The sequence below is a fragment of the Quercus robur genome, chromosome 10 (assembly GCF_932294415.1).
Source record: "Quercus robur chromosome 10, dhQueRobu3.1, whole genome shotgun sequence".
Lineage (NCBI taxonomy): Eukaryota > Viridiplantae > Streptophyta > Magnoliopsida > Fagales > Fagaceae > Quercus > Quercus robur.
In genome coordinates, this window is record NC_065543.1 from 14,523,413 (window position 1) to 14,595,501 (window position 72,089).

Sequence of the window (72,089 nt, forward strand, 5' to 3'; positions counted from 1 at the left end):
TCTTTCTTGAGTTGAACTTAGCTCTTTATCTTGGACATTAAAATACACCTTTAACACACTCAAGACTCACCAAAAACACTATAAATTGATTACATTTGATCACAGTTTGCCAACCTAAAAATATGGACTCTACAAAACTGGTATGCTTATGTATTATACAATACATATGATTATTACCATTCATATGATACATACCTATGTATTGTACAATTCATGAACATTATCGATTCTCACTTATGATACATAACTTTTTGGTTATGATAATAACAATTATGTGTCCAGATAATATTATGATATGGTCACAATTAAAGAAAAACATATTTCTCAAGAGATAGTTACATAGTATAAGGATGTGAAGTGAAAAACATATTTCATGATCTTCTTTCTTCTAGTCATTATTCTTTTTATAGTTGCCTCAAATTTATAAGCACCATACGTTAATAGTTGAGGCAGAAAAGTTGTAAATGCCACATGTGCTTTCTTCTTTGTTGTCATTAGAACTCTTTTGATTGTAGCAGTGGTGGCATTCATATCATGAAATTATCAAAATGATTCCATGCTTTTGATTCGGTCATGACCTTTTTCTTTGAAAGTATTTTCCTGTGTTTTTTTGGGTACACAAGTCACAGATCAACAAAAACTGCCGAGACCAAGAAAATAACAAATGACATATGTTGAAAAGCAGAATGCAACACCATCGAATAATTTCATATATCTGCACATTTTAGCATTTAACACTGAGCATCTCCATCCGGTTTTGTCATCCTATCTTATTTTACCATCTTAAAAAGCTACTTTATCAATTATACCATACCATTTTACAATACACCCAACATCCCAAAATTCTACTATTTTACCATTTTATTAAAATATATATTTTTTTTTAATCTTTCTTTATTATTTATTTCCAACGTCCTGCCAAAACCACCAAAAACCACATCCTGCAAATTAGAACCACCAACCAAAAAAAGAAAAACCACATCCAGTGGGTAGCAACCAACCCCAACAACCTGCAACCAAACCCGACAAGGAAGAGTCTCTGCCACCAACCCTAGCAACCTACAACTAGCCACTACTAGCCACCACCACCGGTGGCAAAAAAACCCACAAAACCTCAACCATCGTGAACCCACTATGACCCATTCCAAACGCACCTGAGACCCACGGCCACACCCATCTGCAACCCATGAAACCTCACCTAAGACCCACCTAAAACCCACAGCCACACCCATCTGCAACCCATGAAACCCATAGCCACACCACCTGAGACCCACCCACGGCCACACCCATCTGCAACCCACGAAACCCACAACCACACCACCTGAGACCCACCCACCATACCAAAACCCAACAAGCCACAAATCACAAAACTGACAATCCGATCTCACCTCACAAATCATAAAAGCGGCAACCCAAACCCCACGAATCCAATCTCACCTCCAATGCCCACGAATAAGATCTCCACTCAACGCCGAGAGTCTTGGGTCTGAAGAGAGAAGCATCTAACTTATCGGAGAGAGTCTTGGGTCTGAAGAGGCAGAGAGCAGATGAGAAAGAGAGAAGGAAGAGAGAGAAAAGAGAGAAAAAATGAGAGAAGAGAGAGAAATTCCCAGGTTAAAAACAACCTCAAGTTTTTTTTTTTTTTTTTTAATTATCCCATTCAGCTACAGTACCATCTTACATTTAAGATGGTACTGTAGCTATATCTCAAAAAAATTTGGCCTTTTCCCATTTGGCCTTCCCGTTGCTGAGCAGTTTTTGGGCCTGAATGCCAAATGTACCTTACATTTGGCATATAGCAGGCCCATTGCTAATGCTCTTAGTTGCCTTCTTTGCTAATGGCTTAACATCAGTCAAAACCTGCTTATCAATGTTGTAAATAGCATTTTAAGTTCCAGATATTAGCATCCACTAGGGTAAGAATCCAACACCATCTAGTCAATTTATTAAGAACTTTCATCCCTTTCAATGCAGCTAGTAAGGAATAGGCACAGCATGAAATCCTTCCCTAATAACCAATTTTTGATTGCTAAGAATAAATTTATGTTCATAAAATTTGTTTCCTAACTGTTGAAACCTGCCAACTTCCTCTAGCAGGATGTGTCCTTCGCCACAAAATGTGTCCCCTTCCATGTACTATTTTTAACCTTCCATACACTACCAAGAGTAATTTTCATTCAGAGCATTCTCTAAACAAACACTGGTTTAAATAAAGAGAGCTAGTCTTTGAGTGTCCGCAGCATCATAGCCAAGTTATAACAACAATACATTAGAACATTGGTAGCAGAGATGTAATTTCCTAACCAAATTTTCTAAATATATACAAGAGAACACAAACCACACTGCTCCCAGGCAAGTTTGCAAGAGTTGAAAAGATGAATAATAGGCTTGTTCATTAAAAGGAAGGTAGATAAGTTTGACATCTATTCCACTTATCATCCTCAGTTTTGATAGCAGGCCACATCAACTAGAAGTCATTTTTCATTGAGGCAACAATATACTAATACTCCCCCATTTTGTTCCGTTAAAACATGAAAACAATCCTAGTTACCAGTTTTCAACTCCACTAGAACTTCCCCAGCTCTCTTCCATTTCAGTTTCAAAAACATACCTAAACAATCACATCCCCACTCCATCTGTACCTATGTAAAATTTAAAATGGCATAATTCCAAATTGCAAATGTCATCTTCTAGGCTAAGAAATAATAAGAAGACAAAGTGGAACTAAGAAAGATATAGTTTTATTTTTTTTGGCCCAAAAAAGGCATTAATAGGACCTAGAAAATGTAATGAGATAAAGTATCTAGGGATTTCATGTAATGAGATTATTTGAATTATGCCTATTATCATTAACCAGGGAGCAAATATTGCATGAGCACAGGCAAGAATTCCATTATTGATCTAAACCAACCCATACACCCTCATTTTTAATAAGATTCTAGCTAGAATCATACGGTACAAGTTTGGTAACTATGTCACCATTCATGATAATGGCCAGAAAAGGCAAGTTTGCACTTTAGAGGGCATTTCTAACATATTGAACCGTATTTAAGTTTCAAAAAAAAAATCTCAATCTTGACATAATTTTAAACTTAGGTCAGGCAATGTAATGTAATATAATTCCACTAGGGAAAAATGCCCACACACCCCTCTGAACTTTGAAGTAATGGCCAAAACACCCCCTTGAACTTTTTTATTGGCCAATTTACTTCATAAAATTTACATACCTGCCAAATAGGTACCTCAGTTAGTCTACTGTTAAAAATCTAACGGAATGGTCATGTGTCTCTCATGTGAGTTCAAAAAAAAAAAAAAAACTCAAACCCAAAGAAAAGGAAAGTCTCTGAAAGCCAAACCCAGTTCTTCGTTTCTTACAATCTTAAGCTTTTCTTGGTTCAAAAAGCCTAACCCAGATCAAGTTCGTGGTTTCTTAAAAGTCTTTAGTTTTTCTTATTGAAAAACCATACCCAGTTCTTTTTATTTTTAAGAAAAATGTCACACTTAGGTGAACAAGAGTTTCAATATTTTAAGAGCTTCTTGCTTCTTGAAAAACCATAGCCAGAACAAGTTCTTGCTTCTTGAAGCTTTGGCAAACCCTTCAATATTTTAACAGCTTCTATCTCAAAAATAAAATAAACAAATTTATTCTGGTTTAAACTAGCATAAAGCAACTGTTAAATATATTTGAACGATTTTGTTAGTTTGTCTGCGAATTTATGTGTATATAGGCCCACCAATTTCAACATATCTATGGGGTAGGTACTCTCTATATAAATTGGAACCACTTGGTTTCTACATCACAGAGACCTTGATTTTCTTTGGGTTTGAGTTTTTTTTTAAGCTTAGGTGAGATATACGTGACCATTCCGTTAGTCTTTTAATAGTAGACTAACTGATGTACTTATTTGGCAGATATGTAAAGTTTATGGAGTAAATTGACTAATAAAAAAGTTCAGGGAGTGTTTTGGCCACTACCTCAGAGTTCAAGGGGTGTGTGGGCATTTTTCCAATTCCACTGTAATGATTTTTTATTTATTTTTTAAAATTTTACCACTAATAGATGTGACAAGTTGTACAAACATCAAATTATCAACCCAAAAATATAAATAAATAAAAGTTGCACAAACATCAATATGAGTATATGATTCCACATGATTCATAGTAACAATTGAGGGTTATAAAAAAAAAATTAAAAAAATAGTAACAATGAGCAATTTACTTCATGTTAGGATAATTTAATTAGGTAACTAAATAAATTTTTGATGTTATACCATCTGGATTTGTAATGGTTTAACCTATATAAATAAGCAATTAAATTTTCATGCTTTAAAATTATTAATCCAATTAAAAAAAAAAAACTTAAAATTTGTTTTTTTTTTTTTTAAGGTTACAAATTGTCCTAAACTAGGCTTAAAAAATCTTGTCCTAACCTTCTGTTTGGTAGGGTAGGGTTGTACACAGTGCGGTGCGGCCGGTTTTAGGGGTGGCTTCCCCTTTTCCCTGACCGCACCTTACCTGTGGAGGGGTGGGAATCGGTCTGCACAAGGTGCGGTGCACCATGTCGGTTCTGTGCAGTGCGTTCAGTTTAAAAAAAATTAAAAAAATAAAAATAAAAAACCACATCAAACAACCCATACTGAATCATCAAACAATGCAAACATTCATTAAAAGAAACAAAAAAAAAAAAAAAAAAAAAAAAAAAAAAAAAAAAAAACATATTCACTATATTACTCTAAAACCCACACAAAATATCTCAAAGAAATTCACAATCTTTCTAAAAAGTATAGCGAGACAAAGCATATTTAGTAACCTAGAAACTAAGAATCAAATAAATTCACATACCTAATAGAAGAAGGAGAAGCATAGTAGCCATAAGTATTGACCATCAAAATCTTCTCTACAATCTTCCAGAGAATGGCTAGGACAAAAAGAAGAGTGGAGAGGAAGACACTTGGAGAATGGTGGCATCGAGCGGCAGAGGACGATGGCAGCGAGTGGCAAAGGCTGAGGAAAGAGAGGGGTTGTGACGAGAGAGAGGGAGAGCGAGAGGCTGTGAGCAGTGGGCTTGTGGAGAGAGAGGGAGACTAATATAATCGAGAAACTAGAAATTTAACATAAGATGAAATGACGCCATTCCCTAAATTGTTTTTTTTTTTAAGACCAAAACTACGACGTTTTAATATCAAAACTTATAAAAAATAAAATATAAAATGACTTCATTTTATATCATATTACCTCAACCTATTTGACCTGTTCTTCTTCCTCCTTCAAATTCAATAGCCTCTCTCTCTCTCTCTCTCTCTCTCTCTCTCTCTCTCTCTCTCTCTCTCTCTCTCTCTCTCTCTCTCTCTGTGAAACATAAATATATGTGTGTGTGCACGCGTGTGTGTAGATAAGCAATGCGATGTGGTGCGGTTCTCATTGGCGGGCAAAACTCACCACCATTCACCGCACTTATTGGCTTCGGTTCTCGAAAAACACTGCCGACCACTGCACCAGACACCTACGATGAAGCTTTAAGTTGAGCAGCTCGGTGCAGTGAGGGGCGATTCAATCAGTTGCGGGCGGAGGATGAATAAGCCTAGGTAGAGGTGTTTATGTATTGTTGTTCAAAATGATGTGAAAACTGTGGTTTAAAAAGTGTTGTGAAAACACGTATTAAAGTACTCATAATGCAAAAAATGTGTTTGGTACTATATTTCTAATAATGTATTTCCAAAAGTGAAAAAACATAATTACGTATTTGATATGTATGTGTTTTTTTTTAAAAAAAGTGATGACATGTAGTCTAATAATGGGAACCTACAATTTTTTACTTATTTCCAAAAGTGTCATTGAGCAATGTTATTTAAAAATTGAAAACTGATAAAAGGAAATTTCTAAATTCATTGTTTAAACACCCTAAAATGATGTAACTCAAAACACTACTAAAAAAATTCTCTTACCAAACGCTTTTTTTTTTTTTTCAGTATTTAAACACTGAAAACTGTTGTTTGAATTACCTTACCAAACAATCACCTTACTCCATTACCAATGTGTTGCTCTATCTCAGCAAAATTTGCTAAATAGTTCCATTTGGGTTGGAAAGATTGTTACATCTTTCTTTTTTGGTAGAGCCTTCAAGAATTTTGTCTCTACTTCTCCATTTTCTTTTCTGATAAAGAAAGGATTGCTAAACTGGATTGGCTAAACTGCTTAGTGAAGCACCTCATATATTTTGTGATCCATGATTTTGGAAAAAGGGAAATCATTTGGTCTCTTGTAAGTTGTCTAGAGACAAATGTGCAAATAGGAGTTAATCCCAGGTCAACTTGGATAAGCAATGCATCATCGGTTTGGGCCATTTCGGACACTGCCATATCAAAGGCATGATTTTGAAGCCCGCAAACTGATAATGGAGTGGCTGCATAAGTATCTTGTACCTGAGAAGCTCCAGTAATTTGAACTTGAACTTTAAGGGCATCACAGAGGTGAGGGTCTTTTAAAGGCATATTGAAGTTTGGGAAAAGTGTTAAAAAACGCAAATATAAAAGGGAAAACATAGATAAGACACAGATAAACGTGGAGGGATTCAAAGGGGGTGTAAGACTAGCATATATTTGAAATATAAAACATTACAGGAAAGCATAAGGAAGAGTGGAAAATTACATAAGATTGGCTAATATTATTAGATTGAACAAGGTTTTTTACGTAAGGAGGAAGGAAGGGATTCTGAAACTCTAAGGCTCTATTCTACCTTCCTTCAAACACTGACTTGCTATTTATAAACCACGAAACTTAAATAAAAATCAAACATAATTTACAAATAGTTCTTGTGGACAATACAGTAGGTTGTATGGGCTTCATTGATAATGGACAAAGCTGCTGCAGAGGGCCATAATTCAAGCCAGAATCATATGTGAGTACCATCTCCTACCTCATTTCTAACTAACTTAGAGAACAAATTCCATCTGCCGCTAATGTATTTCCACACTCCCACACCATAGCAGCCTCCAACTATCGATGAACACCATTGAACACTTAAACACCGTACTACCTATCCACAACTTTCCTACAAAATTGATCTCTGTCCATCACATGTCTTCACGACCATTTCCCACAAAGCTTGATTGAAAACATGAAGTCTCCTCTGCCCTAAACAACCAAAGTCTTTGTAACTTCTCTAGTCTTGGAGCCATTGATAAAGGTACAAGAAAAAGAGATAAAAACACGTTGGCAAACTCAAAAGGGTGCCTTCTATTAGCGTTTATCTTCCATCCCCCTTCCCTCCAAGTGACAAACATAATATTTTGCAATTTACTAACCATTGTTCTATCTTCTCTAAAATCTATGCTATAGAAGTTTGCATATGAAAGAGGAATCCAAAAGTAATACCCAAATTATGTCACTAGGTAAAGCATCCACCCCAGAATGAAGAGGACCCACTAACTCATTATCCATTATTCACTACTTCAAAAACCTGAACTAAACAAGCCCAAAACTCTCTTTTAAGGATAGGAATTTGGATAATATATCATAAATCATTCACCTCCTTTGTTGTGCTTGCATATGAATGTCACTATACAGAATAATACCTGATGCTTTTTCTTCCATCTTGGAAAAAGCTTGTCCCTAGCAGTTGGAACAAGTGATCCCTCATCTCATCATTTGTCACCAGTAAACACTTACAATTAACAGCAGCATATAACCAGTACCTGTGAATAATGAGAGAACAAACTTTTCACACAAATTTACTAATACGGTCATAATCAAGCTACAAATGCACTGGAGATTTTAATTTTGTAACTTTTTGGTTAAATTACAAATTACACCTTCCATTTCAGTCCTTTAATTTCATTTGTTGTCAATTTAGCCCTTTTGTCTAATTTCATTACATTGTGTCATTAAATGTATTATATATATATATATATATATATATATATATATAATATTGTTGTAATAATTACTATCAGTAAAACCCTGTACACAAGACCAACACATAAAGAACTAGTGGAAGTTGCTAACAATTGAGTGAGTCCCTGTACTTTCCGTTGTTGTTGATTTGAATGAGTGTGTAAGTTGGAGATTTATGGAAACATAAAAACTTTTTGGTTTTTTGTATATTGCATATCAGTATTCTAATTTTTTTTTTTTAATGTTTTGAGTTGCTTGATTGTATGCATATTTGTGAAGGCTCTTACAGAAACAGTTTGGTGACCCTTTTCACTGGAAGTTCCGGAAAATCATAGTGTAGGAGTATTAGTAAGATCCGCTAAGAAAATGTTGATGGCCTGATTGAGATATGCCCCCAGTTATACACTTTGCACGCGAATATAGTGAAATCAAAACAATCCCCCCGCCCCTCTCTTCTTCTTTTTTTTTATTAAAAAAATAATAATAAAACAAGAAACCAATCCCTATGCTGGAATTCAAACTAAAATTTGTTACAAAAGCAAGTATGCCTAAGCTGCTCTTTGTTACTAATACACCATTGAGTTCTGGCTCAAATGGTACTTCATCTTCCCACAAGAGTGGATGAGGGGTGTGATCATGATTCAAAACCCACTAGATGCATATGTAGCTTGTCAAATTAATAAATAATAAAAAGAGCAAAAAGTACACTTAAGCTGCTCTGTTTTGAAGGTTTGGTATGTTGGGAAAAATTGGCACATAATGCATGTAAAAGACTTTTGTGATGGTATCTAAGGCCAAATTGGAAGCCAATTTCTTTGGTGCAATAAGGCTTTAAAGGAAATATTTCTTCTTCGTTTTTTCCTCGTTTTGTCATTTTTGAAATGGTTTGACTATTTTGGTTTGGTTGATACTTGCTGGTTCTGTATGCTTCAACAAGTAATAAATAAAATGATTGTCAGTGACATCCTCATTGATTGAGAAGGTGAACTCATTTATGAGTGGCTCCAACGGCATGGTCCATTTGACGCGGTTGTAGATGGTGCCAATGTTTATCAACCAGCATAGTTTCAAGTTTTCCCAGGTGAGTGGGATACTGAGAAATAGCTTAAGACACTTTTTTTTTTTTTTTTTTGATAAGTAAGAATGATATATGTTAAAACTTATGACACTTATCTTTTGAATCCTTCTAAAAATCTACCATTGGAGTGCTTATCAATTCCTTTTGGCTGTAGTTTAATATGGTTATAAATGAGTCCTTCCAATTGATTGCCCCTGGTTATATTGCATAAAAATCATGTGACTGGTGGCCCTGCTCAACATCCTAATAACAAGAAGTTGTTAGAGAATTGGAAAAACTCTAGTGCACTTTTTGCTACTCCTGCTTCAAACAATGATTGGTGAGTTTGCATGATTGCGTCTTTTCATTCATTTGAACCATAATCAAAATTGAACTATAGATAGGTTAGATTGAGGTCACTAACAAATTATATATGTTTTGGTTATATATGCTGGCTCAACACATTTTTGCTTTGTTTATCATGTTATGCATGAAAACTCCCTTTATTAACATGACTGAAATTGATCTTTGATTTTTTTTATTTAAGGCACTTTTGATTTATTTTGAAAAAAGTTAGGTGAATTACAAATTACACCCTCTAATTTTAGTCCTGTAACTTTTATTTATTTATTTATTTATTTATTTTAAATTTCAGTCCTTTAACTTCCATTTGTTGTCAACTTAGTCCTTCTGTCTAATTTTGCTAGGTGGGCTACCATTAATTGCGTAAACAAAGTAGTTTTGGTTATTTTGAATTTCTTAAAAAATCCAAAAAAGGAATATAAAACCATTTTACTAATAGAAAACTTTTTGAACAATAGAAATTTTTATTTGGTATTAAAAAAAGAAGGATTAAACCCTGAGAAGAACATGAAGAAAAAAGGATTAACAAAAAATTTAATAATCTTGTTCCAATTTTCAAAGATCTTCTCCTTCCAAAAAAGTGGGGAGGTTAGATTCATACATGCATTACCACGATACAAGTCTCTGTTTTGGTCAATGGCTTTCATTGTGGATTTTTTGGCACTTCTGGGGGATTACTGCAAGGAGATCCATTGTCCCATTTGCTTTTTATCCTGGTTATGGGGCTTCTTAGTAGAATGTTGAGGAAGATGTAGGAGGAAGGTCTTGTCAAAGGCTTGAAAGTTGGGAATGATGAAAATGGTGGGTTGTCTATCTCACATTTATTGTTTGCTGATGACACCATCTTGTTCTATGATGTTAACACTGAACAAATCTTGTACATTTGAATGTTGCTGACTTGGTTTGAGGCGGTGATGGAGTTAAAAGTTGATTTGGGGAAAAGTGAGATGGTGTCAGTGGGTGAGATGGAGAGTGTGATTGAATTAGCTGACCTTTTGTATTGTAAGGTAGGTTTTTGCCAATGACTTACCTTGGTATGCTGTTGGATCTCCTTCAAATCAACAACATTTTGGAACCCTATTTTAGAGAAATTCAAATGTCAATTAGCTAGTTGGAAGAGGCTAGGCTTGTCAAAAGGGGGAAGGTTAAAACTGTTGAAGAGTGCACTTTTGAGCCTACCTACATATTACTTATTTTTGTTTACCACTCCCACTAGTGTGGCCAATATTATTGATAGGTTGCAGAGGAATTTTTGTGGAATGGTTTAGGAGAGGAGTTCAAACATCATTTGGTTGGATGGGATAAGGTGTGTACTCCTATGACTAGTGGAGGATTGTGGATTAGGAAGCTTACTACTTTCAATCAATCTTTGGTGGGTAAGTGTTTGTGAAACTATATATAGGTGGGCAGACACTCAATGGTGGAGGCGAGTAGTTACTGTGAAGTATTGGGAGGAGTGGGGTGGATGATGTACGAAACTTGTTCGAGGCACTCATGGTTGTGGGTTGTGGAAGAGTATTAGAATGAAAAGGGATAGTTTTTACAATACATTTGGTTTGACATGGGCTTTGGCAATTGGATAAGATTTTGGCATGATTTTTGGTGTGGAGATCAATCTTTGAGGATGATGTATCCTATACTATTTGAAAGTGGTATGTGGGGTTCATTAAGAATTTTAATTATTGGGAGATGGAAGGGGTGGCTTCATTACTGCACCTACTAGAATTTCATGTTCCTATGAGGGAGGGAGGAGATCAGATGCTACGGAAGCTTAATAGAAGTGGGGATTTTAGCGTTCATTCTTTTTGTGAAGCATTATGGGGTTCATCCCCTATGTCTTTCCCTTGGAAGGCCATATGGGGGTTAAAAACTCCTCAGTTTCCTTCATTGTGTGGACAGTGGCTTGGGGGAAAATACTTGTGAAAACCTTGTGGGTTGGTGTTATATGTGCTGAAGTTATGGAGAGATGGTGGACCATCTTTGGATACATTGCAATGTGGCATTTAAGCTGTGGAGTTTTGTCTTTAGATCCTTTAGGATTCAATGGGTAATGTTGGACGAGGTCTTTGATCTATTATGTGAGTGGCAAATGGGGGAGTTAATCATTCATTCGATATGTGGAATTTGATTCCTTCATTATTTTTTAATACGAGTGGTCTTATGCATCGTGTTTTACAGATAGTACTTCCATTGTGTTATTCATAGTCATTACCTATGTAGATAATTCCTTTTTTGTAGTTCTTTAGTCTTCTTTGTGTCATTTATACACGAAATAGTCTCTTTTAATAAAATTATTCTTACTTAATATATATATATATATATATATATATATATATATATAAAATACATTTAATGACACAATGTAATGAAATTAGACAAAAGGGCTAAATTGACAACAAATGAAATTAAAGGACTGAAATGGAAGGTGTAATTTGTAATTTAACCAAAAAGTTACAAAATTAAAATCTCCAGTGCATTTGTAGCCTGATTATGACTGTATTAGTAAACTTGTGTGAAAAGTTTGTTCTCTCATTATTCACAGGTACTGGTTATATGCTGCTATTAATTGTAAGTGTTTACTGGTGACAAATGATGAGATGAGGGATCACTTGTTCCAACTGCTAGGGACAAGCTTTTTCCAAGATGGAAGAAAAAGCATCAGGTATTATTCTGTATAGTGACATTCATATGCAAGCACAACAAAAGAGGTGAATGATTTATGATATATTATCCAAATTCCTACCCTTAAAAGAGAGTTTTGGGCCTGTTTGGTTCAGGTTTTTAAAGTAGTGAATAATGGAAAATGAGTTAGTGGGTCCTCTTCATTCTGGGGTGGATGCTTTACCTAGTGACATAATTTGGATATTACTTTTGTATTCCTCTTTCATATGCAAACTTCTATAGCATAGATTTTAGAGAAGATAGAACAATGGTTAGTAAATTGCAAAATATTATGTTTGTCACTTGGAGGGAAGGGGGATGGAAGATAAACGCTAATAGAAGGCACCCTTTTGAGTTTGCCAACATGTTTTATCTCTTTTTCTTGTACCTTTATCAATGGCTCCAAGACTAGAGAAGTTACAAAGACTTTGGTTGTTTAGGGCAGAGGAGGCTTCATGTTTTCAATCAAGCTTTGTGGGAAATGGTTGTGAAGACATGTGATGGACAGAGATCAATTTTGGAGGAAAGTTGTGGATAGGAAGTTTGGTGTTTAAGTGTTCAATGGTGTTCAGCGATAGTTGGAGGCTGCTATGGTATGGGAGTGTGGAAATACATTAGGGGCAGATGGAATTTTTTCTCTAAGTTAGATAGAAATGAGGTAGGAGATGGTACTCACATATGATTCTGGCTTGAATTATGGTGTGGACATATGTTGCTGAAAGTTTTCTTATCTAGAATTATTCCATATTGCATCAGATAGGTTTACAAGAAAGGCAGAGTATTTAGATTATTTTCTTGTGCATGCTACATGGTCATCGAGATTCATTAAATTAAATCAAGATTGGGAGTTGGAGCCTTTGAATTCTTTCCTGGATTTTGTTGTATGCAACTAAAATCTGAAAGGGGTCAGGGGTGAAGATGACAGGATGATATGGTTGGCTTCTAAACCAAGGGAATTCATGGTCAAGTCGTATATAGTATTTACAGTGTGCTGAGGAAAGTAGACAAGGAATTGTCTTTTTCCTTCACGGAGTGTTTGGTGGGAGAAAGCATTATTTCAAGTTACATTTTTCACTTGAATGGCAGTATTGGAAAAATTTGACAGCAGACAAATAGGCCAAACCAAACTCAATTATGTTAATCCAATAAGTTGGGCAAAAGAAGTTGGGTTGATATCCACCGCAATCTTGTCGATATGATTTCTAGATCAAAGAAATAATCTGAGGCAATGGAACAAACAATCAGTGGCACAATTTGAAGAAAACAAAATGAGTGTTCACTCTGTTTTAAGTCTAAAGCCCACTCCAGCAGGATTTTCCATGAAACAAACGGTAGAAAATCTAGTAAAAGTTGTTCAAGACTAGTTTGCTAGGTTGGAGTCATTAGAAGTGTCAGGAATGACTAATAACCTTGAAGGTAAAGCTTCACCCATGAGAGTCAATAGTGTTGATCTACAAAAACTTGTGCTGAAATAGAAGTGCAAGTGCCAACAGATGTTGCTTCAACGTTTGTGTGGCAAGAAAAACAAATTGTAGCACCTAAACAGTATGGTGGAATATTTGAACCATTTGTAGAAGATTTAATTCAGCCTGTTGAAGAGTCAAATATGTTGGCTACTACTCAAAAAGGAAGATTCCTCACTACTTGATGAGTAGACGGTTCAACAAGAGCACAAAGACTAAGAGGGTGCACATATGGAAAATGAGTTTGATGCATCTATTATCGATCAATCATTTATCGTGCATGAAGTGAAAGACTTGAAGAAATGGAAAAGGTTGATACAATGATGCTTCTTTTTAATCAAGATAAGGTTGTCTTATATGCAATACTGATTCCACACATTGATTTGTAATTCCAGAAGAATTTAATGATGTGTTGGAATGTAACAATTCTCTTATCTTAACATGGCCAAATGTAAGTTAAGAGTTGTTGAGAGTCATGTGCCATAATTCTTATCCTTTGACATTTCAAAACTTGAGGATGAGTTTTCTCAAACCAAGGGAGAATGATGCGAGAGGTGCAAAGAAAATTTTATTCTAATTTGGTTTTATTTAATTTTGAAAACCTTATATCTTTATTATTCAATTAGATTTTATTTTAGGTCTTATTAGTTAATTTAGGTTATTACTATTTTACTTAAATTCTTAGAGTCAAGGGGTTATTACTATTTTATTTAAATTCCTAGAATCAAGGGCTTTTGTAATTCAATATATTGGGATTTCCTAAGTCAATAAAAAATAGGGTTTCGTAAATCAAGTAAAATTAGGGTTTAAGACATAGTTTATATGAGTACAATATTGTACTCCAATGGAGACTGTTTCTGTTTGATTGATTAATGAAATCTCTTAGAAATTTCCAATGGTTTGGTGGTGACTCATATGTTTGTCCTCTCTTGGTGCCGTCTCCAAGCAAGTCCAGGTGTTGACTCCTAGATTATTTATTCTTTATTTTTCTTTTCTTAAATTTTATTGTTGGATCCTTTTGGTGTTGTCCTGGGCCACTATTCTACTTTATCTGAATTATGTCTTATGACTGGTATGCTCCAATTCTTTAAACTTTTTAGTATCTGGTTTTTTAGAAATCCATAGGTTTTTTTTTTTTGGCAGAGGATGAATAAGTCCGTTGGTTTCTGATGTGTAACTGCAATTCAACAGACCAGCAAAATTTTAGCTGGCAGATGTCCTCAAGTTTCCTAAAATGGGTTTGTCATTTTGTTGAATCCACTTTGAATCTTCACTTCCAGAATTTGAAGGGGATTATGACCACAGGTTGGGAGAGAATTGCAGGTTGGGTTAGTTATGTGGTTGGGGATGGGAGAAGGGTTAGATTTTGGTATGATATATTGTGTGTATTGTTTGAGAATTGTTCATTGAAAAAGTTGAATCTAAATTTGTTTTCTATTGCAATGGAAAAAGTCGTTTGTATACTCTTGTTCAGGGTCTTCAAATGAAGGGTTACTTACTCATGGAATCAGGTTTCTATGAGCTTTCAATGGTTTCTTTTTTTTTTTTTTGTTAGAGATATATATTAGACATATTAGCCCAATGTAATAGGCCCAAGCCCATTCCTGCTTGTACTAGTAGTCTAAGGTTTAGTCGTCTATATATACTCATGTTAGGGTTTATTGTAACATGGGAGGTTATTGTACTACACTCTCATATAATAAAGATGTAGCCCTTAAAGGATTCCTCCGTGGATGTAGGCCGTAAAGCTGAACCACGTAACCCTTGTGTTCTCAGTGTTCCTCCTCTATGCTTCCTCTTTCGCATCTACTCTAGCATACACAACATGATATAACACATCTCTATGCTAATATTTAACATGGTATCAGAGCCAAACTTCGTTCTTGGCATCAAACAAACATCTCTACACAGCAAAGAAGATTCACACGTGCATACCACCATCTGAAGTCACACATATTTCTCTGCCGGATCTAGACTCCACGGCACCTCGCAGCCACCATGGCTCTGTGCTGTGTCAAAATCCAACAAACTCAAGCAAACCCGTGACATCAATCTCAGATCTGTGCAAATCCAAGCTTCGCCTGATGAAACCAACAAGACATACATGCTCCACGGCATATCGGGACCAAAACCCAGAAACCCGACCTCCAACGGCAGCCTCACGCGCCGACAATGGCTCCTAGAACACTCACACGCGCCGCCGCAAATTCTCGACTCCCAGGCTAGATCTCAGTCACACGCGCCGCCAAGACGGCCTTCTCGTCCACCGATCTACTTGGCTTGAGAATCTGGTGGTCATACGACGTTGCACGCGCTGCCACTCGCTAGCGCAGTTTCTAGCGACTTCTCCACGCGTCGCCGCCGATTTCACAGGGTCAGATTCTCCTATGGTTACACGCGCCGCCATGACGGCCTCGTAGCTCGCCGATCTGCCAAACCACCGAATCCGAGCATCAATCTCCCTCGCACGTGCTTCCCCGCACCTTCGGAAGTTCCAGGCACGCGCCGATGGAATAGAACACGCGCCGGAGAGCTACTGCTAATGACGTGTGACGTCACCTACCCACATCAGCATGCCACGCACGCCCTAGTCCACGTCATCAGCCACGTCAGCAGTGTCGTCTCGTCAGCACCACGTCGTTGACCCGGACCGACCCGACTTGGACCACCCGGATCTGACCCGTGAGCACTTTGACTCAGGACCAGTTGACTTTGACTTTTTGCATTGACCTTTGACCAAAAGTCAAAATTTCCAAAAGGGCCTATCTTGCTCAGTTTTTCGCGTAGATTCCGATTTTGGCCTCCGTTTCTTCATTTGAAACTTCGAAATTGGACAATTGGCACATTCTTCATTGTGGTTTCTTCAAAGGCATTTTACAAGGCATCTTCAAGTGATCTTCTCATGCTTATCCAACCTCAAGTCTTCATCAAGCTTCCGCCTTGAGTTTGAGGGAGGGTGTTAGAGATATATATTAGACATATTAGCCCAATGTAATAGGCCCAAGCTCATTCCTACTTGTACTAGTAGTCTAGGGTTTAGTCGCCTATATATACTCATGTTAGGGTTTATTGTAACATGGGAGGTTATTGTACTACACTCTCATATAATAAAGATGTAGCCCTTAAGGGATTCCTCCGTGGATGTAGGCCGTAAGGCTGAACCACGTAACCCTTGTGTTCTCAGTGTTCCTCCTCTATGCTTCCTCTTCCGCATTTACTCTAGCATACACAACATGATATAACACATCGCGTTGCTAATATTTAACATTTTTTTTGATAACACACACATACAACAACACACGTATTGGGGTAAGTTGATTCTTTGTTGAATAACCTATACGCCAATATTTCAAGTGGTGTGGGCTCAGATAGCTTGCAGTGAAGGCCTAAAACCAATGTTAAGTTGGAGGTCCACTCTTTTTAGGAAGTCTTGAGAGGTGCCATGACAGGTGATTTCTCTGAAAGAGCATTTGATGGATTAACATTCCCAGGAAAGTTGCTTTTTTTTTTTTTTTTTTTTTTTTTTTTTTTTTTTCTTTGGAGGTCGGACAGCAGCTATTGGAAATATTTTGATGGGGGACAACCTTATTAAAAGGTGTATTATCTTGGTAGTCTGGTGATGAATGTACAAAAATAATTCATTGGGCTTATTGTTCTTCTAAGAGGGTCATTGTTGCATTTTTCAGTTGGAGAGGTTGGTTTGTGAGTACAGAAGTTCTTTGTGTGAAATGTAACCCCTTTGTTTGATGAGGATTTTATCTATATCAATATGGGACTATATGGAGGCAAAGGTTTAACTGTACTTTCAGTTGTGTGGAACTCTCTGTAATTGAGCTGAAATCAGCATATTTGAGATAATTATTTTGGTGATCGGCGTTTGGTGCAAGTGACGTGAATCCTGTTGTAGTTTTTATTGACTTCCTCTTTTTTCTGATTGCAATTCTTTACGAGAATCTTGTGTGTACATGAGAAACCTTATTCATTCTAATAAAATGAAATGATCAATTAATATTAATTTTTTTTTTTTTTTAGGTTGATAAATTTGCAGATTCAACTGTCATTCTCACGGCATGAGCCTACTCTCCACATGCCTCCACCTTATTCAATTGTTCTCCAGGTATGTGCTTGCTAATCACTTATTTAAAATGATCAATTAATTATTTAGAATAAAGATGCAATTTTCTTCTTATTAGGAGTTTCTCAAACATAATAATTTTGGTACAATGTAAACGCAGGAGTCAGAAAAGGGTAGTTGGCATGTTCCAACGATCACAGGTGACGATCTTGAGTTGAGACCCCAAGGCAGTGGTTGTGTGCCACTAGACCCAGGGATGCATCATAGTCTCATCTCAGCTGTATGCATGAGAGAGAGAGAGAGAGAGAGATTTTGTACTCTTATTCAGTCGTGTGTGTGTGTGTGTGTTTTTCATTATTGTAATTTTAAATTTCAATTTCAATTTTAAATTATTATTATTATTATTTAATCAAGTGGCAATACTAGGCTACACAACAAAGAAAACCTTTTCATTTTCTTCTCATTGGTTGACCAGACCTCCCTCTTAACTACGTGGATTCGGTACAAATTAAGTACATGTGCTTTTTGGGAAGATCTAAACTGAGTGACCCAAATTTAATAAATAAAATATGTAGCTCATTATTGTATAAGAGTTGTGATTCTCTTCCCTTGGGTGGAAGGAAGAAGGGTATTCCAACCACCTTTCTCTCTACTCTTTTCTTTTCTCCCTTCGTTCTAAACATACCCTTCATTTGAATAGAAGGGATAAGGGCATTACAGCAACCATTCTCTCTACTCTTCTCTCCATTCCCTCCGCTTCATACATACCCTTCATTTGAAAAGACTTTTGTGATTTATGTATTATGTTTACAATTAAAGAGCTTGTTGAGGGTTTTGAATAGGTTTCAGATAATGGTTGTTCTTTTTTTATTAAGTATCTATGCATCCTTTTTGTTGTTGATGAGCAGATCATAGTTGAGGTTTTTTTTTTTTTTTTTTTTTTTTTTTTTTTTTTTAATATAGAAAAACGGTTAAAAGAGGAAATTTAAGATGATATATCCTTGGAATGGTACTACAAACCACCGAATCCTAGAAAATGTTCATCAAATCTCTTTGAAAATCATTATGTTGGACTCTGTTCTCTTTAATAAAATGCCTTGTTAATCAAATAATTAGTTCCTCTATTGCCTTATATAGAAAAGAAAGCCTAAATTTTTGTTTTCATGGACTATGTAGTAGAGTTTAATTTCATTCATTACTTTCATAAATAAAAAATAAAATAAAAATAAAAATCATTCATAAGTCATTACTATGTATTAGGAGTTAATGGTATCTTTGTATTAAAACCTATTCCTTCTCCCTTATGTGTGTATGTGGGTCCCACCATAAATTTAATTAGTGGGACTCACAGTTATGTAAGAGGAAAAAATATACATTTATAGTATTCTGAGAGTACTTAATAATTACCCCTAAAATTGAAGTGCCTTTTTGGAATTGACCCAAACCTTTGTCACACTCTCTTTCCCAAAAAAAAAAAAAAAAAAAGATTAGCCTCATCAAAAAAATAATAATAATGAAAGCCCACAATAGATTTATGGAATCTATTTCCATAAGTATATTAGAATATATTTTGTATAATTTATTGCCTTTTTTTTTTAATATATATTAACCTCATCACATGCACCTTGCATGTGTGCAATGAGATTCTTTTTTTGTAGTTTTTTTTTTTTTTTAATTTTTTTTTATCAATTTATGATTTTAACCTCATTTTTATGTTTTAGAAATAAGAATAAGTTAATTAAATTATAAGTATTTTTGAAATAAAAAAGACAATAACTAACTATCAGAATCCTCTTAATATATAGAGATAACAAACTATTTATTAGATCAATTTAGATTTTTAAAACAGTTTTTGAAAAAGTAAAAGCAATCTAATATTTTCTTTACTTCTACTTGTCAAAATTGATTGATACAAATTTTTTGGATGGTAAGGGAAAGGGTGATGCTAAACTATTTTCAAAATTTGAGGATTAAATTAGCATAATCTATCTGTTAGGACAAAATTAAACTTGGACACAGTTCACGATCAGAATCGTAAGTTTGTCCATAATAAAATACATTAGCACGTATTCAGCACAAAAAAAAAAAAAAACATTAGCACGTTATTGGTATAAGATTCGTAGTTCTCTTCATCTGGAAATAAAACCAAAGCTTGTGATTTATGTATTCTGTTCCACTTTAAGAACTTGTTGAAAGTTTTAGGTTTTAGATCAAGGTTGTTCTTTATTATTATTATTTATCCTTTTTGTTGTTAATGAGCTTAACATAGTTGAGGCCAGGCTGCCAGTGTATGGTTTTAGCAAGAAAATAGTTGAGGATTTTTTTATTATTTAACATTAAAGAGGAAATTTAAGATAAATTAATATTCCCAGTAAATACCAACAAATCCTTGAAAATCTTTGATAATCACGGTGAAAATCATGAAATTTGACTATCTGCTCATTGCTTTTTTTGTTTTTTTGTTTTTTGTTTTATGTTTTATGTTTGAAAACAAATACACAAACAAGAAAGAGGGAACAAGAAAGAGGGAATGAGGTTCTACATACCAAATACTCCACTCAGAAAACTATGGTAATTTTTTATTTTTTAAGGAAGGTGAGGCAACTTACAATACTCAATATCACACACAACTTTTATTTGACTATTTGCTTTTTGTTTTAATTAGATAGTTAGTTCCTCTATTGCTTTCTCTGTGTATAAAACAAAGCCTAACTTTTTATTGTGGTTCATGGACTATATATCAGACTTTAATTTCATTCATATTTATTTCTTTAAAAAAAATTGATTATATCAATTTAGTTTTATAAAACACCGATTGTAGCATTTAGGCAATTTTGTGACACCTCCACATATAGGATTGTTGGAGTCAAGCAAGTACCATCGTCACCGTGCAATGGACATAGTGGGCCCGCCCTAAGCATAGTCCAACTAAATGTAGCCTGAGACTACAATATTCAAGAAATTTTGCAACACCCCCTATGCAAAGGCTTGCTATATAGTTAAGCAAATCCCATTGTGACTGAGCAATAAACATATGTCAAGTCCACTTCAATCCAGTTTTTGTAGACTTGGAGCTTGGTGACCGACTACAGAGATGCAGGTCATGACCCATTGTTTGATTAAATCAAATATTCAACCAAAGGTAATGAGAATAGTCTTGGGATGCAACTCAACCTAGGTAGAAAATGTTACTCAACGCTACTATTCGTGTTAGACAAATGTTGCTCAATGCTACTAATCGTGGATGTCACTCATCGTGACCAAGCCAAACGTTTGATTCTCATGAGAAATCGCTCAACCCCAAAGCAAGACTCAAATGTTTCTAAATCAAATACTCTCACTTCTGATTTCTCATTGATGTATATGTAGTGTAGGTGATTACATTCCATGAAAGTTAAATGCTTACAATCAATTCTGGACAACTTCCAACGAAAAGGCAACTTCTTGACAATTCCTACATCTCCCAATAGTTATTAGGCTACAAAAAACTACCAATAAGAGTCCATATATAACTTTTTCTAAATAATGATTACAAATAAAAGATAAATACAATCATAAGTTTTCACCATGTTCCTGCATCACACGGCTTGAAAAGAAGCATTTGTAAGAAGTCAAAACATGTGACAACCACATTAATTTCCCTCTACTGTTGCCTTTATATTAAATGCCATAAGATAGGAACCATTTTTCTACTGTTGAGGGAGTTGCACCACGGAACACGTCCCCTCAATTGACTAAAAAGAATGGTGTGTTGTCATGATTTTATCCTGATTTCAAGGGAGATAATTTCACCATTCTTCACCCATATAACCCTTACAAATACCCCCTCAAAAACAAAGGAGAATGTTTGTCTTTACCAATATTTTTCCAACATTAACCTACCATGTCTTTCTAACATGAGCTTCGACTGGCCTCCTACCAACTCTCTTAATTGTTTAATTATGTTTGCAGGTTGTCCTTTCATTATAAATCTTTGGTTATTAAGGAGTTGGTTGGTACATGCTTTTAAATAACAATTTTCAGTATTTAAATAACAATAACACTTTTAACATATATTTCTATAACATTCAAACATATATTTCCACAACACTGAAAACTGAACAATAATAATTAAACACTGCTACCAAACGGGCTCTAAAACTTTGGACATTGGATTGCCCTACTCAATCTTTTGTTGTGATATATGTTCCTAAAATCCATCCACCTACAGAAACAAACCATGAAGAGTTACTCAATTAGAATGATTCTACCTGTTCTTTTGATACCAATAATAGATATTTCAACATCTAGTATTTTTGTACATATCTCTTCTCAAATCATGTACTCATTTTTTTTGTTTCCAACTCATTTTCTTTCTGGCACCAATTTTTGACTAGTTTTTGTTTTGCTTAAATCCTTCCATTTTCTGATAAAACCAACAGTCACCTTATCACCAGCTAGAAACCGTTCATCTCCTTCATCAAACTCAGCCATAACTCCAAGTCTTCATAATCCGTTGAAACCTAACCACAACTCCTTAAACAGACCAAAACCAAAATCCACTGGAACCACTATGGCAAGCTAAAACCCAACCCAGATCTCCACTTCGCAAGCCATAATCCATCGAAAAAAAAACCAAAACTCAGCCCAAATCTCCACCGAAAAAAACCATTAATACAAACAAATTTCATGAAATCCAACATCAAATAGAAAAATGGGAGAGAGAGATGAAGTTAGCAAAACACAACCCACAAATGAACCCCAAAGCAAACACTAACTCCTGGAAAAAAGGCCACCAGTTGTGAGTAGTGACCATCGGCAAAGGGACCGATCAAATTTCGCTTAAGAAAGAGTGAGATCAAATATATATATATATATATATAGAGAGAGAGAGAGAGAGAGAGAGAGAGAGAGAGAGAGAGAGAGAGAGAGAGAGAGCAATTGGTCATAGCAAGTAGACCTGGCAAAATGGGCGGCTTGGGTCGGGTTTAAGTCGGGTCAATCGGGTTTATGGGTCAATTGGGTCGGGTTGAGTCGATTGACCCATATTTTTCAAACAATTTTTTTTTTAATTATAAAAACAAATCAATGACAATCTGTTTAGAGAGAATAAATAAAATCAATTAAGGAAATGAATTGCACTTAATGCCACTTGTTAATATACTTCCAATTCTGATAGTTTTGAGCATGACAAGAATTATTTATAGTCATAAATTAACGATAGAAAAAGTCTTCAATGTTAATAGTTTACTAGCAAAATGCATATAATTACAAGTTTACAACTTCAAAAAGAGATAGATCTTAAAACAAACAAAACAAGTAAGCCAACAAAGTAGCAAACCATCTTAATCAACTTTACTAATGATGCAAAAGTCAATAAAGTCAGCTAATCTGAATATTGACTGTACAATTCATTGTCCTACACCAGTATATAGAAAAGCCACCTAGTAGTAGCTAGCAAGACAACTTAATCAGCTTTAAAGACCACCAAAACAGAATGAGTGTTAGAAGGGGAATCCTGCCAGTAAACCAGAGTTTGCTTCTATATTCAAACTCCTTTTTCAGAGAAGTATTTGCATACTTAGTCACATGATGCCACTTCACATGAGGACAATATTTCTATACATACTAGTGCCACCAGAAAGAGTGCCCATGAATTAAGAAAGAAATAAACATATGTAACCAGTATATATGAATCATGACCTATCCTTATCAATAAGTCTAGCACTAGTACAAAAAGTTTGAATTCTTAATCTGTAAAAATTTAAATACATAATTAACATGGAAAATCAAGATATTTAAAATAAATGTTTGATTTTTTTGTAGAAAGGTAAGTAATTCACACACATGATAGCAAACTTGTAAAAAGTATATTTTAAGTTTACATCACTAATAATATCATTCCCACCAAAAAAAAAAAACCTACATGTCATGGACCAGAGGTGCACCGTGCAAGTCAGCTAGTCAGGTTTGGCCTTTGTGGTTTCACGTTTGTGCCTTACTACCTTTAGCTTTGGACTATAGCTAGTCAAATTGATTCATTGAATGAGATTTTTTTTTTTTTTTTGTATTAATGGTTGTCTTGACAGTTTTGTGTTGTCTTGTCAAGTTGTCTCATTCTCTCATGTCTGAAGCTTAGCCCTTATTGGTTATGACTTGTGAAGCTCAAATAGTCAAATTGAATGTGAAGCTATAGCTGTCTTGTCTTGTCTTTGTTTATATCTATAAAGACTATAATCTATTGACTATTAGTTTTGGTACTTTGTGCTCTATGCACCTAGTATCAGAACGTAATCTAAATATTTTTTTAACGGGTTAGGTCACGGGTTATTCGGGTTAGGTCACAGATCAACCCGTTTTTGCTTCGAGTTAAAAAAATTGAGTTCGGATTAGGTATTTTATGGGTCGGGTTAGAAAATTATGACCCATTTTGCCATGTCTGTTTAGCAAGTAGCAGTGAGGGTGGTGGTGGTGGCTGCACAACAAGAAAACAAAAACAAAAACAAAAAACCAAACTGATGAGAAAAGAAACTAATTAGTGCTCCCATAAAAATAAAATAAAAAAGAACAAACAAACCAAATGATAAGTGATAATATCAGAAAAAGACAAAAAATTAAAGAAGAAAAGACTAAAAAAAATTTTAAAAATTAACGTTGTAGCTTAGGCAATATCTTCCAAAAAAAAAACTAGGAGCTTTTGCTCCTTAGTTTCTCTTCGAGTTTTCTCCCTAATTTGTGGAGATTGAGTTTTGGTAGGCCTAAGGAAAAAACAACAGGGCATCACCATTTTCTCCGCCCCCTCCCCTTTCCTGTCCCAACTAAATACACCTCCCTCCCATTTTTTTCTCCTTAATTTTCTATCCTCCCACTTTTCACCCCAACCAAACGGGCTCTCATAGTAGGAACTAACCTCTAATTCTCTCCTTCCCCAATGAAAAACTTAACAAAGACCGTGGTAGAGCCAAGATGTCTATAGGAGACAACATTAAAAGTAAAATTAATTCCGAAAATATTAACAATATAACTACCAAATTGTAAACATCCCCGTTTCACAATTATGAAAAATCGGGTGTTTGGTCCACTCACTCAAACACACATTTTCAGTTTTTAAACAACATTACACGCATTTCTATATATTTTTTCCTTCACACATATTTCCACACATGTTTTCAAATAACAAAACACATGTTTTCAAACACATATACCAAACACCCCCCATGTGAGCAAAATTGAACCCAAAAGATCATTTTCACAAAATGTAAAAATTTCATAATTGACTCCGGGTTAAAATCTAGATCATAATAACTCATCATGAAATTAAAGGATACTGTGGTCTTTTTTGAGCAAAAATTAATGTTTTAAATTAAATTATGTGAAACCCCCATTTGTATTGGTTTAAAAAATAGGTGATAATTCATGCATGTGATTAAATTTGGTTAATTTTCATTAATCTTTAAAGGACTAATTAAAAGTCCACTAACTCATTGGTTTAAATAGAAAATAATTATGGACGTTGTCAATATCCACTTTGCGCAAATATAGGGACTTTATTTGGTGGGCAATGGTGAAAGTCCGTGCTTAAGGAGTCAGTGTTAATCATTGGCATTCTAAAGTGTAGATGTTAACCTATATCTATTATATTTTGTTACCAAACCTACGCCAATGGGACGATCCAGGATCTCCTATTCTAGGGTCAAACTATTGTTTCAAAATATAAACATGAGTTTAGAAGTTTGGTTTCATGTAAGGGAAGGTATTAGGCATTTCACGACGCTTATGTCACGATGGTACTTTCTTTTGACATATATATAGACTTTACTCAATTATAGATAAACCGGGATATTAACATTTAGTTTTGGGGTGTAATGTCCTATCATACCATGTTTACACCAAGAATGATGCAAATTGTTTTTTTTTTTTAAGAGAAGCAAGAATGATGCAAATGGATGATGTAAATTTTTCCACAAAAAAAAAAATACATTTTTTTTCTTCCATTAAAGGAATCCAAATTCTCCCTATTGAGTTTGGCATCCCATAATTTCTTGTAGCTTATGTGATGCCCTAGTTGATTAGATATTAAGTGAGTTAATTGACTTAGGATAAATTAAAGATGAGACAAAGGCAAAAAGTTTAAAGCTTCTAGCATCTCTCTTTTCTTTTCTTTTTTTCCTTTTTTTTTTTTCTATGCATAATTTATTATATATATATATATATATATATATATTTGGTGTAAGTGTGTATTCCAAACCCTTTTATTATTATTATTATTTATTTTTTAGCCTTTGGGAATTTATGAGTAAAATCGCCGTTAGACAATTATGAGAAAAATAACCGTTGCGGATTAATGATTAATATAGTCATTGGGCTTTTATGAGTTACTGGCTTGTAACTCCATGCATATGCATGGATACATTTAAAAATATACAATAAGATACATAATATAATTCCTATATATATAATTTAAATACTATTAATAGTCATTTTTATATTTTGTCAACTCTTTAAAAATATTTATAAAGATATTATTAGGTATAAAATGTGAATTATTCTTTTTATTTATTTATTATTGTGAAGCACTTTTTTTTTTTTTTTTTTACGATTCATTTATTCTAGACTTTTTGGTTTTTATACTTAATAACTCACTTAGATGAATATTTATGATGTAGTCCCACATTTGATTCTAAAATTAATAAATAAAACTCTTTAAGAATAAATAATTTAGGACACATGGCGCAAAATTGGAACTCTAATTTGGAATTCTAATTTGAGTTTCTCTCAGTTTCACCTATTATATATATATATATATATATATATATATATTAGTAACCAATAACTAGAGATTATTATTGTCATGAATAGCCTATATAATACCCATAATCACACATTTTCCTATAAGTCTTTTCTAATACTCTATATTTCCAAATATATAATTTCTATTCTCTCTCTTCCACATATTTTTCTACAATTTATATTTGTTCTAAGGAAAAACAATAAATGGTTATCCTTGAACCTTCGTAAGTGGAAATGGGTCCATCATGAAAGTTGACGTTATAGTCTAATCTTGGGGGTTGTTTGGCCAAGTGAACCGGTCGTACCAAGTTTTACTTAGGGTGACACGAATCAACCTTTAAGAACAAAGTTTTCATAGCGTAATTCAATAGCATTGTGACATCATTCTAAACTCTATTTTATTTTATGATTTTGCTAATTATTTAAGATATTATATGTTGTATCAAAACTAATTTATTCACTAAAATATTTCCAACATTTTTTTACATCAAATTATCTTTCAAGTCAAATGAACTCATCTAAACACACTTTAACATTATGTCTGGAATGGGTGAAAGAGGAGATAAGGGAAAGTATAGGAAGAAAAATACCCAGTGGAAAAGCAATTTCCTTTACTTGGTTGATATGAGAGAACATAAAAGAAGTGAGAGTAAGGGAATTATTATTATTATTATTATTTTTTTTTTTTTGTCTAAACCCACCTTTTATGATCTACCCAAATAGTATATGCAATAGTTTTGTCATCAGGGAATGCCAAACTCACAAGGGAGAATCTGGATTCCAATTTATCAATCCCACTTATTAGAGCATCTACATTGGTGGAGTCATAATTTTAGCTATTTAGCCCCACAAAAAATTACTTTATTTATTGTACTTTCTCACTTTACAAAATATCCAACATTAGTAGTTTTATTTTAACTTTCAACACAATAAAATAATATAAATAACACAATAAAATAATATATCCACTACAATAAACAACAATCACAACCATTGTAACTAGGGGTGTGCAGCCAACCCACCGACCCACCAAAACTGACCCAACCCAACTCAACCCACCGGGTTGGGTTAGTTTTTAGGGCTTAGTAGGTTGGGTTGGGTTACAAATTTTTTTATTTTTTATGGGAGGTCGGGTTGGGTTTGGGTCATAAAATTCCAAACCCGCCAAACCCAACCTGACTTGCCCATATATTTAAAATATTTTATATAATTAATATTTTTTTTAAATAACTAGCTCTTCCTCTTATCCTATATAAAAACTAATATTAATGTATATTAGTTCATATATTAATGTATAACTGAGTTGGAATATTAGTTCATATATTAATGTATATTTTGTTTATCAACTTAGTGGCAGGTGTGATATATATTTTTTTTGCTCAATTTAATAATAATAGTAATAAAAAAAAAATTGTCAAACCCATGGGTTCAACCCGACCCAACCCAACCCATGTGAGTTGGGTTGGACTTATGTGATGGGTTGGGTTGGGTTGAATTTTTTTTAATCCACCATGGTGGGTTGGGTCAAAAAATTCACTTAACTCGACCCAACCCGGCCCATGCACACCCCTAATTGCAACCATAACCACCCTCGCCATAGCCACTGCAACTGCCCCCACCATTGCAACCGCCACCGCCTCTACCTCCACCACCGCCACCGCTACATAATTGCAAATAATCATCTAATGTAACAATAATTTTTTTAATCCCAAATTATATATATATATATATATATATATATACACACACACATATACAATTTTTTTTTTCTTCGGCCTAAAACAATTTCTAATAACTTAACAACTAAACTTATTATGAAATTATTGTAAAGGTAACATTTATTATATAAAATATTAACTCAACAAAAATTATAAAAAATTTATTTTTCTCTAAATTCACCAGCCAACCATCACTCTCATGTCTCATCTCTTCCACTTTTAAAATATAATGCTTCACTTTCCAATGTTTAATTTGCACCACAAGACCCTAAAAAAATATCCACTCAATAATAATATAATATACTTCTTCTCTCCTTTTTCATTCTTCTTCTTTAGTTATTTGTTTACTTATTCCTAGTTCACACCATTCTTCTTTTTCTTTCCTTCGGTTTACAAGCTTACGCAACAACACTTTTAGAGAGTAGAAACAAGTGAGTCTATAGTCTTCATTTGGTAAAAGTTCTTTCACTTTCTCTCCCTCAGTTTGCTCTCTCTTTTCCATCACTGAAAGAAAGAAGGAAGAAGAAAAAAAGAAAAGAAAAACCAAGCTTCATGCTGGTTGAAACGCTAAGGATGATGGATGAATCAAAGGTGAGAGTTTGATGAGGAGGATGATGGGTGAGAGATTGAGAGAGAGGTGAGAGTTTTGTTTTTGACAAAGAGAGAATGAGTGAAACGGAGAAGGAAAAAAAGAAATAGGAAAAAGAAAGGAAGGAATATTATTTTAACGAGAGATGGGAATAAAAAATATTATTTTCTTTTAGTGCACTGTAGCTGTAGGGACCTAGGTTAGGTTCCTAGCCAAAGGTATGAATGGACTTAGGTCTAAAAAGCCCAAAATAATGAATTTGTAGAGAATGTGTTAGAAAACTGGGCTTTAGCTAACCAAACAACAAGTTAGGTAGGCTTGATGATAAAAGAGTGAAAATATACAAGTTTAAACTGAAGAAAAAACGTCATCGGCAAAGTCCGAGGAGACTGATTCTTATATAATGTTCTTAAGTAAGGTTACAAGTCTGGTTTTAGATTGCTACAGTATTTCTTTCTTGATTTTCCCGGTCCCTTCTCTATAGAGGGTCTCTTACATTATATAGTTCTCTTTCGATGATCTTGGCCCTTTATTTGTTGATCATCTAAGCCACCACTTGAGTGCTTGTCGTATCTGACACCCTTACTGGCCCTCTGTGAGTTGGGATAGTTAATGCAGCACTGTTCAGGGGTCTTCTCCACATAAATGCGGCCAGAAAGTTAGCTATAGAGCATTTAATGTGGTGGCAGCAGCTTTCTCTTAAATACCTCTGGGGCCCCATCCCTCTTGTGCGTTTGTAATGCACATTCCTACCAGTAGATCTTCCTGGAAGGCCACTCTGATCGACAGGATATACCTTTGATCTGTGCTCTGTTTATTCGAGGATATACTCTTCCTCGGATCACCTTCCACAGCCATTCTGTTTGCATCTTACTTATGGGATTCTGAGCTTGACACCTTCACTACTGTTTACTCACCCTCGGACCAACCAACGTCCTCAGCCGAGGCCCAAGGCCCAATATACAAATTTGGGCCTTTATTCCTACAATAACTCTTCAAAACTTCGGATTTTCTCTCCTATCTGAGGAGAAAAAGTGGAGTTTTGATTTTTAAGAATCAAGATCATTCATTTCCTTGGTTTACACGTGTGGGAGTACCGTTTTGTGTGCCCCATAACCGTCACTGACGTTTCAAAGCCCGCGACGTGTCATTAATTGCTCCAGGCGGCGCTTTGTTCCCCACATCTAATGGTGAGACGTAGATCCTACAGTGGACATTTCTACTTGAAATTTTGGCGGGATAACTCCCACTCAACTTCCCCCTCTATATAAGGCATCCAGGGAAATCATTTTTCCCCATTTCACAAGTCTTCAAGCTTTTCAGAGGTTCATAGCTCTCAAACTCTCAAAGCCTCCCAAACTTTTAAGGTCTCCAAGTCTTTTTTCTTGAAAAACTTAAACCTTTAAGAAGCACCAGAAGCAACTACCGTAATTATTCTTATAAGTTTCTAAATCCTTAAGCTTTTCTCTCCTCGGCCTTTCATTCTCCGTTACCTTTCCTTAGAGACCTAATCCCTTTCCCTTTAACTTAACCAAATGGGTAGGTTTAAGCATCTAGTAGATTCTGATGCCGGTATGGAAGGTTTTAGAACTAAGTACCATATTCCACAGGGAGTAGCCCTGCAATACTGTGCTCCAAACCAAATAATCACAAACAGAGGGGAATGGGAGGTCGTCATTCCTTTAATCACTTTCATAGAAGGAGGAATGACACTTCCAATGGGTAGGGTGACTCGAGACTATCTAATCAACCATAGGTTAACTCCCTATTAGTGTGCCCCTAACCTCTTTAGGGTCTTGGGTAGCGTAGATGCTATCAACAAGCAGATGGGCTTGGGGCTCACATGGCATGATGTCGTTCCTATGTACAAGTGCCACAAGCTTGTCGGCGAGGGATATTATCTCAAGTCTCAATTCGACATTGTTAGATTGATATTGTGTCTTCCTAAGTCTAACAAAGGCATGAAGGATGACTACCTAATTGTCTCTGGGGAGTGGTATGACGGTCTTCACTGCCCAACTCGGGTGGGAGAGCCAAGTGGGGTACGCTAGGATTAGTCCCTTTGGCAGGGGGTTTAGCCCTTTTAGTTTTATTCCTTTTCATTTTTAGCATTTCGCCTTCTTCTGATGATAATTTTCACTGGTCTAACCATGATTTCCTCCTCGGATGTTTTTGCAGATAAAAGGCACGTTGCTCCGAGACTCAGCCTAGTCAACGTTCCGGCTCTCAACAAGTTGTTGAGGTTTTTTGTGAGTAAAGACGAGCAACTATGAGCCATCCACTTAGTATTAGACTTCGAGCCCTTGTTAACCGCGTTTCAAGATGTGGGCTAAGCAATAAAGGCGGGTGATCCCAAAATCCACCGAATCGACGTTTCACGGCTTGGTTTCTTAGCTCGGGAAGACCTCCCACCTGTTGAACTACCTCCCCAGCGCTTTCCTCGGGAGGTAGCTGCTTTGAGGGAAGAAATAGCCTCTTCGTGTCTCTTCCTCAAGGCCGAAATCGACCAATTCCGATTTGAAGAAGAAGAAGGAGCACCGGAGAGGCCTATGGAGCTCTCAGATTCCAAAGTTGATCTTGACAAACATTTTGTGGCCCATTCTCCAAGGCTCATAGTTGCCCAGGTTGACACTAGCTCCGTGGAAGAGGAAGAGATGGCCTTGAACCCCTGGAAAGGCCTTAAAGACTTAGTGGCCAGGAGAAAGGGGTCATCATCCAAGGATTCCCCAAAGGTCCCACTCCCTCCCAATCCTGCTCTTCCTCCTCTCCCGTCTCCCTTCGGCCTACTCCCCGACCAGAACTTGTAGAAGAAGAAGAGGAAGGGGAAGGAGATTGAGGAAAGAGAGATTGTCCCATCAAAGGATCCGAAGCAGCAAAAGACAAATAGAGATAGACAAAGGGAGACTTTGGTGGAGAGCAGGGAGGACTCCTTGGGGTCTGAGGTGTGCCAAACGCAACGCACTTAGGCACCCCGACTAGAGTTGGATGGCGCTCCCATCTTCTGGGACGCTTCAGTTCGGAGCTTCTAGGGAGGGCACTTAAGCTACGTTGTCGAGGCCCTAGAGCAGCCTCTTCTCTTCCCCAGGGATATGGACGCTATCAGGCACTTCAAGCAGCCCGACCTCTTCTTGTCCCTAAAGAGGGACCTTGCCATGGTAAGTGATCTAATAAGTCTCAAAATTAAATGTTGAGTTAGGCTTTCATTCTTTCTCTCATTTACATGGGATTTCTCCGTTATTTTCATACAGGTTACCCAACAAGTTTTTGTGGTTGAGGAATGGGTCAAGGACGCCCGTAATCAGGTTAAGGCGGAGGCCTACTCCAATGCTAAGACCGAGAAGTTGCTGGGGGCCCTTAAGCAGAAGCATGCCGAGTTGTCCGAGAATCTTAAATAAGTAGACAAGGCTCACCTGAGCGCCGAGGCGGGTTTAATAACAGTCGAGAGGCAAGCTAAGAACCAACGCCAAAAACTGCACTTAACCGAGATAGACCTGGCCACCCAGAAGCAGCTGGTCTTGGATCTCAGGACTGAGTTGCAGAAAGTCAAAGAGGCAGCTCGGGTGGCTAAGCTCTTAAGGCCGCAAAGACAGCGTCGTACAAGCATGGGGTGTTGAAGACGAAGACAAGGTTGGCTGAGGAGGTGGCAGGAGTCTATAAGGATTACTGTACCAAGACTTAGGCAAAAGCGCTTAATCGGGCGGGAGTCCCTGCTGACTCCGAGCTGAGGAGGACTAAGAATGTATTCTTCCCTGAGGACATACAAGAAATCCTAGCAATGCTACCTCCTTCCGTTGCTAATCCTCTTTCCCCTCCTGGGCAACTTCCTACTATCAAGCCCCTACTCCTCATGCTGAAGACTTAACAGGGGCTAGGAAGGGTAAGGAGGTCCAGCCAATGGTCAAGGCCAATCAATCCGGGGACGATCTCACAATCAAGGACGTGGTCTCCAAGGCCAAGGATGCGGAGGCTATGTCCAAGGTTGGCGATGCCCACTCTAAGCCTGTTGATTCCAAGAAGAACCCTCCACAAGCAAAGATCTAGATATAGGATTTTCTTTTATAGTTTTCTATGTGTATGTCTTTTTTGTAATGGCATTTTGCCATCAATCGTGATGTATTCCCTCTTTTGTTCAATGACAAGATCTTTCTTTCTACTCTACTTATTTTACCTTATGTGTTATTAGCTTTGCAATGTTGTAGATAGCAGTGTATTGTTGCTATTCTTTCTTTAATAAAAGTTGGTAGTAATATTTCAGTGATATTTCAAGTAATTGAACAAGAGCTAGCAATAAAGAGCATTATCACTTACTTCTATTAGGGACAGACAACTTTTACTCTGACCAGCATTTAGATAAGTATCCAAAAATTTTGAGTTACCTAAGGCTAGTGATCCAAGGGGTTGAGTGTAACCTGGGATATGCTTCAATATTTAGAAAGTTGTTATAGAGTGTTAATTTTCCCAAAGCATGTGGTCCGAGGAGCCAGACATGACTAAGGTTCTGTTTAAACACTTAGGAAAATGTCATTAAGTATTAATTTAGCCAAAGCATGTGGTTTGGGGAGCCAGACATGACTATGGTTTTGTTTAATACTTAGAAAGTTGTCATGTAGTGTTAATTTTCCCAAACCATGTGGTCCGAGAAGCCAAGCATGACTAAGGTTTTGTTTAAACATTTAGGAGAACAATAATGGGAAGTACAACGTATTTACACAATATATAAACATATGAAAAAGGAAAATTTCGTTAATAGTAATACCTTTTCAGGCTGTTTATATTCCAAGGGCGTGGTATTACATGTTCATCTAGGTCTTCGAGGAAGTATGCTCCTATACTAGCCATCGAGGTGATGCGATATGGCCCCTCCCAGTTGGGCCCTAGTTTTCCCCATGCAGTATGACCCCTTTCTCAACACCAAGTCTCCAAGCGCTAACAGTCTCAGCTTCACATTGGCATCATAACTTTGCTTGAGATTGTGTTGGTAATACGCCAATCGAACCATTGCATTTTTTCTTCGTTCTTCAATTAAGTATAAATTCTTCTCCAATAGCCCATCGTTGTCACTCGGAATGAAAGAACTTGTTCTCAGCGTGGGGAATCCAGTTTCCAAAGGAACAACAGCCTCGGCCCCATAAGTCATTGAGAAAAACGTCTCCCTAGTAAACCAACTAGGTGTGGTCCGGTAAGTCCAAAGGATGTGTGGCAGCTCTTCCACCCATTTCCCCTTCGCGTCATCCAACATTTTCTTGAGTCCATTCACTATGACATTGTTAACAGTCTCGGCTTGTCCATTTCCTTGGGGATAAGCTGGGGTAGAGTATCTGTTCATAATTCCCAAGTCACAACAGTATCTCCTAAAAGATTTGCTATCAAACTAAAGGCCATTGTCTGAGATGAGGGTACGAAGGACCCTGAACCATGTGACAATGTTTTTCCAAACAAATTTTGTGGCATCCACATCCCTGATATTTGCCAAGGGCTCAACTTTAACCCACTATGTGAAGTAATCCGTGCCGACTAGCAAGTATCTCTTATTTCCTGCCGCCTTGGGGAAAGGGCCTACAATGTCCAAGCCCTATTGAGCGAATGGCCAAGGGCTGGACAGAGGATTAAGGACTCCCCCTGGCTGGTGAATGTTTGGTACAAACCTTTAACACTGGTTGCACTTTCTCACATATTCTTGTGCTTCTTTTTGCATGTTTGGCCACTAATAGCCTTGAGTGATGGCTCTGTGGGACAATGATCTGCCCCAATGTGACTTCCACAAATCCCCTCATGTAACTCCTTAAGGAGTAATTCTGTTGCCTCAGGGTGTATGCATAGTAGCTACAGCCCAAAAAAGGAGCATTTATATAGTTTTTGGTCCTCGGACAACCAAAACCGAGGAGTCTTTCTTTGTACCTTGTCAGCTTCTAATTTATTCTAGGGCAAAACATCTTCCTTTAGAAATAGTACAATAGAGTCCATCCAGCTACGACCCACCCTTATTTGATGAACATGAACCATATTTGCTTTTACTTCAGTGGGTTTACATAAGTCCTCCACGGGGATTACTCGAGGTAAATTTTGTGCCGAGGAGGTTATCAGTGTGGCAAGAGAGTCCGCATGTGTATTTTTATTCCTAGGAACTTCTAACAAATTAAAAGACTCGAACCCAGACTGTAAATGTCTAACCTAGCTCAAGTATTCCTGCATCTTGGAATCTCTGGCTTCTAACTCCCCTTGAACTTGGCCTACAACTAGCCTTGAATCGTAATCCTTTCCGGGGATACCAAAACTAGCCCTACTCCAGATCCTTTGTAGTTTGTTGCACCATCAACGTAGACCTTCCAGGTTAAAGGTTCTTGTACGGAAATTACACAAACTGATTTTCCATCCATGTTTTGTTCCTCTACTTTCTCTTCTACTAGGGTCTCAGCAAACTCAGCCACCAGGTCGGTGAGGACCTGACCCTTGACGGAGGTGCAAGGCATATACTTGATATCAAAAGCCCCTAGAATCGTACCCCACTTTGCAATTCTCCCTGTGTAATCTGCACTTCAAAGTAGAGATCTGAGTGGAAACTGGGTTAAGTCAACAATCGTGTGTGACTGGAAGTAGTGGGGGAGTTTACGCGTAGTATGCACCACTGCTTAAATGGCCTTCTCCAGTGTTAAATAACGAACCTCGGTCTCATGTAGTGACTTGCTCATATAATAAACTGGCCTTTGTATACAATTGTCAACCCATATTAACACCAAACTCACTGCGTGGGAGGCCACTGCAATGTAGGCAAACAAAACCTCATCCACTTCGAGCCTGGACATAATGGGTGGTCAAGATAAATATTCTTTCAAATGTTGGAAGGCCAAGGCACACTCCTCGGTCCATTCAAATCCCTTCCATTTGTTCAATAACTGAAAGAAAGGTCTGCATCTGTCTGTTGACTGAGAGGTGAATCGGTTTAGAGCAACAGTCATCCCCGTAAGCCTCTGGACCTCTTTGGGATGTTGGGTTGGTTGTAGCAGATTGTTAATTGCCTTAATTTGGTCAAGGTTGACTTTAATTCCATAGTGTATGACCATGTAGCCCAAGAACTTCCCTGATTCGACACCAAAAGAACACTTGGAAGCATTAAGCCGTAACTTGTGTCTCCTTATGATATCAAAAATATTTACGAGGTCATTAACATGCTCGGAATCTGCCTTGCTCTTTACCACCATATCGTCGATATAAATCTTGATGTTTTCCCTAACTGGGGCTCAAACATCTTGGTCATCATCCTCTAGTAGGTAACGCTGGCATTCTTCAAACTAAAGGGCATTACTTTGTAATGGTAGTTCCCAACGGGGGTGACAAATGTTGTTCTCTCTTGATCGTCCAAAGCCAAAGTTATCTGGTGGTAGCCTTGAAAAGCGTCTAAAAAGCTCATCCAAGGATGACCTACAGTGGAATTTACTAGCTGGTCGATTTGAGGCATGGGGAAATGGCCTTTTGGGCATGCTTTGTTCAAATCCGTGAAGTCTACACATACCCACCACTTTCCATTTTTCTTCTTCACAACCACAGTGTTGGCCAACCATTCAAGGTAGAATACTTCTTTGATAACTCCAGCCTGCTTAAGCTTCATCACCTCGTCTTTGACAGCGTCAGAATGATCCTTGGATGAGCGCCGAGGTGGTTGCTTTTTGGGGATGATAGATGGGTTGACGTTCAAATGATGACAGATGAAGCTCGGATCCACCCCTGGAGCTTCGTAAGCATTCCAAGTGAATACGTCAATGTTTTTCTTGAGGAATTCCACGAACTCCTTTTTTTCTTGAGGTGGTAGCTGAGCTCCAACCTAAAAAAACTTCTCCAGATCACCACTTACAGTAAATTTCTCTAAGTCTTCACATTTGACCTCCTCAGCTGGCCCCTTCACGGGTAATACTGGAGACTTTGACTGCTATAAGCTACCCTCAATAGAGGCCGAGGACTCAGCTGCTAGCTAATGCAAAATTACAGATACAAGGCATTGCCTAGCCATGAATTGATCCCCTACTAGCTCTTCAATCCGGTCTCTTGATGAATGCTTCACCTTCTGATGCAGAGTCGAAGAAACAGCTCCTAGGGTATGGAGCCATGGTCTGGCCACAATGGCTGTGTAGGAGGAGTATGCGTCTACCACAATGAAGTCTACTTCCACTACCTCTGAGCCAGCCTGATCGGGCATCCTTCTCTGGCCTTTTGGAATAATAAATTTCCTATAAAAACTTACCAAAGATGAGTCATAGACTATTAGATCTTCGGGTTTTAAGTTCAGCCTCTTGTACAAGTCAGGGTACATGACTTCTACATAACTACCCCGATCTACCATTACTTTCTTCACATTATACCCCCCTTATTTTGAGGGTAACCACCAAAGCGTCGTCATGTGGTTGGATGGTTCCAATCTTGTCTTCGTCCAAGAAACATAGCAATGGTCAGACCTCCATCCTGGCTCTTTTCAACTCGGAGTAAAAGTCCTCAACTGGTAGCCTAGCTACAGACATTACTTTGGAAGGGTGAAAGCCAGTTCTCCCAGGTGTAAAAAAAATGACATTGATGGTACCTAGCAGGGGCCTTGAAGGAGTATTCTCTCGAGCCCCTGACCTTGATTGGTCCCCTGGTCCGTTAGGCCGATGCAAAAAATATTGCAACTTCCCTTCCTTGACTAGTTGCTCTAGATGGTTCCACAGTGTTTTATAGTCCTCAGTGGTATGTCCCCTCTCTTGGTGGTATTAGCAGTGAAGGCTTTGGTTGTGCCTCAAAGGGTCTCCACTCATTCTGTTCGACCATTTGAAGTATGACTCGTTTTTTTTCTTCTCCAAAACCTGATGCACCAGTTCTCTAAACACAGCGTTAACCGCCTAAGGAGCTTCAGGCTCAGACTGCCTAGCAAAATCCCTCCGGGGTTTGTTATTGTTGTAACGGTCCGACTTGAAATCCCTCATCTCTTGAGGGATAACCTTGCCCTTTCCTTTGCCTTGCTTCTAGTCCTCTTCAACCCTCTTATACTTATCAATCCGATCTATGAGCTAGCGAATACTGGTAACAAGTTTCCCAATCAAAGACTTCCTTAAGCTGTGCTCAGCAGGTAGGCCAAGCTTGAAAGTGCTGATAGCTACATCATCAAAATCACCATCTATCTTGTTAAACATCTCCCAATATCTGTCCGAATATGTTTTCAAGGTTCCTCCTTCTCTCATGGACAGGGATAATAAAGAAGCCAAAGGTCGAGGAACCCTGCCGCACGTAATGAAATGGGATCCAAACGCCTGAGTGAGTTTCTTGAAGGAATCAATGGAACCTGCCCTCAGACCATCAAACCACCTCATTGCTACAGGCCCTAAGCTGGATGAGAATACCTTACACATCAAGGCCTCATTTTTGGAATGTACAGCCATCCTTTGATTGAAATGGCTAACATGCTCCACTGGGTCTGTTCTTCCATTATACATGGTGAATGTGGGTTGAGTGAACCGCCGAGGAAGTCTCCCTCCCTCAATTCAATGTGTGAAAGGTGACTTGGAAATTTAGTTGAGTGCTTTACTCATAGCGTCATTTCCCATGCCTCCCGAAGATGAATTTCTGTTTCTGCGTTCATGGCGGGTAGTCTTCATCATATGAGAAAGACTCGTTAGGGGGAGTCCTTGACCTCTGTCTATAGTCAGCGTCCTTCTCATCATCGAAAGAGTAATTAGAGTTGGAAGGAGCTCGCCTTCTACGTTCGTGGCGTAAGCTTCTCTTCAAATGATCAATTTCCAACTGCATATTTCTGGCATTCTCCTCATGAGAGACGTGGCTTTTACCCTGAGATTGGCTCTTACCGGTATGGGTAGTATGTACACTTCCCTCCTAGTCCATTTTTCGTTCAAGATCACAGAAGTGATCTTGACGCTGAGACCCCATAGACTCTGCCATGTGTAGACCTAAACCTACCATCGTTTTAAGTTGGTTTTACTATAACACCAATAATTTCCCACAGACGACACCAATTGTAGGGACCTGGGTTGGGTTCCTAGCCCAAGGTATGAATGGACTTAGGCCTAAAAAGCCCAAAACAATGAATTTGTAGAGAATGAGTTAAAAAACTGGGCTTTAGCTAACCAAACAACAAGTTAGGTAGACTTGATGATAAAAGAGTGAAAATATACAAGTTTAAACTGAAGAAAAAGCGTCATTGGCAAAGTCCGAGGAGACTGATTCTTATATAATGTTCTTAAGTAAGGTTACAAATCTAGTTCTAGATTGTTACAGTATTTCTTTCTTGATTTTCCCAATCCCTTCTCTATAGAGGGTCTCTTACATTATATAGTTCCCTTTCGATGATCTTGACCCTCCATTTGTTGATCATCCTAGTTACCACTTGAGTGCTTGTAGTATCGGACACCCTTATCGGCCCTCTGTGAGTTGGGGTAATCAATGCAGCACTGTTCAGGGGCCTTCTTCACATAAATGCAGCCAGAAAGTTAGCTGCAGAGCATTCAATGCGATGGCAGCAGCTTTCTCTTAGAAACCTCTGGGCCCCCATCCCTTTTGTGCGTTTGTAATGCACGTTCCTACTAGTAGATCTTCTTGGAAGGCCACTCTAATCGACATGATATACCTTTGATCTATGCTCTGTTTATCCGAGGATATACTCCTCCTTGGATCGCCTTCCACAGCCTTTCTGTTTACATCTTACTTATGGGATTTTGAGCTTGACACCTTCACTACTGTTTACTCACCCTTGGACCAACCAACGTTCTCGGCCAAGGCCCAATAAACAAATTCGGGCCCTTATCCCTATAGTAGCTTAGGCAAAATTTTTACTTATATCACCGTTAATATTGCACACTTTTTGTATACAGTGGTGTTAAAAATAGCAATTTACTTTTTAACACCGTTAATATTAATGCTTTTGTAAGAAAGAAGAAGAAGAAGAAGATGAAGAAGATAGTTTTGTGAATTCTAAGGAAAATTACAAAAAGAATTTTGGATGGTAATGGTATTAATTTTAATTTTAAATTTTTTTTTTTTGTTTGCTTGTTTTCACATTTTCTGTTCTTATTTATAGAGTAGCTTTTACGAATCCACCACGTTATATGAAAATTAAAAATATTATGATGTAAAAGCTCACGGACTCATTAACAAAAAGGAAGAATGGACTTTAAACAATATTAACAAAACTTTTTGCACGCAAATCTTTTTTTAATATATTAATTTTGCACGCAAATCTGAGTAATTAGCAAGCATTATTGTATTAACCCCACATACTACCATGCTTTGTGCAGCCAATTAAGTTTTGTACTTTGTGATTTGTGACGCAGGCAGAAAAGAAATGGTCAAATTTCCGAACTGGCTATGCCCAAGTTGTCACACTAGAACGTGACAGACACGAATACACAAAACAATGTCTCATCTTTCACAACTTTGTGTGCTTTGTCTCCATCTCCATTGGGTCAAAATGGGGTCTCCATTATAAATTGATGAAGTCCAACATTCATTGAATCTCATACTTAATTTTGGCTCAACCAAAGTTAACTTAACCTTGAATACCACGACACTTTACTCAAACTCATCACATGCATATCTTGGTCAATAAATATCTTAACCTTTGCTTTTACTTTGGGTGACAGTTTTGTGCATATGTTCACCGAGATTAAACAAAATGCTTTAGTCAACTTTAACCCTATGAGTTGTGACCATCCATTTTCTATAAAAAGGACTTTTACCACGTTTTTTATGTAGTAGATTATGAGTGATAGAGAAGAAATTATAAATCTATATGAAAAAAAATAAAAAGTTCTTATACTCTTTCAAGCTCTCTATTCTATCTCTCTCCCTCTTGGCCAGCCTTATCCATTAGTTGCTAGACTGAGTTTTGCTTCTCTGATCTTAGTCCTCTCATGGTTCTATCTCATTGGTTCAATAACTTGACCATCGAAGCCTCTATGGCCAACCCTCGAGTGGTCTTGGAGGAATTGAGTTTCTCTTTAGTGTTTCAGATTTGCAAGAACCAATCACAATTTGGCTTTTGATGGAATTCTTATAGCAGTTCTATCTTTCTAAAAATTCATCCACTTAGACAATCACTCACCGTCAATTACTTTAGAGTTACAGTACATATATTATAATCATAGAAGAACCGATCACTTTTACATAGACTGATCCCAACATAACTTTTTTTTTTTGAAAATGATCCCCAACATAACTTTTATTTAGACAAATCACCACCCATCATTTCATGAAAAAGGTTATGAAGAAAAATTAGACTAAAAAGAAAAAAAGTGGATGAACATGTGACATGTCACGCGGTAGGAGTCACAGCCACCAGTGAATTATGTTTGCATCAAATGCTTGTCGGTATCTATCCACCAGTCCCCCACTAGTGGCATTTCACGGATGAGGCCACAATTCAGTAATTCAATTGGCTGATTTGGAATCCACGGAACTTCTCACCCAATCAAATTTCGTATTGCTACCTTAAAGTAATGATGAGCACCACATTTTTTTTCCACATCTTTCATATTTCTTTATATTAAATTTTTTGTTTCATTATCAGATATTTTACCGTAAATTATGGTTTTCATTCTTGAATTAGATTTGGGTTGGATTTTAATTTTGTTTCCAAATTATAGTTTTTGGTATAAAAATAAAAACTAAAAAATGGGCCGTGCATCCACGAGTAGCTAATACTATATTTCGGCTGACCAGCCTTTAACTTTCTTTTTTTTTTTTTGAGAGGAAGCCTTTAACTTATCATACGGCCATTATATAAATAAATGATAATTACTAATGTTGTAAAAAAAAAAAATATTGTACTCCCCTGTACTTATATAATCCTTACATGACATGTAAGTTATAATAATAATAAAATAAAATTAAAAAAAAAAAAAAAACCTAACATGACATGTTTAGCTATATGTCATTATGTTGATCTCATAAAATCAAAATTTATATAGAAACACGTATATTTAGTGTGCGTTTGAATTAGGATTAAAAATTAAAATTATTTTACTATTCAGCTTATTTTTGAAACTATTCATGGGTCCTATTGCACTTTTTGACACTATTCATGGACCACATTATACTATTTCAACTAACTATTATCTTTATTTACAGTATTTTCCGCAATAATTTTTTAGTTTTAGCAAAATAAGTAGTATCCAAACACACCAATATATTTTTTTCTTATAAAAAAACATTTTTTTAATAAAAAAAAAAAAACTCTTGTGGGATTAACATGTAGTTTAACATATTATGTCAATATTATAGAAGTATGTGTAAAAGAAAAAGAGATTAGCCCTTGATCATTCGAAGTGTAAGATTTAAATTAATGACTTGTTTGGATGGAGGGGGGAAGGAGGGAGAGTGGAGGGGAGTAGAGTAGCATTGGCTAAAAATAAGCTAATTTTGTGCTAAATCTATTCTATTATTCTCTACTCTACTTCCCTCCCTCCCCCTCAATTCAAATGGATCATCAGTGTTCTCTATGATGATTAGCCAACTTTATCAACTATTTTAATTCATTCTAGGGCCTTCATTATTGACAATATGCTATGGATCACTAGCCGTCATAAAATTAACAAACTTTGACAATTGCTAGCCACCGGAGGACAAAAAAATAAAGAAAATATATCAATTAAGATATTCAATTCTTTTTTTTTTTTTTTCCAATGATTGGATTATGTTATTTTAGAGTTTTTAGGACAACTCTATTATAAAATTCTTAAAATCTTATTCACTTGTCTTAAAACGAGTATGATTAGATTTTAATATATTATTATGTTATCTATACTATTATTTAAGAGACTTTCCCTGTTTGGATTCCTCATTTTTTTAGTTCAAAAATGCCCATACACTTCTATGTTTAAGTAGAGACAAAATTAAAAGATAATCCGATAAAAATACAACTCTAACTTTCACTAAAATATTGCCTAAAAATAAATGTTTTTAAAGAAATGTTTTTTTAAAGAAAGGTGATGAGGCTAGTTAATTTTTAAAGAAATGTTTTCTCAATTAAATTCAAACACAAAACAACATAAAAATAATTTTATTCATGCTTTATTACTCTTAACCATTTTATATATGGACAGAGTTTAGATACAAAATTGATTATAGCCTTAGCCTACAACCTTACTTAATATTTTTTTATTAGAGGTGAATTTTGACAAATCCATGATTGGATTATATTTTCATCTTATATTCTTCATACTTGCAAAATTTATAGAAAATTAAAGATCAATAGCTACGTCGTCAATAATTGTTTAAATTGTAAGTTTTTGTAATTTAAAATTATATATAAAGTATAAATTTATAAATCATATAGTAAATAATATCAGATTTATACAAAATTTGACATATATATTAAACATGGGCAGAGGCAGCATAGGGCAAGGGGGGCATTTGCCACCCCTGACTTTATAAAAATGCCTTATAATTACTGTATTGGTGATACGTTCTTAAATAGTTTGACACTTTGACCCCTCTGATATATATATATATATATATATATATATATATATATATATATATATATAAATAAAGCAACCCCACTCCACCTTAAAGAAACATACCAAAAATAAGGGATAAAGCTCCCCTAAAATGCCCAAGTCCTAACCTCATATTATTTGTTTTTTCTTAGTTATTATATTGTATCTTGTTCTTTACACGTTTGTTTTTTTTTACCTATTTCGCCATTCACAGCACTTTATCTCATAAATAACTTATCATGATAAAATGTCGTTGTTTCTTAACTTTTTTACAATTTCAAAATCCGAATTTTTGTTATAAACTTAAATTTTAAATACTTAGAACGGTAAAGAAATAAATGTTAAATTTTACATATTTTAAGAAGCAATAAGACAATAAGACATATATACAATTTTACAAGTATTTGCAATATTCTTAATATTTTTAGATTTCATAAAATAAAATAAAAAACTTATAGATGAATTTTTTTTCTTAATTTATTTTAAAGAATCAAATTAGATGTCTAAACTTTATGTATTTATTCTTCTAAAAAAAAAAAAACTTTATAGATTTACATTAATCTCTTCTTTCAACTGTTAGTAACTATGAATTGGTTATTTTTGTTTCTTTCTTTTAACAATATGAAACATATACTTGTAATTACAATTTATTTTGTTACTGTTATGGATTAATATATTTAAATTATTTTTCTTTTAATACTGTCTTTTAATCTTGCCCCCCAAACCAAAATATTGGCTCCGCCACTGGTATTAAAAGCGTAAAGAACATGAAGTTCAACAGTTAGATTTTTAAAATATATAGTTGTGGGGGCTACGGCCCAAAATAATGAGTTGGGCCGTGGGCCCGTCCGAGGAGGCAACATGGCTCAGTGATCCACATTTTAAGCCTTATCACGAGAGACAAAGAAAAAAGGTCCGAGGAGGAATTTCTCCTTAGACACTGAAAATCCGGAGCAGAGGCACATCCAAGCCACTGAAACCCATCCCTTAAATACGTGAAAAGGAAGGAAACACAAAATATCTCAGTAAAAGCTGCCACCACCACATTGAATGCACTACAACTACCTTCCTGGCTGCATTAATGTGGAGAAGACCCCTAAACAATGTTGTTTTGGCTACCGCAACTCACAAAGGACTGAAAGATGTGTCTGATGGGGTGGGTGCTCAAGTGGAGGCTTGGATGATCAACAAGTGTAAAACCCAGATGGTAAGGAAAGGACCTATATAATGTATAGAAACTCCCATAAGGAAGGGGGGCATAGAGAGAGAGAGAGAGAGAGAGGTCAAAATATTGTGGCATGCAAAGAAACCCTAATGTACTGGTCTGTATACATAAATTAAACTTTGAATCTCCTCGGACTGTGAGATTTTTCAACGTAATGACTTTTGTTCTTGTCTATGTGTACCTTTATCCCATGCAAGTCTCTGTCTAACTTATCTAAACTTAGTTCTTAAACCCATACTCTACAAAATTCATTGTGTTGGGCTTTTTGGATCAAGACTTCACACGATTGGGGTTTGGGCCCCAAAAATTGAGACCCTACGATAGTAATTTTTATTTTATTGAGTAAAGTTATAACTTTAGGCTACATCCAATTTTGTAACTAAATTTTATCATTTATTTATATTGTTAATGACATAACAGAATCTTGTCCATTTATTTAAAAATACATGAATTTTGAATCTAAATGTTTTGATAATAATAAAAGCGTTAAGTGTGCTGATTGAACTATAACAATATTAATGAAGTGGTAAAAGTTTAATAAACTTTAATAATAATTAATGGCGTTACTTTAAATGATATAGAGAATCTTTAATTTTAGCCATCATAAATTTTAATTTATAAATGGGCCAATGTCTGTTTACAGTTTACCCATTAAGAGCATCTACATCAGTTGGTGGATACTCTTCTATAATACAAAAACTCCTTCATTTTACACATTTTTGCCAAAAAAACATCCACATCAATGGGTGTAAAGTTGTGCATAATTATACAAATGCTACAGTGACCGTGCATATATGTACGGTCACTGTAACTCGTGTATTTATTATTTTAATAATTTCTTCTCTCTCCTACGTCTGACTCTCATCTCAACTCTCTCTTTCTCATTTCATCACAGCTCTCTCTTTCTCTCATCTCAACTCTGCAAAGCCAATCAACTTCTCCTTCTTCTTCAAAATCTCAGGCTTTGAAGACGAAGACAACGATAGCTCGGCGGAGATATCGCGCGCCACGGATTGAGGCCGATTGGTGAGTTTGGGCGGCGAGTGAGTTGGAAACGCCGATCAACCTCTCCGATCCAACAATCTGTTTGGAAACGGAGATGATGACGGAGGGCAAAGCTTGTTACTACTTGGACAGCTCCAGCACCTCCTTCGGTGCCATGGGGTTTTTGTATAGGGCCGAGGTCTCGAACTCCAGTGCCACCGAGGATCGAGACGATGAGAGTCGTTGATAATGGGGTTTCGAGGTCTCAATTTTTTATGGGGTTTGGATTTACTGTTTGGATTTTCTGTGGGGTGATGGTGGTTGATGATTGTGGGTTAATGGTGGTGGCTGCATGGGTGGGTTGATGGGTGGGTTTGATGGTGGTGGTTGGGTGCGGGTGATTTTGGGTTTGTGTTGGGTCTGTGAGAGGGTGGAGGAGAGGGAAGGAAATAATAAAAAATATAAAAAAGAATGAATATTTTATTAAATAAATGTATAAAATAGATAAATTGATATGAGTATTTTGTAAAAGTGGATGTGTAAAATAAAAAAAAGTAGATTTTTTCTTGCAAAATAGACAGAAAATTTACACGAATAGACGTGGTTGCTCTAATAATCTTCTTTAAATTAAAGGGAAAAAGAGAGAAAAAAGGAAAAAAAAAAGGGTTCATTATTATAGTGTGTACTTTAATTTTGTCCAAATGTGACCCCAAACAATGGAGAAGAGGCGAGGGTGACAGAATCAATTAATCACCTACTTGTGACGCAATAATCTCTCCTAGTCTCTTTTCCCCAACAAGCATCCCCTCTTCCCTTCCCTCTCCACACATCTTCTTTTCTTTTTCCATATCTAAATCTCTCTTACTTTCTCTCTCTACAATCTCTCACTTTCTCTCTCTACAATTCTTAACCCAAAAAAAAGAAAAAAAAAAACTCAAACATACTCGTATAACTCCTCATGTACCCATCATCTTCACCTTCTTCATCGTCCCAAAAGCCCATGGGTCCCACACCACCCACAACCACGACGGGACTCACACGCTACGGCTCAGCCCCGGGCTCTCTTTTAACCACAGCCGTCGATTCCATCATCGGACAAACCGGCCGCGAATTCTCAGCCCTTCGATCAACACCGCCACCACCACCACCTTCTTTTATGGCCCCACAACAACAACAACAACAACACCACCACCACCACCACCACAACAGTCACAGCCAAAGCCACCACTACTTTTCTAGTGACTCCTCTTCTATCACCACTGAGTCAACCTGCAAAGTCAACTCATCCAACGATCCCAACAAAGACCACCACAAAGGAGGAGGAGGAGGGTTGCAGAGATCGTACGGTCTCAACGAAATGCCCTCTTTTGGTGATTTCACTAGTAATTTGAAAATTGGTGGTGGAGCTGGATTATCTTCTTCGTCTTCGTCTTCGTGTTCATCTTCTTCTTCAGCTTCAGCTCTGGTCCGACAAAGAAGCTCTCCTGCTGGTTTCCTTAGCCATCTCGCTTCTGATAATGGTACTTTTTACTTTACCTTAACTGTTCACTTTTTTTACTTTAGATGCTTTTTTCCACTTCGGAAAAGTTTAGGTAATGAGTAAATTTTTTTTTTTTTTTTTTTAAACTCTAAAACTTGGTCAACTACAAATTTTGGGTTTATAGAAAATTGCATTTTTAACGGTTTTAATTTTTTTTTTTTTAGAAACTTAACGGTTTTAAATTAATACACAATGATAGAAACTATACTTTGTAATTTTTTATTTTTATTTTTTATATTAACACACAATGATAGAAAAATACGTATACTTTTGTTTCATAATTTTTTTTTTACGTAATTACTAAACAAGTCAGGATTTAATTATCAAGTACACTTTCGAGTTATAATTTTTAATATTTAAAAATGTAAAGTCTTTAATTATTGACTAAAAACAAAATCTAATTAGTGTCTTGAATTATAATTTAAAATTTAAAAGAAAAATTGAGTGGATTGCTTATGAAAATTTCGTGGTATTTGGAGTAATTTTGGGAGTTTTGACTGCCTTGTACACTTCCATTTTAGGCTGGTAGTATCTTTACCAAAAATTGATACAGAGTTTAAATAAATGACTTTCCAAAAAAGAAAAAAAAAAGAAAAGAAAAAAGAACAAGAAGAAGATAGAAAAGAAAAAGTTTTATGAATTGACAAAAATGTCACGTTAAAAAGGTAGGGTCCACATGAAAAATCAGCCAATAGAGAGTAAATGACGGTTTTGTCCTTGATAGATGAGTGTTGTTTGTGGTGGGCGAATATAGGAGTAGTGGAGGAGGGGAGCCCTCGGTTTGGTGGGCCTTTCAACGCTCTAGGACCAGGACTACGATTAACGTTGACTTGGTATTTAAGCAAAGCAAAATTATTAGACATGTCATTTTCATTGTCAAGGTGTAATATACTATGTTTAATAGTGACTCCAATATAATATATATTTTTTGGGTGAATTGCCGACATAGTTGATAATGTGGAATGGACAGTTACTTTTACATGAATTTACATTTTTTTTTTTACTAAAACTTAGAATCAATTATTTCATAGTTGTGGTAAAAATTGTGTTTCTAAACTGTCTCGACACGTAAACCTCTTTTCATTTCATCAATGCTCCTATATTGCATTTATAATTTGATTTTTAAATGAGCATTAGCTCAATGCAGAAATTCTTAATTACCCTTTTTCAAATGCTTAAATCCTAATAATAATTGTGACAAAGATATATGTTAACATTATTAAATGAATCTAAATACATCGACTATAAATGTAAAGACTTTGTATATGTTTTTCTTTCTAATTGAAAGACTTTCCTTCACATTAACGTTACAAATCATGTTTCCAGCTGTCAAATCACGTGTGAGCATGGTCCAGTTGGTGTCGTTTCTGTTATTTTATATTTGTTTTCTATTTGGGTGTCTCGAAGATTAAGTTTTATTTATTTATTTAAGCAGATATGGAGGATTGCCGATTGGTCACCTTTAAATATGAGGCCTGTCACATTTATCATTACTAAACTAGTTATTTTATTTACCCTAAAAAAAAACCTAGTTATTTTATTACATGTGGGAATTTTATAATGTCACGATTTAGATGTAAGAAACTAAAGAAAAGTGTGTGCCCTGTCGAGGCTTAAGAGATTTTTTATAGAGGTCCATAGAGGTGTACATGTTACCCTTTTTTTTTGGGTATGAAATTCTGATACATTGACTGTAAAGAAATGGAAAGAATCAAAGAATGACCAAAAATAAATAAAGAAGACTAGGGAAAAATCAATTATTTTTTTATGCAGCCAATTGAAGAATTTTAATCACAACTCTCTTTTTATTATTTTATTAAATTCATTGTGGTGATTAAAACATAATACAAGTCTGACTTGTTCATTCATCAATGTGAACTTCACATGGGGTTTGCATTGGCCAACGTGGCACCACATAATAGACAGCCTGATTGCATTAAAAAACAAATGCCAGATTCTTTTGGTATACATAGTGCAGAGCTGACATTAGGAGTATATTTTTGATATCACTCACTAAACCCTCTCCTTTTTTTTTTTTTTTTTTTCTTTTTTTTTTTCCTTTTCTTAATAGATTTTGACACTTGCTTTTAGCCAGAAGGCCAAACATTCACACTACAATGAGTTAACTTCTCAATGCATGTTAGAAAGTGTTACACAATTTAAAAAATAAAAGGCATGTATGTGAAATAATTTATGAATGATTATACATATTTAATATTTAGGGAGTTTTTGTCACTGGAACACTTGCTATGATTTGATACGTCGTAGTTAGAACTGGGTTTGAAGGGGTGTTGAGTCTGAAAATCATGTTAATGGATCACCCTTTGGCTGCTATTGTGTGCTTCCATTTTAACAATAAAATAATGTAATTAGTAAGAAAATTGAAATAAGATAAAATATGGTATAGAAAGGAAATTGACAATACAAGGAAAGAAAGAAATTTTCAAATCAAGTCAAAAGTAAATAATCTCACACGTCCACTAGCAAGATAAGATTAGTATGTTTAATAAGAGTTACATCAAAACAATATGTTTGGCAAAGTTAAAATATCATGCTCGACAAGGTCTTTATGATTCTTTTAGCAAAACTAGGATGAAGCATTTAGTAAAAAGTCAAAGTAATGTTTGTGATAAATTTAAAACAAAAGCATATAGCAATGTTGATCAAATGTGTTAAATGAAATTCAAATACATGCGTCCAAAATGGCTAAGCTGATAAGATTCAAAGAGTGCAACATTCTTAAATGAACTTGTACTGGAAGGTAATAAAAAGTCCTGTAATGCTAAACAGGCATATTTAGCAAATCAATGTTACTAATGACAACTGAACTGCAGGTTTTTCAGTTACAAGGGGATCTGGAGGCTATGCCTCACAAGGTGGCTCTAATGGTGGCCATGGAGTATCAAGGTTGAAGTCTCAGTTGAGTTTCACAAGACAAGATTCTCTTTCTCAAATCTCAGAGGTGAGCGAGGATGTTGTTGATGGCATCAGCTCTGACAATGGCCACCAAAATGCCTCGCATTCTTATGCCACTAGTAGCTTTGGAATGGATTCCTGGGACAACGCAAATTCTATAATATTTTCAGCCCCACCAAGCAAACGGGCGAAAAATCTTGATGGAGACATTTACAACTGCTTGAATAGTCTAGAAACTCAGGTATTAAACTTATTTTATGGATCTTTGAAGCAATATTCAGCATGTGGCATCTGATAGTCAATAGAATAAAAGCACAAACTTGTAATAATACACTGCCTTGCGTTTCTTGATAACTAAAAAATTACATATGCAACAATGTTTCCTCTCTAAGGCCCCATTATGTTGAACAACTTGGGCTAATAGGGTTGTGTCTTGAAATTGGGTTAGGGCTAAGGAAATTAAATTGAGATATTTGGTGGAGAGTGAAGTATTAGAATTTCAGGTTATTTGACTGATCATAATTAGAAAATAGAGAAGGAAGGAGGGGAAACAAGAGGGAAAAAAGAAATAGATTCATTGTTGGATATTGGGATTCACTCCTAGGCTTTGAATGCTTCACACACTAAGACAATGGCAGTGGAAAAATTCCAGAAATTTTCTGAAAAATTCTATTTTAACCCTTATGTGTTCTAAATGCTTTGATACCAATTGAAAAATGATTTAGACCTTAAACTTTTTATGTAGGAGATTAATTGATCGTTAGAACAAATTTTCTATTGATTTCTCATAAACAAATAGTCCAACCATGATTATCAACTACCAAATCTATAAGAAATAAAGCAACATGCAAATTTTGGTGACGAAGTGGAAAACCAATGAAGAACCTTTTCAAAGAAATAACCACTCTGGGGGAGCAACCCCATGGAAAATACACTATAGAAGAAACTGTTACAATAGCCTATACTTACAAAACCTTTGCAATCCTATACTTAATGAAACCTTGGCAAACGCCTTGCTGGACTTCCCGTTGTAGTGACCATAGAACTCTTGAATTCTTCTACTCAAACTTTCTCCCCGACTGAACCTTGTCCGCAACAACCCAGAACTCTAGTACTCCAAAGAACTTCTTCAGAAGGTAAAAAATTCTGTGGTTTTAAGGAATATAAGATTAGGCTCAACATGGAATAAACTCGAGGAGGAAATTTCCGTTCAGATTTAGGGAGGTTTGCTCTCAAATTAATCTTGATATGACGACACCTCTCGACTCAAATTGTGCAATGAGGGTTTTTTATTTATTTAGAAAATTGTTAGGCTAAGTCGACAGGCCTTCAACGTCAGTTTACTGTTTGCTGCAATTTTGCTAGAGTGTCTAGTGAGAGTTGAGCGAACTCTCAGGGTTAACACAGTTGTGATAACTTCAAAGGGTCTTATCATTTCATATTCAAATTGGGGCAAATCTGTGTCAAGTCTCAAATGTCTACCTTCCAGTAAAAAAAGTTTCACTGAAATATTCGTAATGGTGTAAAGATATGAGCAAAAGATCAACTCATCATTTTGAATAGATCATAACCCCATTGTCTTTAAGCAACTTCTGAACCAGACTTTATTTTAACAAGATTCTATTGATACAACCCAAATTTGACATGTATTGAAACTAGGATTTGCCAACACATCTATGAACCCTAACACTAACATTAATTATAAGTTGGCTCATAAAACACTTAAAAAAAAAAAAAAGATAATCTGACAGCAACTCAAATTTAACTTTAGACCCAAATACGATAGAACTCCCAGCAATCGGATATAAATAAATCCAAGGTGGAGCTTGTAGCATCATTGTAGTCCACAAATTAAAATCCATGCTTTAGAATTTGGATTCCCATGTCTCTTGTAAATCTTTCCAAACTGTCTTGTTGGGCCCCCATCACCCCTTAAATTTATATCATAATAACCACATGAGGCGACTTCGATTAAACCTCTTTTTGTAAGTGTTTATGTGATGTATTTGCTGCAGAATCTAATCCCATTTGCTACATTGCACTCTTCTACAAAATTTTGAGCTTTGTTCGGTACTTCAACTGGATGAAGCTCCTTTATTTCAAACAGAATTTTGTTTATTTTTAGCCAAATATGCATCTGCTGTTTTATAGTTCCAATTCTAGGTACACATGGATAGTATATCATCAGGGCAAATGGTAGTTTCTCATAATCTATTCTTACCTTTTTCAGATCCATTGAACTTAAGATAGCACTCTCTTCAAACTATATAGAGTCTTGCTTTAACTTCTCTCACAAGTGTGTTGGTTGCATTTTTCTCTTCTTTAAATATAAAGAAGTGAATTCTAATTTCTTGAGGAAGGAAAAAAAAGAAGAATGAAAGAGGAAAAGAAGAAGTGAGCTGTGAGCTTAGGTTAGGTCATTTGCACTATGTAGTAATTTTAGCACAAATCATTACCATGTTAGCCTTTTCTTTTTTTAGTTAGATATACTTTCTGCCGGACTTAGGTTAACAGTTTATTCTTCAAGTAAAAATTTATAACTTGAAGTGAGAATTTTGAGCTTTAATTAGAGCATGGTTTTTGTACATGATATGTGTCATTTGATAATGGAAATTCAATAAGCCTTTTCACCTTGATATTTATCAGTAACTTCTGACTTTCATCAATTCACAATTCTGCTGGTTGATTTTTTTTATTCATTGACAACTCAGTTTAGCCTGCCGCAAACGACTCTTGAGATGGCCACGGTGGAGAAGCTACTTCATATCCCTGAAGACTCTGTTCCATGTAAAATCCGTGCTAAGCGTGGCTGTGCCACTCACCCCCGAAGCATTGCTGAAAGGGTTAGTAAAACTTCTGGAGTAAATTGGTCATCTAGAATACCCAAAATAAAATCTTACTGTTCCATTTTGGTTCATGTCATGAATCATGTGGAATTGTCATTATGAATGTATCACAAGTATACAAATCTTTTTATTTATTTGTTTGCTACATAAAGGCAGGGGACTTTGCAGCCAGTGGGTTTTGAACCCAAGCCCACCCCAATGGTGAGAGCCGGATATGCCAATTGACCTAGAGGTTGTTGGATATAAGCATATAAGTCTATCATTGTTTATGGGGCCATTATTAGAAATCTTGGATCAAAACACAAATCTTCAAAGATTGAAGTGCATAGCATCTTTCCTCGTATATTTTTTCATTCAAGATTACAACTAGACTCTGTTTCTTGTTTCTTTTTTAATATTCACAGGAGAGAAGAACCAGAATCAGCGGGAAATTGAAGAAATTACAAGATCTTGTCCCTAACATGGATAAGGTAATAACTTGGAATTCTTTTATTCTGGACCAGCAACAAATGTTGAGTCCCTAAGTAGATGCTTAGAAGATTATTTTGTAAGCAATTTGACTTCTCAAGATATGCTCTTGTTCCTTTGTCCTGGGAATGTTATTGGGCATTACTTTCTTGTCTTAAAAAATCATTTAAAATAATGTCCTTGGCGCATATTATGTATGCGTGGTTGAAATTGTATTGGGTGATGAAGCCAATTAGGGATTAGTTAGAATGTGATCATAGAGAAGATACCTTAGAATCTAATCTTTTCGGCTGTTTAATGCAACGTTTATAAACCTAAAAGTTGGGATTAAAAAAAAAAGAATCGATGGTCAAGAAACAGTAAACAGTAGTGTATGATGTATCAGGTACAGTACATGTAGGAATGTATCAGATGCATCACCATGTTCTATGGTAAAATTTTAGGACACAAAGAAATGTCCACAAAATAAATTATGGCAGACAGGAGGATAGTAAAATAGAAATGTGGGAACACAAGATAAGGTTGATTAAGAAATTTAATAATTTTAGAAAGAGTGGGGTTAAATCTAAGTGAGGAAAACATAAGGGAAAGACATCTAAGATGGTATGATCATATAACAACCACCACCAACCCTTAGTTCCAAAACTTTGAAAATCTAGAAATTTGTTAATATGCAGACGGTAGAGAGATGGTTTTTGTTGACAGAGCGAACATGGATACGTGGGCCCCATTTTACTCATTAAAAAAAAAAAAGGCAGCAAATGGGAAAACGTAGACCAAAGTGTCATTGGTGGAAATAAGCAACAATACGAATGATGAAGACCTTAGATAAGGCTGAATGGCAAGAGAAGATTTGCTTAGCTGACTTCAGTTAGTTCTAGTCAAGGTTAAGTTTGAGACATCTTCTAATTAATGTGATTATTTCACAATATTTCGAAAAGTTATTGATTGATGTGCTTGTGTATTTCTGAATTGATTTCAATTTTGAGACTAATTCAGATATGAGACACGGTGGAATTTGCTAAAATACTTCATAAAATTATAAGAATCTATACTGATATATAAAAGACTAGGTCTCACTTTGTAATATATGATGGCGTGTATCGAGGAGGGGGTGGGGAAGACATTTTATTTTAATTTTTTTGTTGAAGTATTGTGGTGTTCAATTTATTATGCTGATCTTTGTAAATCCAAAATTATATAAGATAATATGTGCCCCAACAAAACCACTATGTTTTCACTACTAGAATTCTTCTACATAAATATTTTTTGATATTCGAATTCTTCTACATAAATAATTACCCTAACCAGAAATAATCAGGACTTAGCATGCCAACATTGTTGTTAAATTTTTTATTTTTTATGTTTCAATTTATTATTTGAGTGAATATATTTTACAATCTGTAAATTTCTCTCTAATATACTTGCAGCAAACGAGTTATGCGGACATGTTGGACTTAGCAGTTCAACATATCAAAGGCCTTCAAAATCAAGTTCAGGTTTGTAAAGTACCCTTCTGAGAAACACATGTTTTACAATGTAACACAATACCTTTACAGCCACTGCTTTTTAATAAATCAGTGATTGTTTGAGCTGCCTTTTTTGTTTTGTTTTGTTTTGGTTTTTTGGAGATTTTAAATGAATGATTTATGAAAGAAGAGAGTTCTTTTCTAATTCAAAAAGTTTCTATGTCAAATTGGCATTATAATAAATTATGTCTAAAGTGATCAGGGTGAAGATGAAAACAAATTTGTTTGTGGGCAAGAAATGTGGGGTACAAAATTAGTGAGAAATGAAAGAAAATACAGAAGTCTTTATAGTTCTTGCAAAAATTGCATTTGCTTGCGCAACATTAATTATCCCTTGGGTTGTTCTGAACAATATATATAATCCTAACAAATAAATGCAATATATTATATATGCTATCTTTTTATGGGTTTTTAACATTGAAATACACTTAGCATTCACATGAGTAGCATTTTATTGTCCAAATTGATCTTAAGTATTACGTATAAAGTGTGTGTGATTGTGTGTATTTACGAATGTCCTCAAGTGTATGAGACGTATGTATGTTTGCCCCATTCAATCAAATACTCTCTCCATCACTGTTCATGAAAATCTTAACTCTTAAGAATACTCATTTAAGTTTAAAACAAGCTGAGATCTTTACTTTCTTCATATAGAGTATGATGCATAGGGTTCTATGATGATGATGAATGATGAAAAACATGGTTATAAACAGTGATGGTGATTGTGAAATTGAAAATTTGAATGTTGGTAGACATCATTGAAATGAGACCCTTATGAAATTTTGTGGGTGAAAATTGGAAACAACTGTTCTCATTCTATAAGGATCAACAATGTTGTCCCTTTAACATGGAGCATTGGGTGATTCTGAGATTAAAGACATTTGAATACCTCTTATCCTTCCTTTTGATCTTTCCTTAACATTTATTTTATTTCCTTCCTCCAGAAGCTCCGCAACGATCTTGATGGCTGCACCTGTGGATGCAATCAAACCACATAATGTTTGCTAACAAGAAATAAATGATAGAAAGGTTTTGCATTGGAGTCAGGGATGTTGAAGATGGTAGGGAACCCAAGCTAGGCCACATTTTGTTACCTTGCCAAATTAGATCTAATATTGCAGTAGTGAGTTATAGAATTCAGATGTATATAATGAAGCAATACTGTTATTTCCTAGTCCATGAGGAAAAAAATGTGTATCTCTTTCTGTAGAGGGGATTGAATAGAATGCGGTTCAGTTTTCTAATCTTTGATCCTTTTGTACATCCTTTTGATATATGCTTTAATTTTGAGATGTTGGTCAGTCTAAATGACTGATTGATAGGTGCATTTATAAGGAACATGATTGTTTCCATTTCACTAAATGTTTATATGAATCCAAGTGTACAAATGGGGCGCTGGTTTTCTTTCGGGGGTTGGAAAAAGGGTATCATGTCTAATTTGTAGAGATCGTAACTTTTTTTTCTTTTGGGTGTGAGAAAGTTCTTACTACATCTATAGCTGATATGCTGGGAATGAATTATACATATGAAGAGAATGTTTACTGAGGAATACAACTATGTTTACTGAGGAATACAACTATGTAGTTGCATTGACTATTATCCTCATCCAAAGACAATTAAATTCATCCATAAGACTTATGTAACCACACGGTTAAATTTTAAGATAATAAATTTGATAAGAACTTAGTGTAAACTCTCCTTTACACTGCCAATAGTGCCTAGCTACATCATCACTCTTCACACATCAAATTTGTTCTCACCATCATCCAAATCTATTAACTATTATGAAAGACACGTGAATTCATTAGATCAAAAACTTTATTCGAAAAGAGAAAAAAGGAGATAGCCAATGACCCAATCTGATTTTAAAGAGAGGATTTGAGGCAAGCGACCACATTGGCCTAATGGGAAACTAACTATTGGATGTTTTGCATGAGCGCCCACTTGGATTCTCCATACAAAGTTAGAAGTAGTTAGGTCGAGACTTTCTCATAAGATAATTTTCCCTCCAATCAAGTGTCTTTTTCGGAATTGGGTCTTTTTTTTGTGTGTGTGTGTGTGGATTGAGAGTGTTTTGATGTGTGAATAGTGATTATGTGGTTAGCGGTCATTTGACGTGAAATTATTTAGTGCACTACATTCTCCTCTCACATAAAGGTGAATTTTTCAGAATCTTACATTGAAGACCCATATTTATATAAGAGGAGGGTATAGTCCGATTGTTATTAAATAAAAGGGTGTCTAAGGGAGGGGTATACATCAAACTGTTGTCTTTTTTTTTTTTTTTTTAATATATTTTTTTAATAATTTCATTTAAGTTTCATTTAGGAAAAGAAGGGTGTCGAGTGTCGAGAAAGTTTTGAAGTGGGGATGCAAGGCATTTTTCAGGAGTTTTACTGAAGTAGCGCCAAATTTCCTCAATTATGATTGTGGAAAAGTTGAAGCAGTTGTCACATTTAGCAAGTACTCCCTACTGTGGTTGCAGAAAGTTAAAACCAGCTGTCACAATATTTCTTCAGTCAAAGATTTGCTCTATGCCTAGTGTGTGTGTGTGTGTGTTTGGGGGGTGGGGGTGTGGAGGGGTTGCAATGATTTCGTTTAGCATGGTAAAAGCATTTTCATGAGTCCTTGTGAAATTAGAGAAGTTGGTATGGTTCACATAATAATGTTGCAGCTTAAAAACCATCGATTGTAGTGCTCAATTTTATCCAAAGATATCATTTCATCAAACAGAAATTTGAAATGACACTTTTTTGGTTCTAGGATAATAATTACTGCCACTCCAGTACAAGGAAATTACGCTTGTTTGTCTGGAAAAACCTCTTCAGAAGCAGATACAAGAAACACTGGCTGCCTGACTACAAAACAGAAAACGAGAATTGTGTAGTACAACGGCACAAGCTTCGGTTCACTTTTTTTCTTGAGGTCTCACATGGCACAATTTAACTGGCCAACTCATGTCAACTCAGCGAACTTTATAAATCTAGAAGAATATGTTTTGTTTGGGTTAGGTTCATTTTAAAGTCTACAAAACCCAAATCTCAACTAAAGTTGAGTCTTTTTGTCCAAAACTTCTTATTTACTTTACAAAATGGGCTCAAAATTCACATTTTCTACTATATGGATTAGGCTCATGGACGGTATTTTTTTTTTTTTTCTACATCATAGAATTTACTCATGACTCCTATTTCTTTTGTTTCCTGAATTTGGCTCAGGCCTCATATTATCTCCTCAATAAAAATCAAGGCTCATGGCCCACACATTTTCTTTAATTACTTCATGATGGGTTTATCTAATAACAGCCCATATTTAGACAAAAATGGGTCTTAAAGGAAAAAGCCTAATTACAAGATAATCAGTGTTTTTGGATCATTAAAATTGTAATGCTCACAAATATTTCTTGACAACTCAAGCCTTAAATTAATACAATATTATGTAGGCTACAAAATTACAAAGTCTAAAGCACTCGGTTGAAAATTGAATGGATGAATATATTTTCACCTTAAAAGAAAATTTATATTTTTTTTGAGGTACAATTATACTTTTTTCATGTCAAGAGCTTGTAAATCAACTAGTATTTTCTATTGTTTTCCACAAAGACGACCAAAGTTTAAAATCTCTCATCTCCTAATTATCAAATTATTTATTCTAAAAACTATTTTTTTTAATTAGATAAAAATAATAAACAAAATAAGCTTATGAGAGAATAAGCTCATTCAAATGCACACTTTAGTTCCTAACTGGTATTTGCCACTTTTAAAAAGGTAAACATCAACATCCTTATCTAAAGCTGAAGCCAATACAATGCTACAGGCAATAAGTCTAGCGGTTTCCTTCTAGCTTTAGAAGGTTGTGTGTGAGGGCCACTCGAAATTATGTTTTGATGCCCTCTAAAAGCAATGTGGTGAGGTTCCTTCTAGGATTGCAGATTGTGCTGCTAATATTAAGTGGGGAGCTAATAGCTTCTCCCCCTTTGCTCCTTCAGGCTGTTTAGGATAGAAGCCAATTGAAGTCACTCATGAACTTGTTGTGTGGTCCTTGAGGAAATAGTTCCTTGACCTTTTGGATGTTAGCTGTGAGCCTGTGGCCCTCAAGCCTTTGTCTATGTTTTCTTGCAAGAGCTTAATCTCTTGTTTTTACTTTATTTTCTTTTTTGGAATGAGAAAAAAACAGTTCTTTTTTGGAATGAGAAAAATCAGTGGGCTTGGGTAGAAAACTACGTCCACCTCATTTTCTTTTATTTTTCTTTTCACCACAAGTAAATAATAAAAAAAATCACATTTTTTTCTCTGCCTTTTCTTTATCCCTTCTTCGGTTCTTCCATACTCTTATTTTTTTTAGCCCTAACCAAATATAGCATAAATTCCAACTTGTTGTGGATGGGGGGTCGATGCAGTGATTTGAACCAATATAATTTCCTTAGCAAATTATCCGCATAAATGAAGAAGGCCATCCAATTTATGCTTGCTCTAAAATCAAAGTTATGAGGAATTCAAATTGTGGAGGGGTTAAAGCAGTGCTACTTACTTTGAGAGTGGCAAAAGAATTAGGCTCCGGTTAGTGATTTTTGAAGGCCAGTAACTCACATAGTGTGATCTAGTCGAAGAAAGATTGAAAAACCACCACAATGGATGTGCAATGAGCCATTTTTTGATAAATTTGATGGTATAATGGAGATGAGGATTTGAATCCCGAAAATCTCCGTTAAAAAACTAAGAATATCAACTAATTGAACTATAAGACTCTTAATAATATTATCTGGAAATGAAGGGAACAAAACAAATCTAAAAGGAGGGGATCTTAATAATATTATCTAAAAATATTTTACCTTCATTCTTAAAAACTAGAAAAGAAAATCAATAATTATAAAAAATGAATTTTTTTTCCTCCCTCACCATATCTTAGTTTTCGTATTTATTATTTTGTTAGACTGAACCAGTTAAATCGATGACACGACGTAACCTAAGTCCTATCCAATCACTCATTAATTCAATCACCAAATAAAAAAGTAAAAGACATTAAAAAAAAATTTAAAAAGTAAAAAAAAAAAATCCCATAATTCAATGTATTTTTAATATTTATTTTGGCAAGATAATAAAAGTCTATAATGAAGGCACAACATGCGCAGTATGTTTCTGCCAGCTTGAATACGCAATAATTTCTACCCCCACACCTCCACCTCCACCTCCAAATCAAAACACCTTTCTTTCTTTCTCTCTCTCTCTCTCTCTCTCTCTAAAAAGACTAGACAGTCTCTCCCCATAGTACAGCCTTAATTATTGTCTGAAAAAACAGTTTACTCTCATCAATTCATTCATTTCTGCTTCCATTCCATTCCAAACAAACAAACACTGAAAAAACAAACCGGAAAAACAGAGAAAACACTTCCAAAACATGTCATCAGATGAGGAGTCAGGCGAAGAGTACCTATTCAAGATAGTGATAATAGGAGACTCAGCAGTCGGCAAATCCAACTTGCTCTCTCGCTACGCTCGAAACGAGTTCAACATGCATTCCAAGGCCACCATTGGCGTCGAGTTCCAAACCCAAGTCATGGAAATCGACAACAAAGAAGTCAAGGCTCAGATTTGGGACACTGCTGGCCAAGAACGCTTCCGTGCTGTCACTTCTGCTTACTATCGTGGTGCTGTTGGTGCTCTCATTGTCTATGATATCAGTCGCCGCTCCACTTTTGATAGCATTGCTCGCTGGCTTGATGAGCTCAAAAGTAAGCTACTGCTACTAGTACTACTACTAGTTTCATTGCTTTTTTTAACTATATATGGTTGATTTGGTATCTGGGTTTTGTTTTTTTTGATCTGGGTTGTTGGAGTTTTTAGTGCTTTTTTGACTTTAGATCTGCTTTCTAATCATGGGTTTTGGAGAAACTTCATTTTTAAGCAAGTCACAGAAACAGAAAGGGAATTAATTTAAAGTCTTGTTGAGTAAGTTATAATCTTTATTATTGTTATTATAGATTGGAAGGTAATATAAGCAATGAACTGGCTAAAGTAGGGTCATGGGAGGCTAGATCTGGATAAAGTCTTCACCTTTTTGCATTTTTTCCATAAAGGGTCCTGTGTGATTCACTGAATTGTGAGATCTACTTGGTTAAATCTGACTCGCCGCCCGTGATTGGTCACTCCAAAATTCTTTACTTTGATAATGTTGTAAGTTAAGACTCTTGATAAGTCTATGGATGTGTACAATTGTGTCATCTAAATCGACTACTTGATGTGCCAGCACTTAAATTAACTGAAGGAAAGGGATTTGATTAAAGCATCTTTTCAAAACATTGTGATAGCTCTGTAAGAATATCCAATCATTCGGGTAGTGTGACAAGAAGACAATGAATTTTTAGTCAATATCAGACTCTATACTTGGAATTCAGGTATTGTGATAACTGATAAGCTTGGATTAGATGCCGAAGGGAACACTGTCAAGTCTTTTTTGGATTGAAGTCCAACTTTGGTTTTTATGGCTCCAAAAATGCTCTGGATGTAAGGCACAATTAATGAGAAAAGCATTTATTCCCTTGCATTTTTGGGTCATTATGATTTGGTAGGATTGTGAATCAGTGATATGGTTTTGGATTTAGACTTTTTAGTGCAAGTTTCCCTTTTAGGCTAAGAAGCACTCCTTAAAGTTAACACCATTTAAGATTTAGATATGAATCAAGGTATGTTTTGCTTTTGTTTAAGAATTACCCTAGTTTCTACAGCCTTCACTTTGGTAGGCTTTTTTGAGGAGCAGAATTGAAAGATCTGTTTTTCTTGCAACTTGGTTAATTCTTGCAAAAATTTGTTATCGCTGGGGAGCAAAATTGAAAGATAGTCTTGATTCTTGAAATTAGGAAGTGCTATGACTGATTCTTATAACTTATGGATTTGAGACAGCTTATGAGCTCAGTTTCCCCTTTTAGGCTAAGAGGCACTCCTTAAAATTGATATAATTTTATACTTAAATACAAATCAAGGTATATATTTCTTTTCAATATGGGTTTTCCTAGTTTCTAAATCCTTTGCCTTGATAGGCATTTTTGGGAGCAGAAATGGAATTATCAGTCTTGAAATTAGAAGGAACGTGCTATGGCTGATTCTTGCAACTTATGTGAAAAAGCCGAAACCAAGAGACGAACAAAACAAGTTTTTATGTGATTCAGCTCCCAAGGCATCCACGGTTTTGGTATTTTTTGTGTTTTGGCTTTGTTATAGAGGTTGGTTTATATACATGAGGTTTACAGACAAAATTCCAACACTACTGCAATTACATTGATGAATGTATTATGGTGTTCATATGACCTTTGCACAGACAAAGGAGTGAATCCTGATGGAGAAAATTTCAGAAATTGACTCGCAGTGATGGTAGTCAAGGAACCTTCTTTAAGAACTTATGGATTTGAGACAACTTATGAGTGCAGTTCTTCCCCTTTTAGGCTAAGAAATAGTTCTTGAAATTATATCACTTAAGATTCAAATGCGAATCAGTCTTGAAATTAGAAGGAAGGTGCTATGGTTGCTTCTTGCAGCTTATGGATTTGAGACAGCTTATAAAGCCATAAAGAAAGCAAATTTGACAATATGACTGGTTCGCATAGCGAGTTTGATGATATGTACCTACTTTTCGTATCCCATGTCCCATGGTGAATACAAATGAATGTGTAAACTCACTAGTAGAGTTGACTTAACAGATTCAATTTCATGTCCCTAAATATATTAATTATGCACAGTACTACAGAAACAGATTTTTCCCTCCATATGGGCTCTTCAAATTTGTGAAGTTTGTTGTGCACAACATAAGTATGGGTGTTTGTGCACCTATTTTGGTGTACATACTCAGTAACAGTGGTTAACTTGAGGGCAATGTAAATCTCTGGGATGCTCTCTAATCTTCTCACTTTAACAAGGATTTCTCAATGTGAGTCAAATTCCCATGTCCTGACACATATTTGATTTTTATTAGACACTTTTATTTGACAGTCATGTTTAGAAAATATTTCATAATTTCTAACTTAGCTGATCCCCTTTGTCCCAAATTTCAAGGATTACACTAGTCTGAGATATCCACTTTGACACCTATAGGAGTCCATGTGGAATAGCATGTCCCTATTTTAATAAAAAGGGTAAAAAAAACCTCCAAATTTGCACAAGTTTACTGAAATTTATATATTTACATCTTGATATATTGTTTGACATTATTTAGAAAGTAGCATGAATTGAACTTCAAATGAATTGAGGTTGTGTATAATAGGGGGTCCTTAGAGGGGCTATGTTGTAGGTTCTAGAAAAGAAAGGAGTTCCTCCAAAGTAGATTAAGGATATTTAAGACGGTGTTGTAATTAGTGTGTGAACAAGTGCAGGCATCACAAGTAAGTTTCCTATCACTATAGGTTTGCACCCAGGATCAACATTAAGTTCATATCTCTTTGCACTAGTGATGGATAAGCTTATTAAAATTATTCAAGAGGAAGTCCCTTAGTGTATGCTTTTTGTATATGATATAGTTTTAAGATTCAAGACAAAGTGCCTTGATGTATTCTTTTTATAGATGCTATAGTTTTTGTGGATGAAAGTAGACGTGGAGTTAATGTCAGGTTCGAAATTTGGTTGAGATGCTTTAGAATTTAAATGCTTTCAATTAAGTTGGACTAAAATAAAGTATATGCAATGAAAGTTTAGTAAAAGTAAAAATAGAGATAAAGGTGTTGTAAGAGTTGATGGTCAATAGATACCAAAGAGCAAGAGCTTTCAATATATTCAATTAATAATTCATAAAGATAGAGACATTGAAGAGGTTATGAATCATATGGTGGATGGGGTGGAGAAGTGCATCAAGACTATTGTGTGATTGTAAAATACTTATTAAGTTAAAGGAAAAAAATTATAACTGTTATAAAACTAGCTATGCTCTATTCTACCAAATGTTAGGCTATTAGGAAGCAACATATTCATAAAATAAGTGTAACTGAAATAAGAATGTTAAGATGAATAGTTGGAAATACATGGAAATATAGGATTTGAAGTAAATTTGCTTAAAATTTATGGGTGACTCCCATTGAGGAAAAAGATAAGGGAGAATTTCTTGAGATGGTTTTGTTATGTTCAAAGGAGAGTGATTAATGCAACAATGAGAAAGAGTAAGTTGATTCACTTTGAGAGAACGGAAAAAGGTAGTGGAAGCTAAAAAAAACATTAGTAGAAGTAATAAAAAAGGATATGTCAATCGAGAAAGTAACGGGGACTACCACTTCGGATGGAATAGAGTAGCGGAAAAGAGTACATGTGGTTAACCTTGATTAATTTGTTGAGGATCCGTGGCTTACTCCAAAACAAATTGGGACAAAAGCTTGGTTGTTGTTGTCGTAATTTTTTAGATATCCTTTATTTTCTGTATTCCTTTCCCCTTAAGTCTCCATTGTTTAATTTTTTCTTGTATTAATGAAGTTTACATGCATATTTTCACTAGTCTTTCTTCAAAGACTGGGCTCATAGGTGTTGTGCTGTAGTTCCCAGCATTGATTATGATTATTTTTGGTGAACTTACCAAGGTTTTTTGAGTTGTAATTTGTTGTATGATTATAGATGAAATTGTATAAGCTACGGTGTATGATTAGTTATTTTGTTAAAAAAACCTATGTTTTTCTTTTTCAAGTGTTCCTTCACCTATAAGCTTAGGGTTTTAGGGTTTTCTTGGCTTGACTGAAAGTTATGCTGCTTTTATTGCTGATTATTACTGTCCTATATATAAATCAGTTGATTATTCATAAAGCTTGCTCTTCATTTCATTGGTTTTACATTCACATTCTTTTGCAGTTGATATAATAATAAGTTGGTGTACTTTTTTTTTTTTTTTTTTGTTTTACTTATTTGATCCAATTCAGTCGTTAATCTAAAAATGTGTAGGTAAGTATACGAAGTGCCTTTTTACTTGGGAGGGATTTTCTTTCTTTTTTGGGGAGTTGTTCAAGCTGATTGCGTCACTTGATTGCAGTGCTTGCCTTTGGTTTCACTGGAACATCAAGTCCTGCAAATCAGTTTTGGAATCATGTTCAGCTACTGCAATGTTAGCAGTATTTGAAACAATGTTGAGATAACTATCCAGAGTCTAAAGCAATATATATGCATATGCATCAAATATTGTTCAGAAAAACAAATAAACAAATGTATGATCTGGTGCCGACCAGTCATTGGTCATGTGGGTTGTACCTGCAAATGGCAATAAGAATCTCTCCCAATTCCTATACTTTGGTATCGTGTAAGATATTTTCTTCCCAAAAAAATCCTTATCCTTCCAACATATAATATCCATTCATGAAAGGTAATGTGGGAATTCTTTTGCCAAAGCCAGTCAGAAATAGTGAGAAGTAGATAAAGCAGACATTTATCTTGCTGTCAAGATGGAGTGAAGCACACGGTGGTCTGTAGGAAAACTGCCTCCAATTTATAGGGTCATATGGTGATTTTTCTATTAGACAATTGTTACATTAAATTATACTTATAGCCAGGCAATGAATTTTACCATCCTATTACATATTTGTTTGGCAAGGGTACAACATACTTTTTCATATTTGATCATAAGTCTCTCTCTCACTCACATTCCTGTAGTTTTTACTAAATATTCCACTCAAATTTCTTTTAAACTATCAACTTCTTGGTCATGGAATTACTTGAAATAAGAATATATCATTGTTTTCTATCTGTTTCTCTGAATAAAACTCCGATGAATCATAATTATTCTAATCACTTGAATGTCCTGCTTGCACATATGTTTGCTTATACTTCATGATAGTTGTTTCTTCCATGTTCTGTTTTGTGCTAGATTCTTTTTTATGCTATATTCGTTTTTTTTATGATTTCTCATGTTTGGAGAACTCAAGATTTAAGTTTGCAACAATCATCCAGCTCATTCTGATACAACTGTGGCAATGATGCTGGTGGGGAACAAATGTGATTTGGAGAATATCAGGGCTGTGAGTGTTGAGGAAGGCACAACCCTTGCAGAAGCAGAAGGATTGTTCTTCATGGAGACATCTGCCTTAGATTCGACAAATGTTAAGAAGGCTTTTGAGATTGTTATTCGAGAAATATACAACAATGTCAGCAGGAAGGTCTTGAACTCCGATACTTACAAAGCGGAATTATCTGTCAACAGGGTAAGCCTTGTTAATAACGGGAGTGATGGAAAGCAAAACCCAAACATGTTTTCTTGCTGTTCCCGGTAAAGTGTACAAGTTGAGGGCTTCTGGTTGGTCGGTTAATTCGATTTCGTTGGTTGGTTGGTTGTTTGTTTGTTTCCTTTTGTGATTACCAAAATAGAGATGAAATTGTTATATCTTTGATTAAAGTAAATCAAGATGTCAATTTTTTGTATTTTCAATACAGGAAGTATGTAACTGCACAAAATAAAGTGGACAGTATATTCTTTTATCCTCTAAAATAGTGTCTAAGATAATGTAATGCTTCATGGGAATGTTAATTGAGCTACTGGGTTTGTTAACATTTTCTCTATTTGCAGCAGTTGGATGCTGATTTTATTCAAACTAAGCAACTAAGCAAGTTATGATTAGTGTGGCTTCCTCTAATGGGTGTTGTGAATGTTTTTGTTCTACTTGTTACCCATTGACTGAGTTTGCGAGTGATTACCTCGAGTAGTTCATCATTTCTGTTACTATTTGAGGGTAGAGGTTATCACCTTGTTCTTTTTTGGCCGGAGGGCGATTGGAACAGATTCATCATTGATATGGAGCTCTCATTTAACATCTAAAGATATCTTTTGGGAAGGGATGCTAGATGGCGTGGTTTCTCTCCCTGTTGTTTGGGTACTATCATCACTCTAGATGTGAATTCCTCAAATGGTACATTGGTAAAGCTTTACTACTTAGATTGGTCTGGAGGATGAATATAATTTAAGAGCATTCACAATGGTGGTGCCAGAATGCTATTTTTAACAATCCACCAAACAAAAATAGAGCAACATTGATGGTGCTAATGCTAAATTTTTTAGCAATGGAGCTACATTAAACCGCCATCTATGGCAGTCCACTGTAGCTCAATTGCTAAAAAAAATAATAGTTAATTATTTCTCTCTTATTCTTCCCTTTTTGCTCTTTTTCCTTTCTTTCTCTAGTTTGTCTGATTGTCTCCTCTCTTCTTCACCTCTTTTCTTTTTTTCTTTCTTCATCGTTCATCTCTTCTCTCTTTTCTTTTTCTTTCTTCGCCGGTTCTTTCTTTCTCTCTCTCTCCATCTCCGTGGGTTTGGTGGATTTTGGCTGTGGTGGTGGTGGTGATTGATTTTGGTTGTGGCTGAATTTTGTGAGTTTGGCAATGGGTTTGGTGGTGGTGGTTGATATTGGGTTATGGGTTTGGTGGTTGTGGGTTGAAGAGAGGAAGAAGAAAAAGAAGATAGAGAGACAGGGGAGAAGAGAGGTCATGGGGTTGTGGGTTGGAGAGAGAGAGAGAGAGAATAATAAATAAATGAATAGTCTTTAGTTGTGTTGTGAAAAATAAGCGCATTGATGTAAGGTGAGTTGTAAAATAGTGAATTAAAACAGATAAAGTAGCTTTTTTTGAATGCTAAAAGCTAAAATTTTAATATCATAAACGTGGATGCTTATGTGGCACTCTACCTTAGGTTATATGTAGATTAATGATATTGTTTTAGATCTTGGCCAAATATTCTTGGCATAGGAAAGCTAAAATAATAGCATTTACCTAATAGTTGGCATATTCTCTCACTTTATTAGCTTAGGAAAGCTAAAATAATAGTAGCATTTACCTAACGATAGGCATATTCTTCCAAACTAAGCAGCGTTTTGCCTTATTTTCCAAATTAATTAGGGAAATGACCCTCTTTTGTAACTCGATTTGAGATAAATCGAGTTTAAAAAAAAAAAATTTTCTGGAGCTCTATAGCAGTGTTTTTAAGGACCTATAGTGACGTTTTGTAACTCGACCTCTATGAAATCGAGTTATAGGCAATTAAAATTTTTTTTTTTTACCTATAACTCGATTTTATAGAGGTCAAGTTACAAAACGCTACTATAGGTCTTGAAAACGTCACTATAGGCTCCTTAAAAACGCCGCTATAGGGTCTAACTTGATTTATCACAAATCGAGTTTCAAAAGATAAGCATTTCCCTAATTAGTTTGAGAAAGGGGGCAAAGAGCTGCTATTTTTGCCCAAAAAGGGCATTTGGCTATTTTTTTCCCTCACTTTCTGTATTTTAGGCTTTTAGCTGCTTCATTTTGCTGATGCACCTATATGCTCCTTATTCTCTCAATTTCATTTAAAATTTTTAATCTCCATAGATCACAAGTATGAATTCTCTCTCTCTCAGCCTTCCCAATTTCAACTTTTTCTTTGTTTGCAGTCAAATTTAATCAACCCTTCCACAAATTCATAAAATTTCACCCAAAAGACAACAAAAAATAAAAATAAAAATAAAAAACACAAATCCCTTCACAAATTTTCACCAAAAAAAAAAAAGGTCTTCAAAGAATAAAATATCTTCTTGGGAGGTATTTGATGTTGTCTTCGAAGATGGAATTCTTGTTGTCTTTAGAGAAGAAGACATCTTCTCCATAGGCTTTCATCATCTTCATAAACGACAAAAATATAGGATTTAAAGATGAAAATATCTTCTCTGGTGGTGTTAATCATCGTCTTAAAACAAGAAACAGATATTGTTTTCATCTTCTTTAGAGGCATTCGTCAGTTTTTCTTCGACTTGATCTCAATGATCATTTTGTGGGGTCGAGTTGGCATTTGTTGACTTGAAACCAAATCAAAGGTTGAGTTTCAAGTTGTTGCTCCTTTAATTGGATACACACACATATACACACTTTAGAAAGTGAAGTATTGGCTAATGGCTATTGAGCCTTATGCAAGATTTTATTTATTTATTTATTTTTTTTAATTGAGTTTAGCTATATTTTAGCTAAAAAGAGTGAAATATTAACATGGTGTTAGTGCTAAGCATTCACATCCAGTAGGCTAAAAAAATTAACATTTAGCACACCAAAAGACTATTTTCTCTATTTTAGCATACCACTTAACAATATATCATACCTCCCATACTCTATTCTTTACCATTTCATTTAAATATTATTTTCCTTTATTCTTTCTTTATTTTTTTATTATTTATTTATGAATGAAATAGAGAAAGAATTAAATAAAAAATCGGTGTTTAATATTTAGTTTTGTAGCTACAGTAAGTTGCTAAAATTTAAGTATAGCTCATTGGGTGCAGATTGTTTTTTGGTATTTGGAGGTGTAAAAATAGCATTTTGACTATTTTAGCACACCCAATATGAATGATTGGTGTGAAATCTAAAAATCTCTTCAAGTATAATTTACTTGAATTAGGAAAGGAAGAGAGATTAAAGTAGAATTGACAAAAAATTTGAACCGATTACGACATTCAAAATATCTTGCATTGGTTTATAGGCTGCATTCCGGGCCCCAAAGGTTGCTTAAGCCTCATGGGTGTGGTGTGTGTTGCTTGTCCTCTCATAAAAAATGATTGGGGATAAGAGTTAAGAGTCGTATTGCTCAATGCAGCACAACCACAAATATTGTTATATTCTTTAAAATCAAAGCACTCCTGTCAGAATGTGATTTTATTGAGCAATACAATGATGATGGTTGAATTACATCACTCCCGTCAAAATCAAAGCACTCCTGTCAAAATCAAAAATCGTAGATACGCAAATGAAAAAACTATGGATCACACCTTTTACTCACTTGCTGTCCACTTCTTTTTTTTTTCCTTGTTCGGTTGGTTCTAGAAGAACTTAGAATCAGCAGTGTTTTATTGTTGGGATTAGCATAGGACCACGAAATGACACTAACAAGTAGTGAGAAATGGTACTGCATTTGTTACTTGGCCACAAACCAACCAACCATCACTTCCAATGATGTGACTACGTGAATGTATCGATGAGACTCATCAAGCTAAAGATTTTCACTCTAATAAACCAAATCAAATTTTGCATACTTATTCAACCTCTATGCTAATAAGTGGTTTTCTCAATTACACTCTAGGTGGAGGGTCACCTGTAGGTGTTGACATGATTGAGAAGCCAACTCACAAGAAAGCTAATCCTACCACCATTTTCACCACCAACAACTATATTAGAAAAGATATCATCCAAAGTCCAAACAAACCCACAATAAAGATGTAATATCAACTTCTAATCATCAACTGCCACCAATGTTTAAATAATTTTTTTTTTTGAGAAAAAAAAAACAACAAAAAAAATTGTTGTTGAAAAAGAGATTAACGAAGATAAGCTGACCCATCATACTTTAGTCATAACCACATTTGCTCCAGCTACATTTTATATGTTCTAGAAGCTCTAGCTACAATGAGTGTAAAATCTTTCTTTTTCCTGCTTGATTGTATGCAGATGAAGAAAGTGACAATGACGGTGATATTTTATTTATTTATTTTTCTCTTGGACTGTACTTCAAAGATTATTGAGATCTCCAGTACTTGGCCATTTCAAACCCATTTTTGCTGTAGTGGTAGTCCTCAATAGTTCTATCAATTTCAGCTTGTGTGTTCATCACAAAAGGCCCATACTGCACTACCGGTTCATTAAGTGGCTGCCCTGCAATCAACACAAATCTCAATGCCTTTGAAGACCTATTCCACACACTTAGACCATCTCCAGGACCCAAAACCAGGACATGGTGAGCTGCCACTGGAGATGAGTTTGGGATGCCAAATACCCCTTCACCTTCAATTATATATACAAAGGAATTCCATGATTCTGGGATACTCTGATGCATTTGAGCTCTTGGTTTTAAAGTGAAATCTAGGAACATTGCTGGAGTTCGAGTGTAAACCGGAGATTGGACTCCCATAGATTCTCCTGCTATAATTCGGACCTCAACTCCGTCTTTCTCTGCCCTTTCTATGTCCCCCCTTAGAAGTTCCTGATACCTTGGTTCAATCCTGAAAAGTAAAATTTTCAATTTGGTTTAGGGAACTTAGAACTATAATTGAGTGACACATTTGGTATTCAATAGTTAAAGTAAAGTGAGAATTGGGAGGGGGTAAAAGGCAGAATATGCAAGGAGGAGCATACTCGTTATATGCACAACCTGGGATAGTAGCCAACCATGAAAATTTCTTAATAACTAAATTGTCTTAGACAGAAATCAGGTAGCATGAAGGGGTGAAAGATACCACACATGGGTTACTTGGCATGCCAATTTGATGTAGTTATATGGTAGCTTCACATCCAAGAATCCACAAATTGGACGTTTGACTTCTTATATTTAAAGTGATTCGCTATCTACTTGAATGATACTATTGTTTTGTACCATTATGGAAGAAGATTCGGACAAACTATTCATTTCCTTGAGTAATTTAGAATTTTCAGAACAAGTAACAACTAACGAGTGATTCATAACTTATTAATTTGGAAATAATGTCATTCCTAATGGAAAGAAGAGTTCTAACATTTTGTCTTTGGAGGATAAATTGATCCAAAGCTGTAATCCCTTTGAAGTTTCTCCTCCTGCAGGCATTTCAGAGTGGATAATTCCTCTACCTGCTGTCATCCACTGCACAAAAAATTATATGAAACAAAGAGGAATAAGTTTCATATATTAAAGCTCTGACATAAATTTCCTAATTCCCATTGATCAACAGCAATTGATAGATCTTACCTGCACATCACCGGGTCCAATTGTACCCTTATGGCCTGCAAAATCTTGATGAGTAATGCCTCCCTAAAATTCAAAAAACCCAACTTCAGTAGCTTTACAATTAAACCTGCTAATAATCAAGTAATTGAGTAGCTTTGGGACAAAGTATACCTCTAACATGTATGTGACAGTCTCAAAACCTGTAAAACAGAATTCACATTAGAACATACTTTAAGCACATAAGCACACACAAAAGCTCCAGACTATAAAACCAGAAACAATCAAAATTCATGAATGCACATAATTTCAAAAACAACGAGTGCAGAACCTCTGTGTGGATGATCTGGAAATCCAGCGGGAGGAGTCACTGCAAGATTAAACAGACCAAAATTTAAAAAAACCAAATCCATATCAATCAAAGAAAATTGAAGTTTGAAAAAGATCAGAGTGGAAATTTTCAATTTTCATACCTGAAAAATCGTCCAACATAAGAAAAGGATCCAAATTCTTCAAGTCAGTCCTGAAAATCAAATGCCCAAAACAGAGGACCAAAAAAAAATCAATACCCAGATGATAAAAACTCAAGAACAAACTAACCATGATTCAAAATTGACAATCTTTTCAAAAAACAATGAACACCCAGAAACCAGAAGTTCAGGAAAACAAGAACCCATGAACCAAAATTTGATTAAAAACACAAATTTTATAGACCTTCCAATGCCTCTTCTAACAACAGCACCATCACCCTCTTGTTGAAGTTTGGCTTGAACCTTCTTGACCACCAATCTGGGATTGTCAAAAGGAGGAGCTTGATCTGATTCAGACATGGTGATATTTCTGGTTGAGGCAGAGACTCTGAAACT

The 72,089-nt window shown here is 35.5% G+C and overlaps 4 protein-coding genes and 2 long non-coding RNA genes across 8 annotated transcripts in view; 3 read left to right on the forward strand and 3 right to left on the reverse strand.

Annotated features, from left to right (window-relative positions):
- Window positions 1–200: 200 nt before the first annotated feature.
- LOC126702961 (uncharacterized) lies at window positions 201–5,120 on the reverse strand. Of its 2 annotated transcripts, none has more exons than XR_007647891.1 (2): window positions 4,843–5,120; window positions 201–600 (listed from the first exon to the last, which is right to left on the reverse strand). It is a non-coding gene; the product is annotated as an uncharacterized LOC126702961 (long non-coding RNA). The 2 variants fall into 2 exon arrangements; XR_007647892.1 differs by lacking the exon at window positions 201–600 and adding an exon at window positions 2,205–2,642.
- A 9,082-nt stretch (window positions 5,121–14,202) lies between these two features.
- On the forward strand, window positions 14,203–18,232 carry LOC126702178 (uncharacterized). Its single transcript, XR_007647672.1, has 3 exons — window positions 14,203–14,392; window positions 17,470–17,554; window positions 17,673–18,232. It is a non-coding gene; the product is annotated as an uncharacterized LOC126702178 (long non-coding RNA).
- Window positions 18,233–35,849: 17,617 nt separating this feature from the next.
- LOC126703869 (uncharacterized) lies at window positions 35,850–36,923 on the reverse strand. The gene is made up of 2 exons (XM_050402931.1): window positions 36,570–36,923; window positions 35,850–36,407 (listed from the first exon to the last, which is right to left on the reverse strand). The coding sequence occupies exons 1-2, from the start codon at window positions 36,921–36,923 to the stop codon at window positions 35,850–35,852; spliced, it is 912 nt and encodes a 303-aa protein (XP_050258888.1).
- Window positions 36,924–46,081: 9,158 nt separating this feature from the next.
- On the forward strand, window positions 46,082–55,833 carry LOC126701378 (transcription factor bHLH128). 2 transcript variants are annotated; one of them, XM_050399431.1, is made up of 6 exons: window positions 46,084–46,791; window positions 49,646–49,968; window positions 52,439–52,570; window positions 52,978–53,043; window positions 54,472–54,540; window positions 55,515–55,833. In XM_050399431.1, exons 1-6 carry the CDS (start codon window positions 46,230–46,232, stop codon window positions 55,566–55,568), a joined length of 1,206 nt encoding a protein of 401 aa, XP_050255388.1. In that variant the 5' UTR covers window positions 46,084–46,229; the 3' UTR covers window positions 55,569–55,833. The 2 variants fall into 2 exon arrangements, with proteins under 2 accessions (XP_050255389.1, XP_050255388.1); XM_050399432.1 differs by lacking the exons at window positions 54,472–54,540; window positions 55,515–55,833 and having other exon boundaries at window positions 46,082–46,791; window positions 52,726–53,043.
- Window positions 55,834–59,706: 3,873 nt separating this feature from the next.
- LOC126701460 (ras-related protein RABA5c-like) lies at window positions 59,707–66,135 on the forward strand. The gene is made up of 2 exons (XM_050399574.1): window positions 59,707–60,298; window positions 65,472–66,135. The coding sequence occupies exons 1-2, from the start codon at window positions 59,965–59,967 to the stop codon at window positions 65,789–65,791; spliced, it is 654 nt and encodes a 217-aa protein (XP_050255531.1). The 5' UTR covers window positions 59,707–59,964; the 3' UTR covers window positions 65,792–66,135.
- A 3,712-nt stretch (window positions 66,136–69,847) lies between these two features.
- Window positions 69,848–72,089, reverse strand: part of LOC126702011 (pirin-like protein) — a 2,406-nt gene continuing 164 nt past the window's right edge. Inside the window, exons 1-7 of the mRNA XM_050400550.1 lie at window positions 71,938–72,089; window positions 71,697–71,746; window positions 71,555–71,593; window positions 71,398–71,426; window positions 71,248–71,310; window positions 71,039–71,142; window positions 69,848–70,528 (exon numbers count right to left, since the gene is read on the reverse strand). The exon at window positions 71,938–72,089 is cut by the window's right edge and continues 164 nt beyond it. Of these exons, the coding sequence (XP_050256507.1) occupies window positions 70,045–70,528; window positions 71,039–71,142; window positions 71,248–71,310; window positions 71,398–71,426; window positions 71,555–71,593; window positions 71,697–71,746; window positions 71,938–72,089 (921 nt within the window). The 3' untranslated portion in view covers window positions 69,848–70,044. The remainder of the gene's footprint in view (window positions 70,529–71,038; window positions 71,143–71,247; window positions 71,311–71,397; window positions 71,427–71,554; window positions 71,594–71,696; window positions 71,747–71,937) is intronic.

Bases quoted from the DNA above. Each gene is read 5' to 3' on its own strand.
- LOC126701460 (XM_050399574.1), top strand. From the start codon at position 59,965: ATGTCATCAGATGAGGAGTCAGGCGAAGAGTACCTATTCAAGATAGTG. The intron at 60,299-65,471 runs GTAAGCTACTGC...ACAATCATCCAG, and splicing joins CTGGCTTGATGAGCTCAAAA to CTCATTCTGATACAACTGTG.
- LOC126703869 (XM_050402931.1), bottom strand. From the start codon at position 36,923: ATGGTAGATCGGGGTAGTTATGTAGAAGTCATGTACCCTGACTTGTAC. The intron at 36,408-36,569 runs GTAATTTTGCAT...AAGTTTTTTTAG, and splicing joins CTAGGCAATGCCTTGTATCT to GTTGGAGCTCAGCTACCACC.
- LOC126701378 (XM_050399431.1), top strand. From the start codon at position 46,230: ATGTACCCATCATCTTCACCTTCTTCATCGTCCCAAAAGCCCATGGGT. The intron at 49,969-52,438 runs GTATTAAACTTA...TTGACAACTCAG, and splicing joins TGAATAGTCTAGAAACTCAG to TTTAGCCTGCCGCAAACGAC. The intron at 54,541-55,514 runs GTTTGTAAAGTA...TCCTTCCTCCAG, and splicing joins GCCTTCAAAATCAAGTTCAG to AAGCTCCGCAACGATCTTGA.